Here is a 72089-nt window from a genome sequence, read left to right on the forward strand (position 1 = left end):
GCCATCTTCGGTAGACACCCTTCCACCCTGAGACCAACAGCAACTTACTGACAACAAACCCATCGGCCGCCTCCGAAATCCGGTCCCTCGCCCATCGGCTACCTTCCGCCGCCACATATATAGAAGAAGCCGATATGCCGCACTCCCGACAGGTTCACTGGCGGCCTACACGTACCGATGCAAGCTGCACAGACATAGAAGTGGTTACGTCCACCGTGGTGCAAGGGCGCCCATCCATAAGTGCTAATCATGTGTACCGTCTGACAGCTCCGGTCCTATCGGTCAGTGCTGAGCTTTTGGCCATACGAGACGCAACAAACTTGGTGACAGCTGCTTCCCCGTAGCCAGCACCGGTTATAATAATACGCACTGACTCCACCTCGGCCATAAAGAAGATTCGGAAGGTATACAATGCCCACCCTGTCGCAGACGAAATACACCGAATGACTGCACAGATGCCCGGTCAGATTCGGATACAGTGGATCCCACGGGACGCTATTTCTGCTCACATACACGCTGACGCCGCCACCCACAGTGAGCTGCCACTAGCTGTGGAAGCACCTTTCCCAAGTGACCCCCAGGGCGATTTTCTCCACCGCAAGGAGATTCTCCGCCGCACCACATGAGATTTAATTCCACCGTGTGGTTCAAACCTCCCAGGCGGCCTTACACGCCAGGAGGAGGTGGTGTTGCGGAGACTCCGTGTGGGGGTGGCACTTACCCCATCGGTCACCTATGCCTGGCCACAACACCTCCGTGGATCATTTGCAGATGCCTGCCCATATTGCCCAGCTCAAGCGTCCGCGGCAATAATCAAACACCTGTTGTGGACATGCCCTGGTTAGTACCCTGGTCTAAACGTCTAAACCAGGTACGACGGCGCCACATGCAAGCAGTGGGCCTTCATCCTACGCGACCACCGGATTATGATTCATGGCTCTATGGAAGCCACTATCGAGCACTATTGCTGTTCATCGCCGAAACCAGCCTACATTTCTATATTTAATGGTTTATGCCGTTGGGCGAACTTTCGAAAAAAAAAAAGAACACCGGGGCCGCACGTTTCAGCTTCGCTCGTTAACCATCTTCACGGAGAGGAAGGGCCGACGAATTTTGTCGGCTTACTTCATAAAGTACTCCAAAACGGCACAGCCTTCAATTGTTTCCATAGTAGTCAAATTCGCATTGCCCCCACATTCTTCTGCAATGGGTGCGATTTCACGATGCGATTAGTTCGCCGTAGCACCGCTTCGGTGCGCGGCGCTGTCGGTCACTTATTTATCGCATGGCGGCTCCGTAGCTCGCGTTCTGCATGTGTACGTGAATCGGGACGGCTCTCAGCTAACCACGCGCGTTTAGCCATGATACAAGGATTGTCGCCCCTCAACCAGGCCGTCCTGGGAACGATGTTTACCTGGGGAATGACCGCGGCCGGTGCCGCACTCGTCTTTGTGCTCAATTCGACCAAGGTGAGAGTCAGTGGCTGCGACAGTTTCACTGGATCGGCGGCGATCTCAAACAGCTGTTTCCTCCATGTGTGCTCGCTGCCGTGAATGGTTCAGCGCGCAGCATGCACCAGCTGCGCTTTCCGGCTTCGTACGGTGGTGTCCGAACAACGCGCATTTGATGTCTAAAGTTGCGTTACACGATATCGGACGCGCTAACCGGGCGTGCTTTCTTCATCGTATCGGATCTCGCTATCAGTTCGTGTAGATCGGCGTGTCGGAGATAAACTTTACTGATGACGGCGGCCTCGTGACCTGTACCGTTTTCAACTCAAGTAGTCGGCGCGTTACATTCGTAACGTGTGCACCAGAAATTACGTGGTAAAAGAAAGGCGAATGCATTTTGATCGATTTCGTACCGTTGCTACGTTCGTATTGCGTGCTGCAGGCATGTTCCGATGGCAAATTGAATCGTAACTTGTGGTCTGCACTGCTCGCCAGGCGATCGCGAGTGTTTTGTTGTCATGGTTATGTATTTGGTCGTTATGCGACTTCACAGATCGATCTTAACTATTCTAACAAAAGCGTTCTTCCAAACACATTTGAAGACTGGAATTTATTGCCCGCCAAATTTTAAGACTTGATTAAAGCGCATTTGATTGCACAGCTCAGTCTCTGCGTGGACAACCCGATTCTCAGCCATGAACTATTCGAATGGCTTACTGTTTCATACTGTGGGTGCCACGAGCTTAACAAGTTTTAAACAGTCACTGAAGATACGTGTCTCGTAGTGCATATCACAAAATGTTGTATTCTGGTCCTCTTACATATTTACTTTTCCTGTTTTGCTCCCAATACTTTTTCCCAATTCAAACTCAGTAATTACCTAATCACATTGTTTGTTAGCACTGCATAATTTTTATTTCCATTTATTTTTCATTAAACTCGGACAATGTAGTTTTCTGTGCAGTCTGCATGTCGTACTTATATTTATGTATTGTGCCCAGCTGGCCCTGTCTCGCATTATTGAGATAGCAGTATATGTAAATAAATGTAATGCCCAGTCAGTAAGGGAAAATAAATCATGATGCAGTCAAAAGGAACCCAGTTGGGCGAAATTAGTCTGTTGCTCTTAACTAAATCGTCTCTTATATTCATCATGTTGCTTTGAGACGTTGAGGCCCAATCAATCATTCCTTCCATCAATCAATCAAAGAACATGTGCATGCATTTTGATGACTTGCAAGCATGGTTTTGCGGTTGCACAACTCTGACTTTTGATGATCCTTAATGCGAGGTGTCACGGAGATGTCATGCATTGTATGTAAGAAACTGTTTTATGGCCTTATGTTCATTGTCACGACTCCCATGTCATGAACAGCAGCTACCATTGTCCGTGGAAAGAAAAGTGTACAATCAATGTATTCTACCTGTGCTAACCCAGGGAGCAGAAGCTTGTAAGATAACAAGAGAATCATGAGAAGCTAAGGACTGCACAATGAGCGGCGGAACAAAATATCATAGTTTTGCCAGAAGGGCGAAGCAATGGATGCGATAGCAACATGTTAGAATATTACACGAAGTGTATGACTCATAGCTTTAGTGGTAGCATGAATTGAACGTAAGCTGATTAACTAAAAACGAGCTGTTCTGCTAGGTGTCCTCCGTTTGAATCTTGCCATCGAACAATTTCACTGATGTTTACTAATTAAAGTCAACGTCTTTCTTAGTGACTTTACCACTACCTTTCCGTGTCGGGTATGTTTCAAACCTCTTTCCTGGGCCGATCCAGGAGGTAGTGCAAAATTACATCGTTTTCATGTTTTAGCTCTGTTATTGTCTCGCTCATAAAATGTTTCAGCCTGAGAAGATAGGAGATAAAAGGCATGCGCTGTCGGTGTTTCGTTTCATGACATTTGTTGGTGGGCTGCCATTCACAATATTCTGAGGAATAATTTTGTCAAGCATGTAAGAACTGCAGTGATAGAATGGTCTGGCAATACAAAAGTTTTAACTGCGGCATGATGATACGTACGCAGCACGCAAGGACTTTGCGGAAGGAATGTGGCAGCGCGTGTCACGACAGTGCTTTTAGTACAAGGAAACGCCTACGTACATAAACCTACTGCACCTTTTGACTTGCGCTCTACTCTTTTGTCTCGAGCTCTCCCGAACAAATGAAAACCACGGGAGCAGCATGTGAGACTCCCCACGTACGTGCGCAAGAATTGGATGCGTACATACGCAGCTGCCACGAATGCATCACGTACCGTTCGTGTTGCGTCCTGCACATGCGCACTTTGCAGAACATAGCAATCTTACGTACGCAGTACTAAAACTGTCTATTATAACCCGCATATGCCGCATCTCTATAGCATGGCACGGCATATAGCATACATATACCTAAATATATACGGAACCTCGCGGCGATGACAAGGGCAAAAATTTGCTTGCGGTATCCATATAATTGCTATCGCAATAAAAAATTGTAGGGATGACTTTAAGAGACTGGAATGCAGCAGTGTGTATTGGAGAGCAGACATAGATAGCTAGTAGAGTGGAACCTCGTTGATACGATTCTGCGTAATACGTGTTTCGGGATTATACTTTTTTTTTTCTTTTTCCCGATAATACGATTTTATTCGATAATATGTTGGATGATACGCTTTATTTTCTGGTTCCCGTGAAGATCGTATCATTGAGTTTCCACTTTATTGTAGTTAAGGTTAAGAGAAATAAATGGAGCTGGTCAGACCACGCACTGTATAGAGCCAGGTAACCAGTGATATCTTAGAATAACGGAATTAAGTGCCGAGCTAAGGGAAACGCTATTGAGAACAGGAGATAGCTAAGTGGTGTGATGAAATGAGATCTGCGGGCATAAAATGGAGTAAGGTGATGCAAGACGAGGGGGGGGGGGGGGGCGAGGTAATAGGAGATTGCTAGGATAGGCCTTTGTCCTGCAGTGTACATAAAATAGGCTGATGATGTTCATTGTGAACAGGGATTTTGTGCGAGAGCTCTGAACATTCACTCTAGCAACTAAAGCGGTAAATAAATATCTTCGCTTAGTGTAAATCTCCCCACTTCAATGGGAAACTGTTATATGCTGGGTTTAATATGTTTTCAAGCTGACCAAGACAAAGGCCAGAGCACAGTGAACATTTGATGTTCTGCAAGTTCAATATTGTAAACAGAAAAAAAAAAAAATTATGGCGCAGCTACAAGCCAAATGACATCAGCAGAAATGCATTGGACAACGTGCATTGCAAATCTGATTGTTGTCCTTCGATTTAGACTTGGCCAACTTATAATGGTGGCGACATTTGAAATAGTTTATTCAACATGTTTGTAGCGACATTTTATTCACCTTCTGGACGATTTTTGTCTTTGTGTGCTCGGCTCGTGTTGGACTTTTGAAAATGTTTTGTTCTACCACAGGTGTCGCAAAGTTTGGTCATGTGCACCTCTAAGGTTTGAAGCAAAGACCCTTTGTTTTTGCCAACTTGATGTTTCGATCTGTCGTCAAGACTCTGCATCATAATCGGTGTTAACCTGGTCTTTAGAGTTAAAAGGTTTCTCTGGCCTGGCGCTCTTTGGTTTGCGATAAAAATCCTTACCTCAAGATTTATTCTCGATTCCACAGGACGTTTCCTGACCATCAGTTGGTAATTACTATAATTTTTTTATGTATGTGTGGGCTCTTTACACTAGCGTCCCCCAAATTTTATGTGTACCTGCACTTGGAAGCGTGCAAATATCCCTGCCATCTTCCTAGCACACACTGAGGCCGCGCTGTAGAAGATTGGTGGAATGCATGTATATATTCATCATCGTGAACCATCGTCAAGCTCAGTGACCTCTGCTAACAATCTCTAAAGCACTGCCTTGTTTATGCATAGGGACACACATAATTCATGCAGTTGTGAGCAGTATGATGGGGAACACCAAATTCATTTCTGAGCAACAATTACCCTGTAAGAAACCGAAGGGTCGCCGCGGAGCGCGCGACCAAGAGGACCAGCTCAGCAGACTTTTTAGAACGGACTAGCGCGTGCCGTGCTGGCGCCTCTAGCACGCGCTGCCCAACTTTATTCTCATCGCCATCCGCGGCCGGCCCCAAAGCGCCGGCCGAGAACGCCGACCTTAGCGTCCCCGCATAGCAGCGTCGGCTGGCGCTACAGGGCCCCCCGCCCAGACGGAACGGCGAAATGTGCGCGATTCACTGGGGTGGTCTGGCCTGCGAGTGCAGCAGCGGACGAGGTTTTGGTGGCGGCAGCTTGAGGAACGTGGCCCCGATGATCCCTGCATCTAGGAGGGCGCAGGGGCGACGCCATTGGCGCTCTAAGCTGCAGATGCAGATGTTGCCTGGTCGGTCTGCATGGACGGTCGATCGCAGAACGGTGCGGGGAACACGGCAGCCACGATGGCATCGTACAAGTTTGGGCTGGTCAAGTGGTGAAGCCGGTGGTGGGGTGCGTCGGCGCCGACAGCAACATCGAATCCGACCCCCGCTGATGCTGCGACCGTGGTGACAACCCCGCGACGACGGGACCCGGTTCTCTCTATCGAAGTTAGCGTGGTGCCAACGTGTGAATGTCAGTCGGACCCGTGAACATAGGTTCAGTGTTGAGGGCGGGCGCTTTCGAAGTGCGCGGTAGCAGCGTCCGGCCTGCCACCTGTGTAAAATCGGGTGGACGCAGCGACGAAAACCAGCGAAACAGCGGGGCTGCCGGCCGCGCTGGGCACGAGTTCTCCGACGCCGAGCACCGCAAGCCGAGGAGGCATCCTTGTGGCCAAACGTCAAAGCAGTGTCGTTCGGGCCTTGAAGCCGAGACACTGAACGTGTGGTGTGAGAGGGGGCAGGCGACAAGGGCTCCACGGGAAAGACGCTGGCGTAGCTGGGAAGTGCAGTGCACGTGATAACTGGCGAACCAGTCTCACCGCAGTGTTGCCGCAGGATTTCACTCGGAACAGGTGGACTGATATGCGTCTCGACAGCCGTCAAGGCACGGCTCGCTGCTGAGTCATCTCCACGGCTTGGACTGGGGACGTCATGTAACTCGGGTGGGGGTGGAGTGCATGCCGACTCTTTAGTATGCTCGGGCGTGGATGCAAGGTGGTCGTTGCTGAGGGCTAGCGGGCTCACCAGTTGTGTAGTTGATGGTGCGGGCAGTGTGGCGGGAGGTTGTTCGTCGTCGGGGAATGAACGAGACGCGGGAGGCGCAGTTGTCTTGTTGTCTCCGCACAGTGGCTCCTGTGGTGTAGGTGCGGCGCAAGATTCGCGAGCCGTGGCGCAGCGTTCACCCGGCGCCGATGGTGAAGAGGACGACGTAGTTTGAGCCATTCCTTCAGAAGCGTCAGCCGTTGAAGGAAACTGTGTCGTGCTGTGTAAGTGATCGGGAACTGGCACGCCAAAGTGTTGAAAGAAGGCGGTCTTGAGGCCCTCGTACATGTTCTGGTCTGATGACGGAAGGTCAAGACGAGAGAAGACGTCGGTGGGAATTTCTCGCTTGAGGAGTAGGTACCGCCAGAGCTGCGACGACACGCCATTTACGTATAGCTGTGCGTCTACCTGCGCGAACCACACGATAGGGCTGTGCGGACGGTAGGGCCACAGTTGCAAACGCCAAGGGTCGTCGAGCGTCGGTGGGCGCCACTCTTCTTCCAGCTGGTCCATGGCCGCGGGCAGGGCTCGGTAGCAGGCGATGCTGAATCGGTCCTTGTTGATACTCTGAGGATCACGTCCGAAGTCACCAATGTAAGAAACCGAAGGGTCGCCGCGGAGCGCGCGACCAAGAGGACCAGCTCAGCAGACTTTTTAGAACGGACTAGCGCGTGCCGTGCTGGCGCCTCTAGCACGCGCTGCCCAACTTTATTCTCATCGCCATCCGCGGCCGGCCCCAAAGCGCCGGCCGAGAACGCCGACCTTAGCGTCCCCGCATAGCAGCGTCGGCTGGCGCTACAACCCGTCATATTTGAATTCCAATCTGGCATTTTAAAGGCCAACTGCATCAAAATTTTGGGCCGTGTAAACAGCCTACATTCAGATATTGTAGATGCAAAGCAGCCTCTGTGCAAGCTTTTACGTTTGAAAAACGAGCGAATATGTCACAAAAAGCTAGCAAAAGTCGACGTTCATGAAACTAAAACTGAAAAAAAAAATGACGCCGTTACCACTCGCTAGAAATGACGCGTAACTTGGGTTGCGTGACTCTTCAGCATGACCTCCAAGATTAGGTGCCACCTGCATCTGCTCACACCATTCTAAAAATTTCAAGGATGACGTTCGGCGACTTATAGCTACTAATCACCAGGTGCACGCGTCGTCTGCTTAAGTGTTATTTAAAAGCTGTTAATAAGAAAATTAGACAATTACCAACCCTGCAGCTGTGCCAATATTATTTCTGTACTAGTAGATACTACTCGTTTGTAACCAATTTAACCAAAGTGAAATTCCGTTGCAGCTGACGTTTAGTATGTGGCAGGTAGCTTTTCTGTTGAACACTGAGTCGCATTGAGCACTTTGATATGAGGAATGCACGTTAAGATACAATGGCCTTTTGAAAGCAATTTGTATACATTCTTTAATGTTGCTTGAGGACTTACATCCTTGGCGTAGGTGTCCTAACCTTTGTGGGCGTTTAATGGCTTCACCTGCGACAGTGCGTAAGTGGCTATGGCACTCAGCCACAGACCACGATTTTGTGGGTTCTACTCCTAGCCAAAGTGGCCACATTCTAATAGGAGTGAAATGCAAGAACTCAGTATATTAGTACACTTTAGACAACCCCGGTATATTAGTACACTTTAGAGAACCCCAGTTGAGCTAAACTAATCCGCAGCCTTCTGCTGCGGCATGCCTCATATGCCCTGTGTTGCGTTGGGGCATTGTTAAAACCCCATAATTTAATTTGATTATCAGTTAATTTAATAGCCCCAGTAACGCACAGTCCTATTCACTGCATGCTTAGTCTTGGAAGCTGTTAGGCTGGGAAGGATTAGGAGTGAGTATCAGCGGTGAATATCTCGGCAATCTGCGGTTTGCAGGTGGCATTGTCCTGTTCCACAATGCTGGAGGGGACTTGAAACAAATTATTGAGGACTTTAGCTGACAAAGTTTACGAGTAGGGTCGAAGATTATCGTGCAAAAAACAAACGCAACGTTCAATAGCCTGGCAAGGGAACAAGAATTCATGATTGGCAATCAGCCTCTAAGATCTGTGCAAGAGCATGCTTATCTAGACCAGTTATTATTCGCAGGAGACCTTGATCAAGAGAGGTAAACTAAGAATAAAGATTGTTTGGAGCACATACGGCAGGCATTACCATGTCATGATCGGCAGCTCATCGTTATACTTGAAAAGCGTATAATCATTGCATTCCACCAGTACTAACGTATGGTGCAAACTTGGAGGTTAACTAAGGAGCTTAAGAAGTTAAGGACAGTGCAACGAGTTTTGAAATAAAAAATGTTAGGCATGACGTTAGGAGCCGGGACGAGAGCAGTGTGGATCAGAGAGCAAACAGGGTAGCCGATATTATAGTTGACATCAAGAGAAAGAAACCTTTTGTACTGTTACTGTAATATACTGAGAACTAAAGTACGCAAACTGCTCACCTCTGAATTCTGAGTGACACTGTCATCCTCCCATCTCGAATGTTTCAGCATGCTTTGAATGCTTTTGTTACCAAAACCCATTGAAGCTTGTACAAGTTGAATAATCACAGCCGCTTTCAAATGCAAGGTATAACTGCAAAGCTAGCTTGAGGTAGTTGCATAGGTTCTGCGCAAAAAACAATGGGAAAATGTGTGCACAAGTGACCAGACGACACTTGTTTGTGTTGTCTCATTTTAAATGTATGAAGTGTTATCTGCTTTGCAAACTACTGCTCGCCATCCTGTCACGACATTCATATACAGCTACCTGGTGTGGAGCCCTCCTGTTCCGTTAAGGATGTTTGTGATTGCCACTCTTAATTCAACTGGGCATGTTGGTTTAGCGTATTATGAGGTGAAGGGCACGTGGACGAAGACACACACGAGAGATACACAAACAAGGTGCCTTGTGTGTGTATCTCCCTTGTGTGTGTTGTCGTCTACGCGCCTTTCACCACAGAATATGCTAAATTCAAAGGACGCCGCTGGAACGTCAAATTCGGGCACTGGCACCACGCATTCCAAAGCTTAGATTTACATAAGAAATATCATTGGAAACTTTGGGAAGGGTGCTTATGTACGAGAAAACACTATATTTACATGCAGCATGCTTGATCATCATACAACTATCCTTGCTAACATATACAATGCTTTACAGTCTCAGAACAGTTCATCTTCTGTGTATTTTGCTTTTTTTACGCGATTTATGTGATATATATCTTAAGAACATGTGGATGGTGCTCATTTTTCTTTTAGAATTCAATACGGTGCGCAGTTTTGCATTCTAGTGTTTCACTTTTATTGTATTCCTAATATGCTTTTTCTGTCTTTCATGTAGCCATTGTCTGTCCCCATACAATACACTATATACCTTTGAAGTATTGAAAATAAGTTAACATCTTGCATCGGGTACAATAATGTCATCACTCACGTGCATTGAGTCAGAAGTAGGCAATGTATTTTAATTTCAGCCCCTATTTGTGTATTTCTAGGCACCTAACGCAATTTTGTTGTTGTTGTTGTGACATGTTCTCTTGAATTTCCCCTGTAGTTTTGCAGCATCATAAATGCTTCAGAGACCTGGGTCGGTATTTCGTAGCAATGCCTTTCCGATGCTAATGCCTTTTCACGCTTGGTTAGTGGTCAGAGCGACGGTCCGCTCACATTATCAACGGGATCAGCCGGCCAGGAGCGGTGGATGATAAGACTAGTTTAAAATAAAGCATAACGCATCGCTGCAAAATACCGGCCCTGACAGCACAATGCACCCAACTTCTAGCGAGCCGTGACGTTTTTTCGCAGGTGCGCAGTGAAATGTGATGCTATGGCATTACGGAACAGGTTCTTGACATGGCTTTTTGCTTGTTACAGAGAAGTTGGCAGCTAGACATTTGCGGCATTGCATGTCAAATGCGAAGTCTAGAATCTTAGTTCTCTTGACACAAAACTATGTCTGGATATGCATTGTTTTTTTTTTCTTCTTTTTTTTGCATTTTTGTCATACCCACATAGATTGTCATAGCATCACGTTCAGTGGAGAAATACTCTCCTTGAACCGATTTGTGCGAAATTTGCTGAATTTAAGATGGAAAAGTAAAGGTCTACCAACTGTAAAAATAGTGGGAATCTGGTTTCAGACATCAACATTTTAATGTAATTGCCGTAAATTGGGAGAAAGAAAAACTGAACCACAAAGTTTACAGATCTGTAACTGTGTACAAAAACAGCTATTGCAGTTCTGCAAACTGCATCTGTGATATATGAAATTGCAGAGTATATACATTACAAACCTGATATGCAAGTTTACAACTCAGGTATGTGAAACTATTCCAATGTTTACGAAGCCTTGAAAAAGTTGTACTTATGAACTAGTATATTTCAAATTGGGGCATAATACACCAATTGTGTCCACTTTAGGCGCAGTTTGTAGCTGCAGTTCAGAGAACTGTGATTTCGTTTCTTGTCACTCATTTTAAGTTCGAGGCCTTATTTGGTCTGAAGCTTCAGATTTTCGACATTTCTTGATGTTGAACATTCTTAATGACCTAATTCAACAATTTACTCACCACATTCAGTAGGTTTAAACTTTTCGTTTCAAATGCTTCATCAAACGTATTTAAAATTGTTGCAGTGGATGCTGAGAAAAACTTTTTTTTTCTTCTCCAACGTATTAGAGAGGAGCCTGTGACACAGAGCTTCCTCTTAATTAGAACAAGACATCAAAAATTTTGCTCGCAGTATTCAGTGAGATGAAAGTCACATTGAAGAATTAATGAACTTTGTTGTCCACTTGGCATCAGTTTATTCGCTTTGCTACGATTCATAATAATTAATTGTAATTTCTTACTGTTTTCTTTGAAATAGGTGCACTTCTCTCTTTTTTTAAATTCTGTATTGAGGTCTGTCACATAAAAGTTTATTCAAGCAAAAATTTCTATACACTATGTTTCTTCTGCCTGCCGCCCGGCCCTGTCATCCTGGAGAACAGCATGAGTTGAACCAGGGGAGGATCCAGGTTTTTTCTGAGGGGGGGTTCAGATTCTGTCAATGATGATGATGATGGTAGCCTTTCTCATTTACCGAAATTCACCGTTTCTGTTTGCAATAAACCCGTGTTTTATACGGCTAGAGCAACTCCTGTAGCCAGCCGTGGTGGCTCAGTCAGCTCGGGCGTTGCGCTGCTGAGCATGAGATCGTGGGATCGAATCCCGGCCGTGGCGGCCGCATTTCGATGGAGGCGAAATGCAAAAACGCCCGTGTGCTTGCGTTGTAGTGCACGTTAAAGAACCCCAGGTGGTCAAAATTAATCCAGAGCCTTCCACTACGACGTGCCTCATAATCAGAACTGGTTTTGGCACGTAATACCCCAGAAAGAGGAAGAAGCCCTATAGCAAAGCCAGGTATCGGCTTCTCCGGATGTTAAAAGGATGTTACCCAATACAGGCATGTGCTTGGCGGCTGTGCCTGATAATACAGGGTGTTAAAAACTAAGCTTTATGGTTTTCTTAAAATTAGGCAGTGGGAGGCACGCGAAGACCACCTGTGCAAATAAGTTATGTGGCCAGGGACAAAGTGAGATGATAATTATCGCTGTGAGCTGCCCAATTAGAGGCAGTCGTGTTTCTACACGACTGCCTCTAACTTTTGAATACAAACATACACACTTACTGCAGTCAACAAAAAGTTAATTATGCAATTGTAGTTAATTCGGCTGCTGACCACGATAATTATCATCTCACTTTGTGTCCCCCTGGCCACATAACTTATTTGCGCAAGTGGTTTTCACGTGCCTCCCAGTGCCTAATTTTAAGAAAACCATAAAGCTTAATTTTGAACACCTGGTATATCTAGCCTGTATTGTTTCTTAAAATAAAATTTGGGATGATCTGTCGCAGATTCGTTATAAATGCATAAGCACGGGTGTCTTGGGAGTTCTGTTTGGACACCTCGATTTCCTTAAGAAGATTCTTTGTGTTCGGCTGAGACACCTTCGTTTGCTTTGGAGGACTAACTCCTGTATTCTCAAATAGCCCTCGACTCGAAGTCGAAGCTCTTACTCCACTCAACCTTGTTGAGCACAGCGCCGCCTCTCAAGTGATAAAGACGCACAATTTCCAAGAATTCCCGTTAATGATCATGAAGCTCAGTGACCACTTCTGTGAAGGGATGGCAGTGCTATCTTCTCTCTTGAGTCGAGGTGTTGTGTTGACTAGAGGAACGTTCTTGAATACAGGCGTAACGCTTCGCTCCAACGCGGCAACCACCACGCTGGTTGTTTCCATATGCGAATCCCCGCGTATGAAGACTCACGACGCCACCTACAAGAAGAACGATGTGGAGTAGTAGCCGAAAGCGCGAGCCAGCGTCTTCATGTTTTGTTTCCCACGCGACGTCATCCTTTTACACAAGGCGCGCATCTGCTCCCGTTTCTCTAACCACACGACGCCATCCCAGGCCCGTGCGCTGGTGTTGGCCACTGATGTCATGCTCCCCCACTTCGCAGCCGCTGCTCGAGGCTTCGCCCCGCTCCGCGAGAACGGCCACTCAGATAAACGGATCCGGCAGCTTTGAGCCTCCTATGCTTAATGTACGACAATAAAACTGCGAAGTTACAATGAAAAACTTGTAGCGTACGAACGGTACTGTGCTCGTACTGGATATTGTCAACGTGTAACTGTGATCACAATGAGTGCTACAGTTTTAAAAAAAAGTTGCCTATGCGTAGTTCTTAGTTTAGCTGTTAGTTGTTATTATTTATATACGAACACTTCAGTGAGAGATCTTTCATTAAGCAGGTTGGTCGCAGAATCGATGACAGCCAATGAGGCAAGCGATGATACCCCAATGGGAAACTAAGTTGATCAGGCGCGAAGGTGCTCGCGTGGACATCGGCGTGCTTGGCAAAAGGGACGTCCCCTCGTTCATTCGACGCCACCGACGGGACGAGTAAGGCACGGCTGGCGCCAGGAGGTCCAAGGTGTGCATGAGAAAAAATAACTACGGCAACTTCGCGACACCACACTCCTACGGAATACAACTAAGCTTGTGAGCGAGCTAGTTTACTTCTTCATGGCTGATACCACTGTTACTCACGAAAAAAAATTTTGAAGAATGCTGGTGGCCATATTTTTTTGCGACAGGGCTGTCCCCCTGTTAGCGAGGGGGCGATGCAGAAATCTGAGGGGGGGGGGGGGTCAGGACATTCGGACATCCCCCCTGGATCCGCACTTGATTTGAACTAATGTAAAATAAAAATGTTGGGAAAAAAATTTTATCTTTAACGGACGGTGTTAACTTTGTTGAGGTTGCAAGGCGGAGACTGACGCACATACATGGCATTCAGTGCACTGAACTTGGATGAGGTCTAATTTTTAAAAAAATCTGACAATATGGAGTGATTTTCTATACAGGCAGATCAATTTTTAAACAATGTTCTTGAAACTTGCAAAGTTGAAAATACAACGTAATAAGTAATAAAAACTATAACGCAGTCCTGTAAACTAAACCTATTGAAACTTGAACGCCGGCAATGTTGATGCAATATACACCACTCTGAAATATATTGCTAATTTGTGAATAGGGCTTTCAGAAAACCCTCGCAAATGTTCTAACGATTGCAACCTCAAGCAAAGCGCACTACTGGGAAGTCGTGGTTTGATCACGGTGATTGATGAGGGGTCTGAGACAGTGGCAACAAGGCAACAGAAAGGGAGTGTACCTCGGGACAAGCTGCTCGGGAAAAAACTGCTTGTAACTTTAGTCCAGTAATACCAAGCATATTATGTATGCTACACCATGTTTGAAAGCTCAAAATTTTTTTTAGGCGTGAGATGCTTAGCGCACAGCGTATACTAGCATTATGATTGCGCTGGAGGGATATTTTTCGGTTGTGGATGGTTCAGCAAAACGATTGCTGATTACTTAGTTGACATACTAATTAGTTTTATCTGAAATAGCATTTCTTTGTTTTTTTGTACAAGTGTATTCTACAGGGCCAGAAATAAAGTTGAACAAGTTCAAATTTTTATTTATCTGGATTGGGCATTACTGAGTTAAAGGAGTCTGTAAAGGAGTATGTTTATCTAAGTCAATTACTCACAGGGACCTTGATCATGAGAAGGAAATTTACAGAAGAACAAAATTGGGTTGGAGTGCATACATCAGGCACCACCAAATCCTGACTGGGCGCTTACCACTGTCATTGAAAAGAAAAGTGTACAATCATCGCATTCTACTGGTGCTAACATATGGGGCAGAAACTTGGAGGTTAACAAATAATCTCGAGAACAAGTTGAGGACCGCACAAAAAGTGATGAAACGAAAAATGTTAGGCCTAACGTTAAGGGACAGGAAGAGAGCGGCGTGGATCAGAGAGCAAATGGGTATAGCCGATATTCTAGTTGACATTAAGCAGAGAAAATGGAACGGGGCAGGCTATGTAATGTGTAGGATGGATAACTGGTGGACCATTAGAGTTACAGAATGAATACCAAGAGAAGAGAAGCGTAGTCGAGGACGGCGGAAAACTAGGTGGGGTGATGAAGTTTGGAAATTTGCAGGCGCAAGGGGTTGGAATCAGTTAGCGCAAGACAGGGGTAATTGGAGATCACAAAGAAAGGCCTTCGTCCTGCAGTGGACATAAATATAAGATGATGACGAGTTAAAGGAGCACCTACGTGACATGTAAGACTTGTCCTTGCCTTTTCTATGTTAAAGCACAATGCCTCTAAACTATTGAAAAATACTGACAAGTGCCGGAGTGCACAAATGGTTAATTGCTATGTTACAATAAAACCTCGATATTGACCCTTTTCGCGGTGATCCCGTGGGCGCTACCATGTTTGATCACGTGGTGACACGTCCATTGCTTGCCTCAACTGCCTCCGTTGCCTCCTTGTTTACAATGGAAGTGTATGACGCCGGCGCACCTCTGTTTTCAGAGATATCGTAGATGGTGACTAGGTGGACGACACGAAGCTTTGATCACAGCTTCATAGAACATGCAAAAAGCGCTTTCGGAGCTGATTAAGCTATGTCCAAACGGCGCAAGCAGCGTATATGGTGCTTGTTCTAATAGTGGGGCTAAATATGCATTCCAAGCTATCCAAGCTTTCTGATTATGAATTCATTCAGGATTAGTGTGTTTTGCTCTTTGTTCTTTATTCGGCAAATATTTTGAAGCAGTGGCCTGTCAGTTTCTGACTCAGTGAAGTTCCTCAGTGAATCGCTTGCGGGTGTGCTCAGTTCCGATATATTTCTTCTTGCTGCGAACAAGGCTTGAAACGTAGCTGTTTTGTACATTGTAATACCTTGTAGCAAATATATATTACAGCTAGTAACTCACTTACTCTTGTGGACTGTCACTTCGACCATTCGTGCGCCATCGGTGTAGTCCGTCATTAATTGTGTGTATACAGTGTGCATATATTCAAGTGTGCGCCCATTCACTTATTCTTGATACATCGGCGATAGAGGGGGCGTAAGTTTTCCTGCCATTTGGGACAGATGTTTATAAATAACGGGCGCGAAACTTACTATGACAGGAAGCGGCACTACTCCCTTTGTCATTGTTTACCGAGTGGTACTCACTCTTACCGACATTCTGGGAATGAAGCCCTTTCTTTGAAGGTTAGTGTTACAAGGCTGGTGGATGAGCAAATTTCTGTATCCTCGAGGAAAGCCGTACATCTCGAAGTGCCGATAACACGTTCGGACAGTTGCAGCAACGGTCCGCGAACTTGGCCACACAGATTCATTCCATTCCTTAACAAGCCAGTCACTATTTTTTCAGCCAACTACTGCACACGTCTTCAATCCACATGATTCAATCTAGCATGATTGGAGCACAGTGTGTTAGTGAAAACTCAGTTGCATTTCCGACAGCTGATCGCACAGAAGCAAGGTAGAAACGGTAATGGTTTCGTATTCGTGCGCGGTCGCTGAGGAGAGGTATGGCGCGTCGCCGTGAGCACCATCTCGTTTCTCTAAAACAAACTGCTCCGCGAAAAGGGTCAGTAACAAACATGGGTATAATGAATTATGGGACCTAACCAAGTATAAATCTAAAGTTTTTCTTGCCGATGTCATCATATAACAGATATATGTTTGAAACGAACGAATATTGGATATAACGAAGGTATATTGTGTCAGATGCAACTTCTCTGTAAGGAGATTCCGCTGTGCTTGTTGCTTTTTTTTTTCTTTTTGCGCTAGTTTGCCCTTCAGCTAAACATTTTGCTACATGTGGCTGTGAATTAGAATTGTAGCAGATTGTGCCAGTTAGTAGTCCATTGTGATGTAAGGGCGTAAGCATGAATCAGTTACAAGAGGAGGACACTGGACTAGTACGAGTGCTAACTTCCAACTAAGGTTTATTGTGAATGTGTGGAAGGGTGGGGGGGGGGAGATTTACACGAATTACCAGAAAGTTATACAGCAAGTAGGTTAGGTTCAAAGCCATGCTTGAAGCAACAAAACCTATGAACGAACACATAGATATAGTACAAGCAAGGTTCGCCCTCTATATAAAAGCTGCCAAATCCAGAAAATCAATAATTATTCTGATACTGTTTTTATTCGAGTAAATCGAAGTACAGATTGAGAGAGGGCTCGTCTCTGTCTGGTGTTGTTCTGTTGTAACTGCTTTGTGCTATGTGCCTTTGCAACAAAATATGATTGGGAAGCCCAGTCTCCTCCATGAAGTTTAAGAAAGAGCAGAAATGTGGTAGATACTTCTTTCTACATTCCTTTTTCGGTTTTAGTATCCTGGAAATAAATGCGTTAAGACATCGCAGTACACTGGCTCACTTTGTTCCTGTGATCAATGCAGTCGTCACACGGGAGCACAGCCAAAAGAAACACACGCAGCACTCTCGAATATTTCTTTATGAGTAGTGTCATCATACCTAGCTTCATTGCTTCACAATGTCAGCAAATCTTGCCCCGTGTCGTGACGTAACGACAATGTTGGTGATGCCAGGTTCGGCATTTCAAGACCAACTTTAGTATCTAATTAAGTATAAAGTTTTGCAACCTTCACAACTGCTAAGTTTCATCCTTTTGTGCTATAGAAGAGCGTGGCAGGAATTCTCACAACTTTGAGTATATGCATCAGTATTCTTTTGAAAAGCTCGGGACGTTCATTGCTGGGTTGTATGGTAAAACAAAGACCGGTTTGTGAACGTCACCGAGTTCACAGCTTCCTACCTTTGCAAGATGTTTTGACACGCACTAAGTAAGCGCAAATGACAGATAAATGAGAATGACAGCTCTAACCTAAAATTTGCGGCTCTAAAGCCATGACAGTCTCAATGATGTCATGTTTTACGATGCCTCAGTGGCGATTCTCATCGTAATTCATTTCTTGACAGTGGTGACAGATGTTTGCTGTTTGATAATGACAGGTGTTCAGAACATTTCGAGAAGGTTTTAAGAAGGATGGCATTTTGAAATTTGTCGAACCTGCACCAGTGCAGTGCTGCCATCTGGCTTTGGCCAACAGATAAGATAACCAAGATAAGAGAGAAAGCTACTTTTCAATCAAGCAATCAATTAACTAATCGTACAAAACATGCATCACAATTCAGTGTTTTCAATTCTTTGTCTTCGAAGGCATAATTGTGTGGATTTCTTTTTTCTTTGGTAGCTGCAATTTTTTTGAAGACGTCTTACCATATCATTTCATTTTCAGTGACAAATTTTTGGACACAATCGCAAGCCTTTTTTTTTCATTGATTTACTTTAAAGCTTACCTGTTTTCTCTGCAGCATGTCTAAGCCATTGTAATATTTTATGGCTCCCACCCTTGTCTCCTTTTTAAAAAATTTCTTGACGCGAGTGCAATTAGTGGTAAATAAGGAGAACATAATGGCATTGAGATGGCATTGTCGGGAGGCGTGCCCAACAGCTGTAAGCATGTTGCAGGTAATTCGGAATGTTTTTTAGCTTTAATTCCACTCACAAAAATTATAGTTATGTAACCGTACGCGCACATTGTTTACTATTGGTTGTGTCTATTGCTATTTTAAAACATATATATTTATTTATTTGTCAATATTGTCAGTTCCATCACGGACCGTTACAGCAATGCTCTTATTGTTATTATGTGCTTCTTATCTCTGTTGAAATTATGATTGCGGGGCAACTGTCTGATTCTTTTTTTGTTTTGTTTTGTTTCTGCAGCGAAAAATTTTAGATGGCAGCCTCGGATTCGCCGCGGGGGTAAGTTGGAAGTTTTGCGTTATCATCTTGCTGCCTGATCAGCAACAAAAGTCTTTGTTGTTACACAGCAGATTTTTTTAACAGCGCAGCAGGGGACGAAAAAAAGAGACACGGGACAGTCTTCGTCCCGTGTCAAGCCGTTCAAAAAAGTGTGCTGTTTGACAAGATGCACGAACCAGCCCAAATGAACACGCTGTTAACATTCTTTGTTGTTGTTGTTGTTGTTGTGCTTTTTGCTGACTGATTAAAGGGATCACCCAGTAACACTACTAGGGTATTGAATGAATCATACTCTTTGAAGACCAAAACAACCCTCCTGCATTTTTCTTGAAGGGACACTAATGAGAAAAAAGTAAGTTGAACAGTATTAGTAGATAACTCCCCTGCAATATAAAACAAAAAGAAAAAATTTCCTGCCATCCTGCCCTGCGAACATGAATGTCCAGCGAAGCTGTATCAAACATGGTCGAGCATTGTATTCACACTGTTCTGGTGTCTTTAATTTTCCTGGTCTACCCATGGCAGCCTTAGAATGAACTGAAGTAGTTGCTAGATGGGTCTCCCTTTTATATATGAAAGCGTGGTGACTTCCCTATGTGTATATATATATATATATATATATATACATATATATATATATCCCTATGTGTGTATATATATATATATATAAGCTGTATGCCTGATTGCGAAGAAAGATATGCCGTTTGCGTTCCCTTGTTAACCAGGAGTTTTGTGGTTACGCCACGAAATTTTCTGACCAACGAGAGGTATACAGCTTCGCTGTAACAAAAACACACACACTTGCCATCAAAAAAGTCATGGCAAGCCATGAAAGACATGCCAAAACGCAGCCTTGAAGCTCGTGCACTAGCTTGCCGTGATGTCATAACCTCGACGACAACTCTATTACAGCCCTCACTAAGCATTTTAACCACTGCCTAGAAACCAGTACCCTACCGACCGCATGGAAGGACGCCAAAATTATCTACGCCCAAACGCATAATTCTCAATCCCCTCAACAAATACATCAAGGATCACAACCTATACCTCCATGAAATGGAAGGCATCTGTAAATTACTCTCCAGCCAAGATGTCATGCTTTACCTGAAGCACGACATGATTACACCTAACACTAGCTTAGACACTCGGGCAATTCTAGGCCTTGACCTTCATAAAGCTTTTACCAGCATCAGCCACCTCGCCATCCTGAGGGAACTCAATGTTATAGGAGTTGGCGAAAAAATCCATAATTACATCGCCACCGTCCTCTCTGACCGCACAACCACTATCCACATAGGGTCTGAGCATTCCCCCTCTTACTCATTGGGGAGTCTCGGCACACCTCATGGATCAGTGTTATCTCCTCTCCTCTTCAATATTGCCATGATGCCGCCGGCTGAGCCCTGAGATCCATCCCGGATCTCAAATTTGCGCTCTTTGCTGACAACATCACCCATGGATGCCAGGAAGCTCCGACGGTCACATTCAGGAGACCCTGCAGACTGCCATCGACAAGGTGGTAGCCTGTACGGGACTCGTGAATCTTGTCTGATCGCCTGCTCTCTGAACTGCTCCTCCTGCCCACCCATCGTGTTTCTGAAAGGCATAGCTTCGATATACAAATAACACTGAACAGGACAGCCGTACTCGTCAACAGCTGAGGGTGTGAAATCAAGTCAACACACACACCATCAAAGCACTTCATACAACAGTGGACTACACTCTACGGCTCATTGGCAGGATATCCAATAAGCATGGCGGACTAAAAGAAACAGAACTCCTGCGCTGGAGTCCATCCATATTAGAGCTGCATCTTGCTGGGGTAGATTGGCCAAGAGGAGGGAGCGGGCTGGTTTGGACACCCTAACCGCTCCAAAGTTGTAGACGGCAGTTTTAATGTCGCTGGCGGTTGAAGAATTTGGAATGGTAAGGGCCAGAGCTATGGCTGCTTCCTCCGCCTCTTCAGAAGAGGAAGCCGGAACAGAGGCGGCAGTGGCTATCTGGTCTTGAGAATTAACAACAGAGGTGGCAAAATAAGGACCGGCACTGTATTCTGCAGCACCGACGTAAAACACTTCCTTAGATTTGGAGAATTGTTTCTCAAAAGCTTTCGCCTGCTACTGTCACTGCTGCTCTTGGTGGAATGTGTGGATTTACATGTATGTGGTGAGGAACAGTGTATTTGGTTTTAGTGATGGAGGTTGGCCTTATACTGAGAGTTGAGTATGCATCTTTCAGTTCCCATGTTGGAGAGCCGGGTATATTGTGATGTTAGATGGGCTTCGATGAGTTCGTTTAGGGCGCTGAGGGTGCCTGTCTGCTTGAGGCTTTCCATGGATGTCTGGATGGGATCTCCGAAAGCGAATTTGTAGATTTTGTGTAAGAGCGTGTTGATTTCCTTGTCTTCCCTTTTGAAGAGGTAGAGGTAAGAGAGTGCATAAGTAATCTTACTGAGTATGAAGGTTTGGACTAAGCGGAGGGCCTTGCCGGAAACGAAGCGGCTCACCGCACCGCCTGAGGATATTATGGTCCGTGCGCATGCATTAGATGAGCCAGACTCCGTTGCGGCAACGGCTCCGTTAGCTGGGCGTGATCGCCTTGTACCTTTTCACAACATCTGTAGCCACTACCCGCAGGCCGTTTAACCTTCCCACAGCTAATAAATCCCCGCGCAGGCACGAGTTGCTGTGGCGACAACTGCAGACTCGCACTTTCCCTCTCCTCACCTCATCCACCCCTCCTCTACCCCTTCCATAGTTGTAAATCTTGCTCCACAACCTAAGCGAATCTTAATCACATCATGCCCCATCCCTCGTAAATTAATAGGTAGCGAGGAGCAGTGGGAGGCTGCCTTGCGCAGCTCCAGGCCCTATATCCAGTAGGCCATCCTTGGGTTGGCTGAGCGGGCTGCGAGGGACTACTGTGCATAGCACAACCCTCCCCTCCCCCCTCTGTCCCTCAGCCCCTTTCCTTCAAAAGTAAAAATAAAGTTTTTCTGCACTTTGACATTGTCTGCTCTGGCCTAGTTTATTATTTTATCAGTAAAGGTTGACTCCAGAAGAGCCAACGACTGCACTTGGGGGAGTTGCAAGAACTTTTGTTGAGCCACAACAACACAAATACAAAAATATACATTGAAATCCGTAATGTCACACTGTCGTACTAGCACTGGGATATTGGTCTAAATTTTTTTTTTTTAATGTCTCTTTCTCTTGTAGTGATCAACCTATTACCACAAAATTCCCCGAAATAATGCTTTGATAGAATGCTTTTTATGATTATAAACTGTTCAAGTGTTTAGTGTTCCTTTTAAGGGACCAACAGAGTAATCGAGCCTCTAAAAGAAGTTTCTTTCTTGGATACGAAACTTGGCACCAAACGTCTGGGCTGATGACACTTTATGATGTCGCAAGCAACTCATTGCTTCATATGTGCTTGTAATTGGTTTTCTGAAAAGATGAAAAGAGAGACAAATAAAGTGGAAGGCAAGCAGGTTAACCAGATGAGAATATCTAGTGTACTACCCTGCACTGGGAAAAGGGAAATGGGGGAGGGTAAATGGTAAGAAAAATGGAGAAAAGGAGAGTACACAACCGAAGGCAATCCAAGTACAATACAGAGAGTACAACACAAGTCAAAATAGAAAAATATCACACTGTAGTGTTGGTCTTGCTCAGACCAGCTGTTCAGCAAAATAAAGTTGATTGCTTTAATTTTACACTGGTGCGTTTGATGATAGATTTCGGTATTTACCTAACTGTCCAACCTCGATTACAGTGGGACAGCTTTCAAATTTAGATGGGAGCCAGAGAAAGCATGTCTGCCTACCTATGGCAAATGTTCGGTTGATCATCAGAGCATTTCAAGGCCAGGAGTGGAAACACATTGGCGCTGCTTACGTTGCAAGCAAACATGGCTGATACTCAAACTGTTGGGTACCAACTGCTCAAAGTAAGAAAAGACAACACAAGGGGAAACACATATTGGAATTCCAAACGCAGACTTCTCCCTTGTCTTCTCTTGTATTGTCTTCTGACATCGTGTAGCAAGCTGACATAAACCAATACTGACAAAATTTTTCGACTTGTATGTTTTTTCATTATTTTTTTGCATTATCTGAAGGTCCAAACCCTCTAAAAGTTCCACATAATATACTGTCAAACCTAGATATAACGAAATTGTACTTGCAGCGAAAAACTTCGTTAGATCGAAAATTTCGTTATATCTAGGTTTTGTTAATTCAATACAACTAAGATGGAGAAATAAAAAAAGTTCATCACATAGCGAATTTTGTTAAATCGAGGGTCGTTATATCGAGGTTTCACTGTACTGGCAAGCATCAGAGTGCTATAAATAATTTACTACAATACTTGTCTCTGCGAACCAGTTTTGGCTTTGGTACACAAAAGGTATATGTGTCATGGCCTCACGGTACATTGGCTAGCTTTGTTCCTGCGATCGCTGTGGCTGCTACAAGTGAACACAGCCAGAAGAAACACGCACAGCACTCTTGGTTATTTATTTTTATTTGCAGCGTCGTCGCACCTAGCCAGTTGCTACGCATTGTCGGGAACCTTTTCTTTTTGTCATGATGTCACGTTAATGTGGATGACATCAGGTCCATCAGTGTGAGACTTACCTTTCGTATAAAATTACAATATAAGTGTTTGCCAACCTTCGTACTTGCTAACTGTCATCATCTTGCATGTGAGAAGGATGATGTGGTAGAGCTTGTACAACTTCAAAGATATGTGTAAATACAGTCAAACCTCGATATAACGAACCTCGATTTAACGAAATTCGAGATGCAACGAACTATTTTTATTTCCCCATCTTAGTTCTATTGAATTAATGAAACCTCAATATAACGAAATTCTCGATATAACAAAGTTTTTCACTGCAAGTACAACTTCGTTATATCGAGGTTTGACTGTACCGCTTTAAGACTAGGTGTTAGGTTGAACACAGTCACCGACGAGCACTAAGAGTCCTGCGCATGTCGTTTATTGACAGCTTGGCAAGGTGTCAGCACACAGCACTGTTGCTCCCTTGCTAATAATATTAATACCTTAACTACCATGACAAATTTTGAAAAAAAAAGTTTTAATGTGGGGAAGTAATTTCACACTTGCATTTCACGCAAATTTCTAAAAAAATGATACCAGGAATGCCTATTGCATTTTTACTGGTCTCATTGAACAAGAAATAGCAAAAGTCATTATCTATTATTTATTTCTCAAATGCTAAAAGAAACTGCTCATATACGCATGTGCAAAAATTGCGGAAAGTTCATGACACATTAACTCGTCATTGGCAGTTAAAGAGGGGAGTGCACATAGTGGCTAGTGCAACTCATCTATTCAAGGCACAGGTCGCGGGTATGTTCGGCAGTCTTTCGAATTCAGTTGGCGGAAAAACTAGCCAACTCAGTCTTTTCATTTGGTGCACGCGACCAATATGGCCAGGAGCGATGTATGATACAAATTTTGTTCATTACCGTACGCCAGAACTACTAACCGGAATCGCCATGTAAATGTATTGATAGTTATAACTCACTCACACACAGCACTGGGAAAATGGCAGAGACAGATTATGGGGGCAGACTTAGAGAGCTCGTCAAGTGACAGGAAGACAGCGATGTGGATTGAAGAGCAGACACGCATGACTGATATTCTACTTGAGACAAAGGTTGTGTTCTAGTACTCGCTGTTGACGGCTAAGTGGACAGTGGCCACCTTAAGTCTCGTTCCAATTCTGACGAAGCGGTCAGAAAAGACAGCTTTGCGAAGACAGCGTTGAAGTCGGATATGATGCAGGCTACATTGCTGTCTAAACAAGATGGCGGCTGAGCAGGAAGCTTGAAAACTTGACGGGAAAGTTGACTGCGCACAAGAAAATGCGGTCACGCTTTCCTATCTGCTTTTAATGTAAGCTACAAAGTGTTTTTCATAGGTTCACGGACACGGAGAGTTCAAATACAGAGATAATGGGCGCTTTTCTTAGATTTTTCTTGTCACCCCGAGGGGGCGTCATGTCGCAGAGGTGCCTCCCCATAATCTTCCAGATGGTTCTAGATGCTTTTCATAACTTGGGCTTGAAGCTGTCTCCTTAGTTGTCTACGTAGACTGTCTCCGGTACTGCCCAGAATTGGAACACACTCTAAGATGGCATAATAGAGTTTTGCAGGCCTTGAAATGCGCAGAACAGATAACCATTGGTCTATTAGAATGACAGGATGGGCGGCCACAATGATGGAAGTGAAATCAAGGACTGAAAGAAAATTATCTGGCACGATGACATGAAGTTTGCAGCCATAAGGTATCGTCAGTTGATGCAATACAGGGGTACTAATTTGGAGTGGCCTTCATCCTGCAATGCCCTCAAAATGGGCTAATGATGGTGCTAACACCTTCGAAAAGGAAGTCTTGGTTGCTCTATTCACTCGTTACTTCCTCTGTGTTTTCACATGTGCAGGTCATGCTGGCAGCTTCATTTTGGTCCTTACTAGCGCCGGCCATCGAGATCGCCGAGTCGACGGGTGGCTACGGCCGATTGGCATTCATTCCCGTTGGCTTCGGCTTCTTTCTGGGCGCGCTGTTTGTCTACGCCATGGACAAGCTGATCCCATCCTATGTAAGTTTCCTCGAGGCTCCTTTGACTGTCTGGCTCTGACACGGATGCCATCATTTGGGACGTTTCACTGCCAGCAGTCATGAGGGAGGTAGTGGCCGAATACTGCACGAGGGAGGCCAATTCCTGTTCTGGTGAGGGAGTGACTTTGATGAAGCTTAGTGGGCCTTCCTAGTTTGGTTGCATCTGAACTAGTATGGCCCCACTAGCTCTCGGCGATATATTTTTTTTTCTTGCCGGTGTCAGGCACCACTCCATGCCTGAAAATGTGGTGGACTGGAGTAGGATTCGAACTTTCTACCTTCAGATTTGAAGCCGGGTATTCTACCTCTGCTCCACGCCATCACCCAAATTTGCAGGCGCAAGTTGGAATACACTAGCGCAAGACAGGGGTAATTGGAGATCGCAGGGAGAGGCCTTCGTCCTGCAGTGGACATAAAATATAGGCTGATGATGATGATGATGACTGCCAGCAGATGCGATCACTTTGCCATCACATTACCACTTACTGCGATTGTCTCTCAAGTGTGGCTGCTATGGAGTTTCTCACAATGTTACCAGAGCAGTGCTCCCACTCCTGCGCCAAATATGTCGGATTGTGGCAGGCGAGATTTCCTGCGCCATGCGGATAAAAATACACGATTTTGTGCCAAAGTGCGCCAAATGGGCAACTGCACATTACATGTGTAGCCGCAGTGGCCCGCAGACGTGCTAGGCTCGAACTTCACATTATCTATACATCGGCGACCGATAATTCAGGCTCGATGGAGACTGCCTAAAAGTCCGAATAATTGGGAGTCGGAAATATCCAAATTCGCCAGAAAAGAAGTGAATTTATTCCTGCCAATGGCTAAAAAAGACATTATTCTCGGTTGACCACTTTCGGGGATACGTTAACTTTCGCGAGATTTCGCGTCTCTAGCGTCAGCGTCGGCATACTTGGTAGCGTGCCAGGAACGCTATCATCCGTCGACATGTCCAGTGCTAGTCACGCGAAATGTCGCTGAAAGTGAAAGTGTCCTGGAAAGGGATCGTCCAAAAATAAAGCCAAAGTTTGTCAATGCAGTCCTGCTCGCACGTACGCTTGCCTACGATCTGGTCAGTCCCTATCTCTACCATTGTTATGCTGTCGTCACAACTAGACGAAAGTACAATTAATGCATGCTCCGAATCTTCAACCTTTGGCAACAGGACCGCGATTTTGTAGCGATGCCTTTCCGCTGCCACTCCTTGCGCTTCGTCAGTGGTATAAGAGCGGCACTCCGCCTGCGTTATATGGGAGCAGCCGGCAGAGAACGGTGGAATACAAGGGCCGCGCAGGAGTTGATCGCGCTATCATACTAAATGACGCCGTTTTTTTTTTTTTTTGATACAGTCACTGTCCTCCTCGGCGGAGACATTGAGGGTGTAGTTGGCGCCGCTTAAACAACTTAAGTTGCCGCGACCGTGTCGCTAGTTAACATGTCAATGAATAAACGCTGGATGCATGGAGCCAACCCGAATGCACTCACGAATAGCTCGCCGGAGTTCGCTTGCCCGACGGTTTGGACACCGATCGGTGCTGGAATAACTAGGCTTCGCTAGTTTCGGTTTCCAGGAGGTGTCGGCAAAATGGCCGACCACCATGCTGCGGCGATGCCAGCGACGTATCAACGCCAAAATATTGCTATTTCTGCTCAACTTGGCGGTCAAATTAGCACGCAGTCGTGCAGGCGGAGTCCAAATAATATAGAATGGTGTACCTTAAGGTGTCCGAAATTTTGCTCGTACTTATACTTTAAATTTATGGGCCAGTGATGGTGCCTCAAAGTAGTCCGAATAATCGAGCTTGTTTGAATTGCTGGTGTCGAAATAATCGGTCGACGCCAGTTGTGAATCGGCCAGTTGCTGAACAGAGGCTTCAGCTTTACGAAGAAAAATGGACCATTGAAAAGTACCTGGTGTCGTCTGAAGCAATGACTGAGTGTTACGAGGGGCTCATCAAGGCTGGCCTGGCTCAGAAAAGCATTGATGACGTTGAGTCTGGCCAAGTGTTTCTGACTGATGCTGGAGCCTTGCTGAAAACATAACAAAGTGTCAGCTGTCAATGAAAAAATTATACGGTGTAAAAGGCAACATCTGAGCAGCTTCACTCAACTTGAAATAAACTGATTACAGCGCACTTTGTGAACAGGTTTGTTGTCTTCGTTTAAATTAAATGGAAACTCGCGATATTTAGAGGCCTAGCAACATTGTTTTATAGCAAGCAAATACTTTCTGGAATAACACTTGTCAATTTTAAGTGTTTGAAATAGCTTTGGACGTGTTCAGCAGCTGGCATTTATCAGCTCCAAAGTGCTCTGAAATCTGTATCTGGATGCTCCAAACTGCTCCAAAATTAAGATTTTGCTGCTCCAAAAATTGCTCCAAATCTCAGTTCATCAGTGACACCACTGCTAGAGGCAAATGTGGGTTAGTTTAATGTAAGTATTCCCTTTGTATAATTCTAATCTTTGCTTGTCATCTACTGTTCACTACCAGCCAATCTAAGCACTTGCTATGAATATTAATTCTGCACCACACCCGGAGGAAGCATGCATCTACTTTGCAGACAAGTTTTAGTGTGCTGAGTTCCTAATAGATCCTGAAAATAAAGCTGCAGATTAGTGCACCACCAGCTGAATTTGGGATTTTTCTAACGAAAACTAATAAATGGTATGCAGAATGTAATTTTTGTTGTGCACTTTTCTGGAAACTTGATTTAGGATTTCAAAAATATGTTGCCTGTAAAAGCAACTATTTTCAGCAATGATTACCTGAATGAGTAAAATTTGTAATGGAGATGAAACGCGGGTTTGGCCATGGTGACTTCCACATTTTTTTAAAATAAAAAAATATATTTTTGGGTAACTAAATGTGGCTTACATGTTTAAGCAGAAGAAGGAGCAAGATATCAGCTCAAGTGACAATGAAACACAATGCAGCGCCACAACCAAACATTGCATCTAAGCATCTAAACTTTCAGACACCACAAAGCTCTCGCGTGACAGCAGGTGCGTTTCAAAGGGCTGGTTGCCGTTGGCAGGAGGGAAGTACACATCATGTGATCGAGGCCAGATACTCCTCCGATTAACAAAAATGGGAGAAAGCTTCAATGAAGTCAAATTGGCTTATTATGAAATGAAATGGAATACTTTTGTTGGCAAAGATAAGTGGTACAACAGTGATCAAGCATCTGGATTCTTAGCCAATTAGGCTAGTAATGGATCCATCGCATAAAGATGTTCTAAAACAGATGAAAGCGAAAGGTGAACGAGAAGGCACACACATGACTAAAATATTTCATTAAGAAGGTGTATACATGGATAGTGAATACAGAAGATACAATTGAAATTCCAAAATATATGTAATATTTATTCAAGGTACGGGATAGGTTACATGCGGTATACATTGACGTCTGATGTTCAAAACAAGGAATTTTGTGGTATGTGTTTTATTAATGCAGCTGTAAAATTTCGGGTATGCTTAATCCACAGGGATATTTCATTCCAGATTTGGGCCAGCAAAGGACATCACAAGACGGCCACACACATTATTGGCTTTTAACGAATTCATGCACTTCGCCTGCCTTGTGTTACGATGAAGCCACTTTAGGTACGATGACGGATACGATAAGCGGTCTACACTGTACTAACGGTGTAGACCGCTTATAACAGTAAGTCACCGGTGTCGGGAATATCCGCACTATAAGCGGTACCGCACTATAACCAAAACAATTTATTGCGATAGCGAGTAGATCGACACTCCAGGCGCATTTCTGCCGTTGCTGTCTCTGTCGCCTTGAGGTTCCATATAAAGTCCAAGAGCAATATAATTGTCGCCGCGCGCCGTTGCTGTATGTGCGAGTGAAAGCATGTGAGGGCGAGTTGGTGTTCGCAGCTCAATCTCACGCACGCAAGGGAGGAAAGCGGGAAGGAAGCACGCCGTCTTCAGTTGCGCGCAAGGCTCTGAGGGGGGAGGGTAGGGAGGGGGGGTGCATTCTTCGTTGTAAGTGGTCTATATTGTACATGCTATGTTGTGAATTAGGACTGCAGTTTTATAATTACGAGCCTGAATGAATGGCATAATGTTCAAATATTTAAAGAGTGGAGCAAATGGAGCGTTTGCAGGTGAAAAGATCATAATTCTTGTCGCTCTCTTCTACAGAGTGCTTACAGCTGCGTAATGCGACGGGTAAGTATGACCCCATGATTCTATGCAGTAGGTCATATGGCAGTGAAAAATGCTAAAAGTATTTCATTGCTGAAATCTCCTCAGGCCTTAATTAATGACAAACAACCTACGCTTTACTTTTTACATAGGTGGTCGATGCGGGATACCCAATGAAAAGCCGAGTGAATTGTCACTCGTAAATATTTATATGCGTCGACACATTCTATAGCTACTCTACTAAGGCGGAGACTGCAGTTACTTGGGACAAGTTTGCGATTTGAGGCGAAGACAATAAATTTTGTTTTGTTTGCATTTATGGCTAACTTATTGCTGGCAAACCACTTAATTCTGTTATTCACGTCCTCGTTTGCGAGAACTTCTGCTGCTTCTATTGAGCGGTGTGTTATCAGAAGGGCAGTGTCTTCCGCATTTAGTACAGCTTTTGAATGCACAAGATACGAAGGATAATCGTTCACAAACAAGCAAAAGAAATGTGGTTCGAGTACTGAACCTTGCAGGACTCTGGCTGTCACGAGTTTATTGTCAGATTTGTTTCTGCTATTCATGTGTATTGTCTACGATTACTCAGATACCTACTAAAATTACTCAGCTTGAAGGCTAATTTTTCTTGCAGTAAGAATACTTGAGGTAGCCTTCATTGTTTCATTGCATAATTACATAGAGAGCAGAGCCAGTGACTGGCACATCTGTGAGGGTAGTACAGATGGCTATACATGTGTGCCAACTCGTTAGTCTCGTGTGCCAACTCGTTAGCCGCTGTCTGTTGAGCTACTCGGGAAAGCCGCAACAGCACCCAGTAGCAGCCATGGTCAGCAAAGCCCAAAAAGGTTTGCAACGAAAGCTTGCTTGATAGTTAAAAGCTTGATAGTTAAAAGAGGGCGATGATGTTAATGTTCTGCTCTTCTGTAGGACGGCCACAAGGCAGATCTGGCCCTGGCCATGCAGCTGGAAAAGAAGTCAGCGCTCAAGCGCCACATTCAGACGGGCGAGGAGTCGGCCCTTGCCTATCGGAATGGGTACTCGGGTGAGTTGGAAAGAACCATTTCTCTGACAGCTGGGATCGAAGGGCACTCCTTGTCACAATTGTGTGTGCCAAGTGCAAAGTATTAGCCATCGTCCTGCGTTCATCTTCAAAGTCGGGGCATGTCCGTGCAGGTCTGGTGATGGCTATAACCGTTGGGTGAGGGACAAGTTTTCGGAGACACTGCTGCAATTCTTGCACGACACAGAGCTACACGCTTTTTGTGTAGTATTCTTTTATTTCGTTTCAGCAACACTGTCTCTGAAATGGATGTTTCTCTCTCTCTCTCTGGGTATTAAAAATGGCCACTTCTAGATGAAATTATAATTTTTGTTGATCAAGCTTAATGACAGACATCAAAATTTGCGTGGTGACCACCAGCACAATCATGTTAAGTATTTTGCTACAGTTGCCGACTGATAATTTAGACTCGGCGGGGACCGCCGAAAAGGTCTGAATTATCGGGAGTCCGACATATCAGATTCACCAGAAAATAAGTAACTCTATTCCACAAGTGGCCAATAAAGGTATTCTTGGATGGCCACTTTTGAGGATACCTTCAATTTAAGACTAGTGCAAGACGCATTGGCGTCTATGAGTGATGGAATTCTTGGGGCAGTGCCAGTAATGCAGTCACCAGTCGACGCGTCGTGTGCTAGTCACATGTGGAAGTATCTTCCAAAGTGTTTGTCCTAGAATAAGGCTCAAGTTTGTCAATGCGTTACTGCATGCACATACCGTATTTCTACGTATATAACCCGCACCAAAATGTTTTAAGGAATTAACAGTAATGTCGCGGTATGGGTTATATGCTAATTCCACCTTTAAGTGTGGCTTCACAACAGCGTGCGCCGCGCTGCCGTGAAGCCACATCTCAAGGCAAGGTTCTCTGCCATTAAAAGTTTCGTTATCTCCACGCCTGGAGCACATCTGGAGCGGAAGCCACGACTTCTGTAGCTAAATGTTCTACAGTGTCCACTGGATGCACCTTTGGAGGGGTGCGAGACAATGCATCAGCCGTAGATAACAATTGTCCAGGGACGTACATCATCTGGAACTGATAGGGCATTGTCTTCAGCCTGAGTCTTTGCACCCTCAGAGGAAGCACATCAAGTTCCATCTTTCCAAATAGTGACACCAGAGGAAGGTGATAAGTTTCTACAGTAAAGGTGATGCCTCTGAAGAACTCGTCAAACCTCTGGATGGCCCACGCTGTAGCCAAGGCCTCTTTTTCTGTTTGGCTGTATCTTTGTTCTGTGGGGGTCATTGACCTTGAGGCAAAGGCTACTGGCCTGCATTCACCACCTGGTTGGGATTGCAACAGGACTGCTCCAAGTCCAAAAGAGCTGGCATCAGCCGAGACTGTTGTGGCATAAGATGGGTGGTACTTGGCCAAGCAGCGATCAGATGTCAGAAGGTACTTGATTTTTGTGAATGCTGCTTCCACCCATGTGTGTTGAAGCTTCCTTCTCTCCTGTTTCATGGTCGCCCATTGTCTTTCTCTTTACGGTGGCCATTTTGCGCTTAGCAGTTAGTGAATAGTGCACTTGGTCCACACGAAGTTGCACTCGGTCCACACGAATAGTGCACTCAGTCCACACACGATACGGCGGTGAGCCAAATCACTCTTGGGATTTTCGGTTCAGTCGCGTTTGTAGTTGCGTTTGCACCATCGGCATTACCCATGCGAGAGCTGTTCCATGTGCGCTGTCATCCTCTGTTGTGTGAATGTTAACTGCGAAGTAATTCGATTCACGTCACATTTCGCGTGACTGATTCGTTTGCGATAACATCCGGTATGTGAATCCAGCTTTGTCAGCATCGCCGAGGAATGGGGGAGCAGAGCGGCTGGCTGAATATACAGTGTGGACAAGTTGTGCTTCCGCAAATGGAGACTTTCTTTGCACAGATTTGAGCATTGTTGTATGCAGTTATTTTCGCGCATTATACGTGAAGATATATATATATTTATATTTTTTTTTTTATGCAAAAGTGTCAAATAGCTCATTGAGCAAAAAAGCCGGCGTCCGGCATCTGTAGCAGCCTAAATTCCCATTGGCTGTGACGCCACGTCACGAGCGCGCCTCGACGGAGCAGAGCGGGCAAAACGAAACATCAGTGCACCAGGTTTTGCGTGAGCCTGTGTTATCAGCACATTCCTTGTCAGCGCTAGCTCTCACCTACATTCTAACTGCGTCTCAGTAAGGCCAAATCAAAACATGCCAAACATCTCGACACACTCGCTTGCCTGCGAGGAGTTCATAACTCGAAAGGACCACTCAGTGGCGTTCAGTTGGTTCAATTGAACATTAATGCTTTCGCATTCAGACTCATAAGAAGGGCTTAGGTGTCCTTGCATTTTTTTTCTTTCCAAACTGTTGTAATTGGGGGTGCAGGTTATACATGGTGGCGGGTTACACATAGAAAAAATACAGTATGCTTGCCTGTGACCTCTAGACAGTCTGTATCTGTACCATTGCCAGGCTTTCGCTACAAGTAGACAAAAGTTCAGTCAATGCATGCACCAAATCTCCATACTCTGGCGGCATAACAAATGTCGGCCACGCTGCGAGGTTCACGTTGGTTTCTTCGCAACAGTAACTGTCCGGCACTTCCCTCGCTGCCCTTGGCACACACATGAAGGGTTGAGTCTAGGCACCACTTGAAACCACTTGAAGAAGTCACCTGAGGCTGTGTTCCTATTTAACACCTAAATTAATGAACACTGGACATGCTGATCGAAACACAGCGGTACAGGAAACAGGGGTACATGGAGATCGCCTCTGGCCATGCAATGGCATAAATAGGTGGATGATGATGATGTTAGAGATAACACAGAAAAATAGTTATTCTTGTTATTTTCGCTTCTTTGAGATAATCGGTCAAACGTTAGGAAAGAAAACATTTTGAAGTTTTAGCAATAATGTGAAAAAAAATTCTCTTCACTTGATGTGGCAAATCAATTCTGTGGAAATCCACTAGGGGAAGGAACTCTCATGAAAGCAAAAAGTTGTCTGCTACCCAAGATCATCCTCCCAAGATTAACATGAAACTAACAAAAAAAAAAAACCTATATGGGTTTCTCAAAATGGAAGTTTTGCAGTTGACAAAAAATCTGTCCTGGTCTGAGGATCGCACCTGGAACCAATGCCTTTTCGAGGTGATCGTTCTACCATCTGAGGCTGGCAGATCACAGAGTGAAACCGAATTAATCGACAACTAAAAGCATAGAAGCACTTAATATGGCAGGTCAACTACATGGGAATCCACAGGGTGGAAGCAGTTTCACGAAAGGAAAAAAGTTGTCATCCACCTGAAGAAGACAAGTCAACTGCAGCCACTTATTCAGCCAACATACGCATATTATTTGTGCAAGCTGGCATTGTTTTGTTGCGAGCACCTCTGCTACAATGCAGTCCCCCATTAAAGGGAGCACACGAGTGTAGAGAATGGGAATTCCTGCATGGCAAGGGACCAGTTTCACAGCTTTGCATCAGATGACTTTTGGTTGATGGCGCTGGGACAATTCTATACGTACACAGATGTACAGTTGAAACTCGTTAAAAACGAAGTCTGATCTGACATGAGAGTGCCTTCGTTATATCCAATATTTGTTATAAGCATATATTCGCATCGCACTGATATCAGTGAGGAACATTTTACATTTACGTCAGTGTCGCACTCAAAAAATGTGAGTACAGTAGAACCCCGCTGTTACGTTCACAGGTGCTATGTTTTCTCGGCTGTTATGTCGTTTTTGGCCGGTCCCGGCACAGCTCCCATAGAACCCAATGCATTGGTAACCCAGCTGTTGCGTTGCAACTGTGGGACCGTTCCCGCATCATACGTTGCGATCTGCCACTCCACGCCGGCCCGAGCGGCCATTTTGACTTTTCATGTCGCTTGGCTTGGTGGCTTGACGATGGCATTGGCCGCCCAAAGTGCCGGGGGCGACACCTATGACATATTTTCAGTTTCCGTCAGCAAAAGTATGGCCTTTGAGATCTGTATTTGCTATCTAAAGATGGTGTTCATGACGCGTTGGGGCGCTAAAATTAGTTCTGGCGCATTGATGTTCCGTGTAAAGTCCAAGGGCGATAACGCTGTCGCTGCGCCGTATGCTGCATGTGCGAGTGAAAGCGTGCGAGGGGAGCCGACGACCGCGTCTAAATCTCGCGCGTGCAAGAAAGAAAAGCAAGGAGGGAGCGAGGGGGGAGGGGGAGGGAGGGATAGCGAGCGGCGTTGCACTCTAGCATCAACTGCATACTGCGCAGCGGCGCGCGGGCCGTATCTTGAAAGCGATCTGTGTTGGGGGCAGACTCTAGGCAGTGTAGGTGCGTCGGTGGCTCGTAGCTTTGTGCGTGCTGCTTGTTCTCGATGCTCAGTTTGTGTTGAAGCGATAGACAACAGCACGAAGGTCACTTCGCTCACTGCTGCAGCGGCGCTTCTTCACGCCCGCATTTGACAGCGCGTGTCCACGCTCATCAAGTGTGATGTGTTCATGTTTGCGTGTGGGCGCTGACACCATGCTTGTTAATAAGCGAATGTTTACAAGTTTATACGGACAATAAAACTACTATCCTTACATTGTATAGCTGTCTACTAATTTGCTATCGCAATGAATGCTTTGGCTTTCGGGCAAAACTACAACTTTTTTTTTTTTTCAGACGTAAGAGTTAAAATAATATTGCATGCAGTTCAGCACTACCCTCATTTCTCAATTTTTCCTATTTCTCGGCTGTTGCGTTTCCCAGCTCTTACGTTTCTTTTTTACGGTCCCGTGAAAAACGTATCAGCGGGGTTCTACTGTACCATAAAAATTTGTTTTCAGTCCCTATAACTACCATATAGACTTGTGTAAGGTACGGCGCTTACACGAGTGCACCCTCATTTTGGTAGCTCGAAATTTTGAAGAAGAAAAAATTTTCCAACAGAAAAGCAATCACATTTGGTGCAACGATACCACGTGCGTGCATTAGCGTATGTTCGTGCGCAGCATACTTATGTGTGCGGCTACTAGATGGTGAGAGCCGCGCATTGACCTCTGATGCAATGGTTCATCCAGGGATCTGGGGTGGGCACAAGTCGCTGGCTACACCGGCACCATTTGGACCAAAAGTTTCGGTCCCGTGTAAGGGCCGTACCTCGTCAAAATTGTGAAAAAAAAAGAGTGCAACCCTTACACGAGCCTATATGGCATCGCAGTTCAAGCAATCATCTCCTTCACACTAACCATTACATGGGCATCATGTTGCCTCACCTCGCAGATCCCAACGTGCAGCTGCGCAAGAAGCCGCTGACGGCAACACAGGTCACTATGCCGACCGTCAATGACTGCCGAGACGGCTGAGAACCTGAAGCGGTGGAAGCGCATCTTCTTGCTGGTGGTTGCCGTCACTGTGCACAACATTCCCGGTGAGAGCTCGCTGACGACGTCGACTAGCTACACTGTTCAGCGTCTGCAAAAGATGCTGGTGTGTGTATATTGTCATGTTGTAGTGATGGTGAAGAAGCAGACAGTGCTAAAACTGAGTCGCGAATCTAACTCCTCATTGGGCGACGTGTGCCCAGGATAACGAGGTACACTCAAAGCACAACAATTAGTGAGCAAAGTTATGTAAATCTAATTTCACGGGTCGAGTGTTTCCTTTGTTTATACATGTATCATAGCACATTTCCAGAATAATCGCTCATGCTTGCCTAAATACAAGAACGGCATTCATGTTGCACATGCAATCTGATTAGATAACACTCTTTTGCTACAGAATCTGTGACATCAGAGAACCTACTGATACAGTAAGGTGCATATTGCACCGAAGTGACAAATCAGTAACAGTGGCAGTCGGTTGAAAACAAGAGGCCATCAAGAAACAAGACTCTTCTATCTATACTTTTAAATATGTAGAAAGAACTCGGCGATGTTCCGCTGCTCAGTGTGGTATTGTGAGTTTGATTTTAGTCTGTGAGCCACATTTCGATAGGGGCAAAATGCACGAAATACAACAATGCTATTCTGCCAAGAATTTTGGGCACATTAACCCCTCCCATTCCACGGACGAGCTGGGTTCGACTTCGTGTTCTTGGCAAAAACAGCCAAGGACAAGGCCAGGCTCATTGACCATGGATTTGATTTTTTTTTTAATGTTCATTTTCTCATCAGTTATACTTTTCTTTCTTCATTTCTCTTGTATAGTGCTGTTAAGTTTCACTTTTGCAATAAATGGTCGAGATTTTTGTAATACTAAACCCTAATATTTTCTCTACATTGTTTTCTCTTTTTTTGTGTGTGTGTCTGTGTGTATGCAGAGGGTCTTGCGGTGGGTGTTGGATTCGGTGCAGCCGGTAGCTCGGAGCATTCCACATTTGAAACTGCCAGGTGGGTTCTCATGGTTTCAGGAAGTGCAGCTCGCATAGTGGTAGTTCGCATTTCAGTGTACTCTTGCTTTCGCTGGAGTTCTGTGTGCACTGTATGACTAGCAAATAAATGTTCTGTTCTAGCTGATGAGCATGTTGGGCATGCGAACCCAGGTATGAACAGCAAACTTTAGGATGTGCTATAAGTTCAACTGTGTGAGCTTATGCAAAGTCAACAATTTGCTTGGTTATATTGAAATTTCAGTACATTGAAATTCGATCTTTTATGTAAATAAGTTGAGTCGCCGATAGATTTTTCTTATATGGAAGGGGCCGAAAAATTTCCCAAATTATCGGGCAATTGGGAAAAGCAAGTTTGAATTAGACAAAAATTAATTTTGTTGAATTTGAAAGCTGGCGACATAAGATACGATTTCATGCCGTGTCGCCGATATCTTCACATTGGCGGTACGAAGCGAAACCAGCCGCGCTTTTGCGTCCATTCCACCTGATAGTGGCGCCCGCAGTGGGACATCGCTATCATGAAAAGTGCCGGCAGCGGGGAGTGAATGCTTCGTCTGCCTCTCGCTTCAATGCATCTCGAAAACTTGATGTTACACAACCTGTAGTACTAAATGCACGGGAAGACAGCACACATGATGCCACGCCCCTCAGCACGCCCAGTCTTTGCACACGTGGCAGATTACCTCGCCCATGGGCTGTGTGTGCGCTCAGCCGTGACAGCCGGGCTAGGAAAAGAGATGCAAGCCAACCTGCCCCCCCCCCCCTTACTCCCTCCTCACCCCAACATGCGCGCGTGATCGCATTAGTGCAAGCTTGCTCCCCTTTCTCTTGCTAGTGCGGGAAGACAGCGCTCATCAAGCCACCTTCCTTCTCAGCTCACCCTCACACGCTTTCACTCGCTTCCGAAGCACACAGCGCACGGGGCGCGGTAGGATCTCATCGCACTTGGACTTTGTGCACAATATGACGCTGCTCTGCTTCAGCGGTTGCTCTTGGTCGTGCAATTTAAGAGGTGCGTTCGGCATGCAGCCGCTTATAACTAAATTATTTGACCATCTGTGTCCGCGGAAGTTTCCATTGATTGCCCCGGTATTCCTTCATGGCATCAGTGAAATTTCGTTTTATTGAAATCATGTATAAACACGCTTCATCATATTTAAGTTCAAAATACTTGGTGTTCTCTGTACAAGAAGTTGTAAAAAGGTAAATACTTTGTTATATCAAGAATTTCGTTATATTGAAGTTTGTTATATCGAGAGTTAACTGTAGTATGAAATAGGAAAACCACCGTGCAGTTTAGAAAGTCAAAAGGAATATAATTGATATTGCAGCTGGGATCATGAGGTGAAGTTGTGAAAGGGATACATTGCATAGAATAATAGGTGATTTAATTAATAGGATCAGTGACAAAAATCAATGTCGTCATAAACACCCCATCTTATGTCCACTGCAGCGCGAAGACCTCTCCCAGCGATCTCCGATTACCCCCGTCTTGTGCTAGGTGATCCCAAATTATGCCTGCAACTTTCCTAATTTCATCACACCACCTAATTTTCTCCCGTCCTCGCCTGCGCTTCTCTTCCCTTGGCACCTGTAACTCTTAACAACCAGTTACCTGCCCTATTCATTACGTGGCATGCACAGCTCCATTTCTGTCTTTTAATGTGAACTAGAATGTTGGCTACCCCTGTTCACTCTCTAATAATCCACACTGCTGTTTTTCTGTCTCTTATGGTTACACTTGACATTTGTTGTTCCATCGCTCATTGCACGGTGCTTAACTTCTTCTCAATATTCTTTTTTAAGCTCAAAATTGCTCCCTCTTATGTTAGTATGAGTAGAATACGATTATTGTGCACTTTTCTTTTCAAGGTGCCAAGGGTAGGAGAGCACAGTCTTAGGGTGGAGTTTAGGTAGTGCGATGAGATTGAGAATGTGCAGGCGTTGGATGCAGTCAGCTCTCACAAGATATAGTGGTGGCTGGAGATTGGTAGCAGCGACCTTCATCCTACAGTCATCTCCAACATAATGGTGATGATGGCAGTGTGTTTCATTGTGGGCCTATACATGTCTTTTTCTCACTTCTCGCAAACAGGAACCTGGCGCTTGGCATAGGCATTCAGAACTTCCCCGAGGGACTGGCCGTGAGCTTGCCACTCCGTGGGGCTGGCTTCTCCAAGTGGAAGTCATTCTGGTGAGCCGCTTTCTTGATTTTAAGAATTCGTACCCTACTAAAGCATTCCGCAATTAGTCCGAAAATACCATATGTTTTCTGTATTATTTTCGCAGATATTATGCAGAAGTGTTATGAAAATTGTGTTACACCCCTGCAAGCGGCGGAAAAGTATATGAACAGTCAACGTCCGATTTTTCGAACTCCCTAGGGGCCGGGAAAACGTCGGAAAAACCGGGCAGTCCAAAATAATGAATGCATCCCTTTGACTGGCCCAAGGACTCAAATCGTTACAGGCATGTCCGAAATAGCTCTGAAGGCCGGCCAGTACCGGTGTGGTGCTCGTACTGCGATAGGAGACGACAAGTGCACACGCATATAATTAAGGGAAATATACAGTGTCCCGTGACAATTGCCCCTTCCCACTCTTGGTATACTTCACTATGTAACACTGCTGTATTGAGGCAAATCTTACTTTCGAGCGCCGTCATTATGCAACACGCCGTGCGTTCCGAGCTTTGAAGCCATTGGTGAGGATTACAAAGGCGGAATCGGCGCCATTGCTAACATAGGCGAATTGTTTGAATGAAAAACACGGGACCGAACAGCAAGAAGCTTGATAGCGAATGTCGAAGCAGGTAGGCCTAGCATTGCCTAGGTGGTGGCTACTAAAGCCCCTCCATAGTACTACCACCGTGAGTAAAAAAAGCATGATCTGATGGAAGCTCTTTAGTGGCTAGGGGTGCCAGCGGATCTGCGTGCGAGAGTGCCGGTTCAAGGCGGCGAGATGATCAAAAAGGGCGGCGGTTGTGGCTTCGATTAATGCCGTTTTGGAACTGCAGTCATGGCAAAAAGTCCGGAAAATTGGACAGCGAAGGGTTTCTCCGTCTGAAATTTCAGACATTCTTATACACTGACTCTATAGGGTATGTGGCGGTGCGACAAAGACGTCCGAATTATCGGGCATGTCTGAAAACTCAGGCGTCCGGAAAATCGGTCGTCAAGTATACTATCGGTGCCGTAAGTTTACAGAATGTAGTACCTGAGAAAAGGCTGAATATTTTTGCAGCTTGGTATTTGTACTTCCAGGCTGTACTAAAATATGCAAACAGCATAGTGTTGCTTAATTCTATGCTGGCGCTGGTCACATGCTCGGAAATTCAATGTTTTCTCTGATCCCATAATCCGTGAACTTTTTACACCAACTGTACCTCCTGCACCGAGAACTTCGACTGAGTGTGTCTGAAAGAAAGGGGGGGGGGGGTGGCACAAATATGTACAGTATAGACCACTTATAAGGTAACCGTTTTAGCGCAGAACTGGCTACAACGCAGCCTCCCATGGAGCTTCATGTATACGCATACCGTTTACAGTGCAGCCACGTGAGACGAAATAGCGGTTATAATGCGTCTTCTGCAGGAAAATCTCGCCGACAAGGGCGGTAGCGAGCACGCTTCGCAGGGAGGTGCGCCCACCAATGGGAGAGGAGATCGAGGGCGAGCGCGGAGGAGGAGCATGAGACGTGGAGCATGAGTCTAAGGGCGATAAAATCGTCGCCGTGCGCCGTATGTGCAAGTGAAAGTGCGCGGGGGATGCGTACCTTCACGAAAAGTGAACGCACAGTGGAGAGCAAACGCGACTTCTGTCGCGCGAAAGGCCGTGGGGGTATGGGAGGGAGGGAGGGGGGGCAACGCTGTGCTGCGGCACCAAATTCGTAGCAAGGGTAACTGGCGACGCAATCTCCCACGCAAAAGAAGCAAAATGGGAAGGCAGCGCGGGAGGGAGGGAGAGGGGGGAGCGGGCGGTGCCTTGCCGGCGCCGCTCGCTCCCTGAAATTTCGTTTTCTGCTGTTATCGGGAAGCGAGCGTTGGCCAGCATGGGCAGTTGCGCTCGCTATGTGCTTGCGCGCCGCGATATTTCACGACTCGCACCATTCGTGCATCGTGCAATGGTGCTCGAATGCTTCAAAAATACGTCCTTCTTTTAATTCGAACAAATTTCTGGGCCCCTTCGATTTCAAATTATCGAGATCCGACTGTATAGTAAGCCTCCATTATTTCACACGACAGCTTTACCCCAGTATTTTAACAACACAGTAGGGCTATCAAAGACCGGACAACACCCGCAGTCACAACTATGCATGGAAAGGTGCGAATACACAAAGCTTTACAGTGAACAGCGTGATATTCAGGCATCAGAAAAGGCATAGAATCAACAAAGCAACATTCTGCATGCCTTGTGACATTCTGCCTGGCACTCTTCAGCCGAGCACAAGGTGGTCGGGCAGTTTTCGATTCCCAGCCGCCGCGGCCCCATTCTGATGGGGGGGGGGGGGGGGGGCTCTGCAAAAAAATTGTGTACCATGCTTTGTCTGCATGTTTAAATACCCCAGGAGGATCAAGATTAGTCCGGACTCCACTACTATGACATCTGTCACAGCCCATGTGTTGCTTTGGGTTGTTAAAGGAATACTCGGGCAAAACACTAAATCAATTTCGACTGATGCAGCATTCTTTCAAAACCTTCCTTTCATTAATTTTGCGATAGTTGGCTAGTTATTCGTGTAGAAAAACGAAAGTGAAACTTTCGAATTTTCAGATTTTGTGCCGGAAACCTAACGATTGACGTCACAAACACAGACTGTGTTATCGCCCTTGGACTATATACGGAACATCTATGAGCCAAAACCAATTTTAGGGCCGCAACGCGTCATAGACACCATCTTTAGATAGCAAATACGGATCTCAAGGGCCATACTTTTGCTGGTGGAAACCGAAAATACGTCATAAGTGTCGCCCCCGGCACTTTGGGCGGCCAGTGCCATCGTCAAGCAACCAAGCCAAGCGACATGAAAAGTCAAAATGGCTGCTCGGGCCGGCGCGGGGTGGCAGTTCACAACGTACGATGCGGAAATGATCCCACAGTTGCGACGCAACAGCGGGGTTACCAATGCATTGGGTTCTTTGGGAGCTGTGCCGGGACCGGCTGAAAACGACGTTAACAGCTGGAAAAACGCAGCACCCGGAAACGTAACAGTGGGGTGCTACTGTATAGACCTTCTACACTGAGCAGTCTGTGCGCCACACACAGGCGCGTCACCATTGAACGCCTTCTGAATCTGGAGCAAGCAGGCTTCAGCTGCCGCCGGCCGCTCCATCAATGTTCTGCTGAGAGGCCATCGATTGCTTAGTACTATTTATTTAATATGTGGAAAAGCAGACGGAAGACGTGCCCTGTCATTAACTGCAAGAACTGGGATGGAAACTTGAAGGTGTGGGATGAGTCTGTGCGCAAGCTTCACACGCTTCACCTCACAGTGCCTGTCATGCAATGCACACTTTTCAGCAAGGCAAGCATGACAAGCTCACCCGACAGTACTGGATAGCCAAGTGCTGGCAATGACCAGCAACCAGCTGCTGGCAATAAATGCCAGGTTAACACCACCTGCAGCCTCAGTGTTAGAAACAAAATATCCCGGAAAGTTGAACTTCGATAAGCATGCAAGTTGCTGCTACCTCCTCCCCACACAAGCGTGGCTGATGTACTTGTAACTACTTCCTTTTTCCATAGCAGCGAATTCGAGCATGGAAGAATAGGCAGGCACCGTGATATTTCTGTGTGCATCGGGAATCAGCAGCACACCAGTGATAACCCTGCCACATTCAACGTTTTTGTCCATGGTTATGCGAATGGGAGAAGAGGAGGGGGAGGCTCGCCCATAAATGCAGCTATGAAGTGATGCTGTCACTTTATCTATGTAGCACCTTTACAACAGGTTAGATGACAAATGACACATGACTGTAATGACCTTACATATCTACTACTGTAAAGAATAGATTGCAAAAGATAAAAGCAACCATCGCACTGCTACGTTTGCCACCTTCAGCCTTTAAGCTTACACATTATTAAGACTGCAGACAAAGCGGATAATCAAAGGTATACTTACACTGCCTCTGCAGCTATGGCCGAACTGTTTTGTCGTCCACACACTTGCTGCTCACTGTGGTGCCCAAATAGCGGCTGACTGAATCGTGCTAGTGACTGCTGTGACCATTGTAAACAGGGGAGCGAGCGCTGGCCAGAAGGTGCTCAATGGCAGGCGCTGTCACGTGATCAAATATGGCAGCACCATACCCACCCGTGGGTATGGTGCTGTAGACGGTCTATAGGGGCACATTGAAGATGATGATAGACTTTTACATGGATGCTGTATTGATCTAGCTCAACTTAAGGGTTTACTTTAGCGTCTCCTTGAGGACAATATCTCTGTCGCCGTGAAGCCAAAGTGAAAGGCAACGTTCGAACGTCAACGCGCTGAGCGTTGCCGGTAAACCGCCTCGTCACTTCCACAGGTAGCAACAACGCTGCCCACGTGAACGTAAAAGGCGTGAGTGTTCCTGGAGCTCTGCTTTGTGCCATGTTGATTTTATAAAAATTTCAGCATTGTTATATCACAATATTTGAGCAGACTACACTTACTAATTTCTTTTTTATATGAGTAAGCGTTTCTATGCTTACCTAACAAGGAAAACCATCCGTCAGTCCTTCCCATAAGACGATCGCTTTCAAGATGGGGCTTGCAGCAGCGAAGCGAATTCAACTTCGTGCTGCCTCTTGCTTCAACGCCCCATCGCAACGCTCTCTTGTCCCCATCGCAGATCGCTTCCAAGATGGGCCCGCGTGGCCGTGCCGTACATAGTCGGAGTACGGTTGGTCATGGTTGATAATGGTTCAGCGTGGATGGATAAGCCGCTAAAGAGTGATACCAGCTTATAATGATTGTAACGTCATCAGTACACCCGGCGCCGCCACCTACAGTAGTTTACCTGCCTCATCAATTCAACCTTGCGCCGCCGTCCGCAGCAGTTTGTGCCGCCTCAGCGCTGTCGTTTATACTGATTGGTTTCATAACATTGATAATGACACTGGGCTGTGGGGAGATGAGCAAGCGGCACAATGGTTACGCGTACTGAGACAACTCCCAGAGTAGTTTGTGCATTAATTTTGTTTTCTAGGCTTTCAAAAAAACCTTCAAAGGCAACATGAAGTTTGTTTAGTCTGGTGAAGTATCTCTTCAAGAATGGAATTGCATGTATTTGGCTGAAAAAGGCTTGGTTACTAGAACCGTTAAGGAAAAGCATAGTTTCCTTTCTTTCATGTCACATTTAAACAACACTGCTGGTACATCACAGATAATGAAGTATAAATTCATGCTTGGACATTTTTTTCTTGATAAAAAATTACAAGTACTAACTAGATTGCATTGTTGTTCTTTTAGAATGTGATGTAATGCCTGTTTATCAGTAAACAACTAACTAGTCTTAAGCCAGCACTACAAATCTCATTATGACATCATGCTGTATGCCTCCTGACAAAGGCCACCAACATCCCGGGTAGTGCATTAGACAGTTATCGGTTAAACAACAGAGCAATGTAAGAAACACTGGTGCTATGCCATAATAAGTGGGATACTATTTTAATCAAATAATAAAACTAGGCGAGAGGTGTGTAGCATGAACGCAATTGCATGACATGCCGACTAGTACAGTGGAGCCCTGTTAACACATTCCTCGCAGTTGTGTTTGCCTGGCTGCTACATAGCATTTTTGTGTTCCTTACCTAAAGCCCATAGACTCCTATGTATTATGTTCCCATTCCATACGTTGCAATTGTGTAATATTCCCACATCTTTATGTTGCACTTTAACACGGCGGTCACGTAAATTTAGCAGTGCAGAGGCAAATTTGGAAGTACGAAATGCCGGAGGTATGAGATCGTCAGGCCCGATAAGTGTGTCACAGCGCACTTTTAGTTTTTGCCGCTTCCCTAAAATAGCTTCGCCGCAATGCAGCCGTGTTATCCGGTAAAGCATATTAAGAGTGGAAAGCGGCCACTGTCACTGAACATAGTATGTGTCCCTTAATTATACATGCACGCAGAGCTGTTTCTTGTGTTACTGTGGCGATTTGGGGCCTTCCTCACTGTTCTATTTTCGAGTCTGTTAAGTTTTGTTTCCACCGTCCCTTGAAAAGCATATCAACAGGGTTCTGCTGCATAGGGTTCTCATTTTGAACAAGTAGAATGCATTTTTAACAAAGACACCCTCAGGACTGTAGGAAACATACTAATTAGTATTTTAAACGAGAGAACATTAAGGTCATCTTTTTTTTTATGTGTGTGTGTGTTCTTGCTTACTAAGAGTCCACTTATAGTAAGGCTGATGTTCTTGATGTCATAAAGTATAATTACCAATCCATGTTTACTTAAAATTTCTGTTTGAGGTCCCTTTAATTTAGGGTGCAGTATTTATGCAGGGAAGGGCTCTGTGTATGAAATAATGGTAAGGTCTTGTAATCAGTCTGATTCAAATATTACAGCTGCGGCTTTTGTGCAAGCAAGTGCCGAAAAGGAATGTGGCGCTCTTGATTGTTGAAAGAGTGCACTTGACTTCTCACAGGGGTCCACATCCGGGACAGGCCTTTGTTCTGCAGTCAACACAGGCTTATGATGATGAAAGCTTTTTAAACCGAGCTTGTTGTTGTATATTGCTTGATTTCTTGGGAACTTGCATGAGGAACAGAGCTAGGGTAGTCCCATTTGTGTGGTTGTGTACACCCCGTTTGGACCAATGTAAGATCCTCGGGAAGTAGAAAGATCAAAGAACATGACAGATTTTTCTAGGCATACTTGATTCACATGAGGGGCCGTGCGTTAATGCACCTTTGATTATTAATCTGCTTAGCAATGGGTTGGAGTACTTAGACAGGCAATGCATATGAGCACGTTGCTAGGGTAATTCAGCTTCATTTCACCGTGCAATGTTGTTGCTTTGCTTTGTTAGCATTTGCTGCCACAAGAGTGAAACATTTAGCACATACGCACCTTGTGTTAGCATATGTCTTTGTGTCTTCCAATTAAATGCCAGTTGGTAGCCTGTGCTCGTGTCTATTCCCGTTCTTCATGCTGTTCCCAAGAAGTCACGCTTGTAATGATGACGAACTCAATAGAGAATCAGCATAGTTACCTGCATGTAGGCTATCATCTGTAATTCGTCTTTGGCTGTATGCTGTATCGTTGCGTGGACTCAGGTATGGCCAGCTCAGTGGAGTCGTGGAGCCAGCAGCTGGGATCCTTGGCTGCCTGGCTGTGACCATGGCGCAGCCCCTGCTGCCTTATGCCCTCGCCTTTGCTGCCGGGGCGATGGTCTACGTTGTCGTTGACGACATTGTGCCGGAGGCACAAGCTTGGTAAGAGAATCTGTGTTTCATGTCATTAAGGGTAGATTCACTTGATAGACAAGCACGAGGTGAATCAATCGTGCCACAGCAGGCAGGTGCACGGTCTGACTTTTAATTCTTTATTGATGAGTGTTGCCTACAGGCAACATACCAGAAAAACATTTTTTCTCAGGACGTTCATTAAAGTTTTCCATCCATCCATCCATTGCGGAGTTTCAGTATTGAGTGCGAAGGTTTCAGCGAAATGTCTTAGGCCCACACTGAGTGACAGGCAGCCAGCATCATTTGTTGGTTTAGAACAGGAACACTGGACGAGGGAGAAGTTTGGCACATGACTCACTGTCTTTTGAAATCAAGATCAGAGGAGACAGGCCGATGCAAGGTATCCAGCTGCAGTGGGGTCACACATGTGATGTAAAGCAAATGAAACGCACACCTATGGTTCACATACGATGAGCGCTGTCTGTACAAAATGAAAATGGAGCCCTAGGTGGATTGGGATGAAGCCCACTTCCAGTTTCCTGTTTGGGGTTTTCCCTCTATTGCTGAAAACATTTACGCAATTTTTTTTTTTGGTTATGCTTATTCATGATGTCTTTTTCACATTTGGATAGAAAATAAACATTTTTTTCGGGGTATTTATATGTCTCGTCCAAGGGCTAAAACACATTCATGCAGCAGACTTCCTTAGAAAAGCAGATGACAGATTGTAGAACAGATTAATAACTCTTGGTAGCGGTTAAAATTGTTGCGGTATAACGCTTTTTGGGCGGTGCATTACAGCTTGTGGTTTACAGTACACTTCTGTTAAGCGTTCCAGGGTCATCACTGTATATGTATGGGGGTGGAAGCAATCTCAAGTGGTCAAAGACGTCTATGGACGGCAACAACTGCATGTTAGCAAGAATGTCACCTTTTAGTGTGAAGCGTAGCTTAGAATCACCTCAGAGGTTCTGCTACCTCCTGTAAGTGCTGCTGCGACCTCTCCACTTTTGCCAGAATTCATTTTTCACTTCGCGCTGTGGTCGCTACCACATTGGTGATTTAGGTCTATTAACGCTTTCCCTTTTTTACTGCCGTCTGCTTATGCCTGCGCTTGCGCACTTTAGATTTGGTGTTGCCATGCTTGCCGTGTCAGGTTATGGGTGCCCGGAAAAAAACACTGTTACAGTAGAACCCCGCTGTTACGTTCCCGGGTGCTGCGTTTTCCCGGCTGTTACGTCGTTTTCGGCCGGTCCCGGCACAGCTCCCATAGAACCCAATGCATTGGTAACCCCGCTGTTACGTCGCAACTGTGGGACCGTTCCCGCATCATACGTTGCGAACTGCCACACCGCGCCGGCCCGAGCGGCCATTTTGACTTTTCATGTCGCTTGGCTTGGTTGCTTGACGATGGCATTGGCCGCCCAAAGTGCTGGGGGCGACATTTATTACGTATTTTCGGTTTCCGCCAGCAAAAGTATGGCCTTTGATATCCGCTTTTGCTATCTAAAGATGATGTCTATGACGCGTTGCGGCCCTAAAATTGGTTTTGGCTCATAGATGTTCCGTATAAAGTCCAAGGGCGATAACGCCGTCGCCGCGCGCCGTATGCTTTCTCTCGCGCGCGAGACGCAGTCGTCGGCTCCCCACGCACGCTTTCACTCGCTCATACAGCATACGTCGCCGCGCGCCGTATTCTGTATGTGCGAGTGAAAGCTTGCGAGGGGAGCCGACGACCGCGTCTCGCGCGCGAAAGAAAAGCAGAGAGGAAGCGCGCCTCCTTCCGTTGCTCTCGAGGCACCAGCGAGGGGGGGGGGCAGCGGGCAGCGTTGTGCTCTGGCATCATACTGCGCGGCGGCGCGCGCGCGGTCCCGCGGGCCCTATCTTGCAAGCGATCTGCGTGGGGGTAGATTCTACGCAGTGTAGGTGCGTCGGCGGCTCGTGGCTTTGTGCGTGCTGCGTGTTCTCGGCGCCCAGTTAGGGTTGAAGCGATAGACAACAGCACGGTCACTGCGCTCGCTTCTGCAGCGGCGCTTAACTGCGCGTGTCCGCGCTCATCGAGTGTGATGTGTTCATGTTTGCCTGTGGGCGCTGACACTATGTTTGTTAATTAGTTAATAACCGAATGTTTACAAGTTTATACAGACGATAAAACTACTATTCTTACTTTGTATAGCTCACCGCAATCGATACTTCGGCTGTCGGGCGAAACTACTTTTTGTCGCACGTAAGCATTAAAATAATATTGTGTGCAGTTCAACACTACTCCCATTTCTCAATTTTTCCTGTTTCCTGGCTCTTGCGTTTCCCGGCTCTTACGTTTTTTTTTTTACGGTCCCGTGAAAAACGTAACAGCGGGGTTTTACTGTATCTGGTTTCTTATCTCTCAACGCGTTACCGCAAGATGCTCGACTGCATTGCTCACCCATAGGCATGTGATTACTTTGTCTAGAGGCAAAAACTTGCAAAGCGAGAATAATGCCTCACATGCGTATCTCTTCCCAAGATGCGTGAGAACTCATTGTATCTTGTTTATCGATCTGACAAAACTTACTGCAAGGTTCTCATTTGCTTAGGTTTTCTGACGAGCACTGAAAGTTTGCTTGCGGGCATTCACCTTGCACGCGTTTTTCATCATGGCTGGTCCATGTTGAAGCCATAGTCTCTAACAATCCACTTTATTTTCCAATCTTTTGGCTTTTTTTTTTTCATTAGCTCGGCCGTGGCTGGGAGACTGCCACAGTGTTAATTTCACTAGCGTCAGCCACTCAGCTCGAGGCGTAAGAAAAGAAAATGAAATGGAATGTTGCAATATAAGAGCCCCAATCGTCTCAAACCTATTTTGAAGATAAAGATAGGTTGCGAATTTTGCTATATTTGTAACAAAATACTTATTTATTTTTATTTATGTGTTTGTCATACCCTCCGGGGCAGAGGCATTTTAGAGGGGAGTGGTACAATGTAGGGTACAGTATAAGGTGCATAGTAAACAACAAGTGCAATGACAAAAAAAACAAAGGAAAGAAAAAAAAAGCAATCTGCACTACAAAAGTTTCTGGCTATACAATATTTAGATGTGTCATAAAAAAAAACAGATAAACACGCAAAAGTTCCTGGTTATAAAATGTTGGTTAAAGTTTCGTAAAAAATAATGTTATCATTAATAGCCACAATATCAGCAGGAAAGTGGTTTCAATCTACAGGAATGCAGGGCAAATTAGACAGAGAAATGCTTTGTGCAACATAAATCAGTCCTAACTTTATGACGGTGATCAGTACGATGGGATACAACATATGGTCTCGTAAAAAAACTATACATTCAATGTAGGATGATGATAAAACCTGTGAAAAAGTGCAAAACGTGCAATCTTACTGTGAAAATGCAGCAAAAGAAGGCCAAGTTAGATTTCATTGATGTAATGCTCGCAGTTCTGTTATAGTTAGAATAGATCAAACGAACAGTGTCATTTTGGACAAGTTCTAAGTATGTAATCAGGTTATCGTGTCTAAAATCCCACACAGATGTAGCATATTCTAATTTAGGCTGTATTAAAGTTTTATGCAATAGGTATTTTAGTGTAGATGGAGCTCTAGAAAAGTTACGGCGCAGATTTTCCTAATATTTCTTACATTTGTTAATATTCAGTGCGATTAACCAAGAGTTACGCAATTTAGTTGTTGAGCTAAGCTCAAGTTGTAGTTGGTTACTGTCGGCTTCATTGGTTATTTCGTGAAATACATATAACACAATCGTCAGCTAACAAATGTATGTTAGAGGACACTGTAGCTGGAAAGGTTGTTCATATAAATGAGAAATTGGAGAGGGCCCAAAGCAGAACCTTGGTGTACGCCAAATTGAACACCACTGAAAGAAGAACTGTATCCATTAGGTACAACACATTGAGTGCAATTTGTTAGGAAACGCTTGATCCATGTGAGGAGGTTAGGTTCCAAATTTAGTTAAATTAGTTTAAACAACAGAAGTTTCTGACAAATCTTGTCAAACATTTTTAAGGAATTTTACGAAAATACAGTTGGCATAAGAAGAATGATCCAACATTCAGTGTAACTTATCAGCGAAATAAGCTAGTTGCATTTCACGATAAAGTTTGTAAAGCCATGCTGTGCTAGAGTTAAGAACGAATTAGACTCGAGGAAATTAGTAAGGTTAGAAAAAGTTATGTGCTCGTGTAGTTTACAACAGGTACTAGTCATGCTAATGGGACAGTAAATAATAGGTGAGTTTTTGTTACCTGACTTATGTAGAGAAACCACCTTCCTGATCGTTCTTTCATTAGGCAGTGTTGGTGTATCAAGATTTCTCGATCACCGATGGGAGAGGAGACCAACGAGGGCGATGCGGAGGAGAAGCATGAGACGTGGAGCATGAGTCCAAGGGCGATAAAATCGTCGCCGCGCGCCGTATGTGCGAGTGAAAGCGCGCGGGGGACGCACCACGAAGAGCAAACACACAGCGGAGAGCAACGCGACTTCCATCACACGAAAGGTCATGGGAGTATAGGAGGGAGGGAGGGGGGGGGGGCGACGACGCTGTGGCACCAAATGCGTATCTTGCAACCGGGGCAAGGGGAACTGGCGACGCAATCTCCCACGTGAAAGGAGCAAAGCGGGAAGGCAGCACGGGAGGGAGGGAGGGTGGGGGGGTGTTCTATTCTGCCAACAAATGCGTTCACACCTGTGCCGCCTGTTGGTGTTGTCGCGCGCACCATATCTTGAAAGTGATCTCCACACGGCTCTGACTTTTGTATGTGCTGTGCTTACGCTGCTCAGTTTCCGTTGAAGTGATAGCCCGCATGAACCTTCGCTCGCTGCGGCGGCCGCGTTTCCCCACGCCCCCGTTTTGACAGTGGTTGTCCGCGGTCATCGAGTCTATTCATGTTTGCTTGTGCGCGTTGACACCACGCTTGTTAGTTCAGTTAGTAAGCGAATGTGTCAAGTTTCTGCAGCCGATAAAGGTACTATCCCTACTCCTTATAACTCTCTACTAATTTGCTATCGCAACTGATGCTTCGCCTTTTGGGCGAAACTGAGACATTTTTTAAATTATTACTTTGTGTGCTTCATGCGAAGATCGTGGGTACTTGGACATTAACCTTTGAACGTTCGTAAATTTAAATGGATGCAAAACTGCCAGTCGCACGCTTCGATTCTCGGATACGTGCGGCTGCTTGGTCTACATGTTTTGCATACGTGCAGGCCTTGAAAATCGTTGTTTTGGTTATAGTGTGGTACCGCTTATAGTGCAGATATTCACGACTCCAGCGACTTACATTATAAGTGGTCTACACTGCATTACCACAGGATTGCGTAGGACAAGTTACCAGTTGTGAAATAGATAAAGAAAAGCATGTATCTTAATATTCTTTATCTTCTTGCAAAAAAGGTGATAACGAGGGTGGGTCTCTGTTCCACGCACTGTTTGGAAAGTTGAAAATCACAAGCACCACTATCGGTGATGAAGGAAAGCGGTTGCGAACATGGCAAGTAGTGTCATGGAATTCATTAGTAAATGAACAGGACATAATACCTAGTATATTATGTTTTGTTGACCAAGGTTAATCCAATCCCAAACTGTTTCGACGTCACTAATGACGCCGATTGCAGATGAAGGTAAGTTTTTAGCTATTGCTAGGAGAACACCTCCTCCTCTAGGCACTGTGCGATTGCAACGGTATGCAGTGAAATCTTGTGCACAGTGAAAAAGTTTATCACTGACATGAGGGGGCAACCAAGTCTAGGTTAAGGCAAGGATAAGCCATGGGCTTATTGATAATGTTCAAGACTAAACCGTGTATAATACTGGAAACATTAAAATATTTCTGTTGCTTTAATGTCACCAAAAATAAAATATTTAGTAGTTTCTTTTTGCATAAGTCATTCAAGCCTGCAAAAATAAATCGACCCTCCAACAGATAACTTGATTTTCGATTAATTCGATCAGAAGGTCTGGATCAGCCCCCATAGAATTCTACTATAAAGCAAGACTCATTATATTGATCTTAATGGATAATTCGAACTTGACTGGTCAGCACGAATGCACCAGACCCCAATGGCGGCTCCAGTGGTGTAGGGTCTTAATGGTGGTGCTATAGGACATGGTATGCTATCTCCGGCCAAAAATTTCATTTTACAGCCTGTCATCAGCAGAGTTTCAAGTGAATGCAGTAGTTTACAATGAATGATTATATTTACCGTATTTATTCGAATCTAGGCCGATAGTTTTTTTGAAATAATCACACACAAAACTCTAGGGTCGGCTTAGATTCGAGGATTTTAAAAAACGCACCAGTTTTTAACTGAAACTGATAAATATGGTGCATAGTTAGCGCCATCTAGAAAAGTCAGTATCGCAGCCGCTACTAGCCGCGCCAGTAGCCAGCTGAAGTACACGAGCGACGTCGCCATTTTGACCTGCGTCGTATCGGTAGTATCGGTATGGTGCAGCATCGGCGCGCGGTGTGGCGTTATCGTAATGGCACCAAATGGGCGATGCCACTATAGTGCCGCTTTCTAAACGAATACTGTATTTACTCGAATCTAACGCGCACTTTCAACACGACCCTAAATCTGCGTCGGCATTTCAAAATGGCCGCCTCGCACGCGCGTCGTGCCAAGCTACCGTAGCATGCGGAAGCTTCCTCCGTGTGCTGCAGTACACGTGCTTAGGCAATAGTCTACCGTCTGTCTTCACGTTCTCAGCGTCTGCTCTATCAGCATGAAGTACCGAGTTCATCATGATGCCGCATTTAAAAGGAAAGTGATCATCTGTGCGGAGACGGACGGAAATCGGGCCGCATCACGGGCGTTCGGAGAATCCGAAACTTGCGAGCGGGACTGGCGCAAACAGAAGGAGAGGATTTTCGCCAGCAAAGCAATGCGGAACGGTTTCAGTGGACCGAAGCAGGACGTAATCTGCGACGATCCACTCCGGCGATACGATCAGGCTTGGCCCTATCTTGAAAGCAATCTGCGACTGGTAAAGTCCGCCGCGCGCCGTGTTTTCGCCGCGTTGAAGCGAGAGGCATGCTAGCACGAAGGCGCGCTTCGTCTCCAGCGTTTTGACAGTTCGTTTCCGCGGTCAACGAGCGAGGTGCGTTCATATTTGCTTGAGCGCGCGTGACACCGTGCTTGTTAATAGCGGTGTACTAATTTGCTACCGCATTCGATGCATCGCCTTTCGGGCGAAACTGCGACTTTTTTTATTCATCGCAACATCAGTGCATCGGGAGGAAATCTATTTTTCCAAATTTTTCCTCGCGGAAAACGGGTGCGCGTTACAATCGAGGAAGCGTGAGAATCGAGTAAATGCGGTAGTTGTGCTAGCCGTAGAGGCATCGTCAAACGTTCAAACCGGGCGGATCTTCGGCATCGGTCTGTCGTTGGAGGGGGCCACGGGAGATGGTTTTTGCGTGCGCCGCAACGTGCGCTCCTTCCAAAAATGCAGCATCTCTAATGCGCTGGATGGTACTTAATATAGCGCACTGTTTGAAGATGTCAGCAGTAAGGAAGATAGCGACGAGGCTAGCAGCGATGGTGACATAGAATGAGCTCGGCATGTTCAAATTTAATAAATGGTGTTTCATTTTGCAAATGCTGTCCTCGCTTTTTCGTTCGGCCTACATTCGAGGTAAGTTTTTTTTTTTTCGGACTTCGAACTTTTGGGGGGTCGGCTTAGAATCGGAGTCGGCCTAGATTCGAGTAAATACGGTACCCAATTTTAATGCGCATCTTCTTTTTTAAAAAAGTTTGTCCCAGAATTGCTTCCATGTTGCAGTCAAATATGAAACAGAAACCACGTTTGCAGAAATGACAATAGCCAACTGCCAGCTAGTGTCACCGCGTTCTCGTCGTAAGATGGCAACACAGTAAGATTTAATATAGGTCGCCGACAATGAAGCACCGCTTTTGTTGCAAAAATCCATTCAAAAGGGAATTTAGTGAAGTGCTAAACTAGTGGCAATGGAGCTGCATCACTTGTTTTTGTAGTGCTGGAGTATTGCACCTCATGAGGGTGCTGGCGAAGTGGTCAGTCAAGGCATGGGCCGCCATCCCATTTGCAATGGTTGCGGCATTGTTCAACAAGTGCCGAATGTCAAATGCAGTGGACTGCATGAAGAACATGTTGTTGCCCATCACTATAAAATAAATTTTTAAAAGTTCGCCCCTTTTGGGGCATATCTTCTTCCCAAACAAAATCATCATCTGTCATGCTTGCGTTTACTTTATTGAAAACTCTGCTTGAGGAACGTAGCGATACCTTCCTGTGAACAATGCCATGTCACGCTGAGGAAAGGCACACGAGATAGATGACGATCACTGTTGTGGAACAGATATGTGCGCCAAAGGGAGCAAATGTTTTAAAATGATAGAGCTGTCTTGGACCGATGACAATGGAGAGTAAGCCTAAGTGAAGTTTAATTCTGTGAGGGTAAACAGTACTGACTTCATCTTTTCTGATTGCCAGAATCGGAGGCTTGCTACCTTTCTCTTGTTATAAAATCGGGTGCTTGTTAAATTAAGGTGCACATTGTTTTTAACTTTGAACCCATAAAAAATGAATGTGCAATATATTCAGGGGTGCATTAGAATTTGGTAACATTACTGCGAAATCAAGCTGCGGGATGTTTCGCATTTGTTTTCCGCCACTTCTCTTATTCAACCCGTAATTCACATGATAGTTCTAGCAACTCCATCTGACTTATTAAAATTTAAATAATCAATGTCAGCTGTGCTACAGTAAAAGCTCGTTAATTCGAATTCTGCAGCGATACTACGAATATTCAAATTATACAAAATTCGAACTAATGAAAGTCAGAGAAACAAACTGCTTGGTTAAGGCGTGTATATAGTGCGACGTTGCGTGAGCACGCACGCACACACACACACACACACACGTTACGTCACTTTGGCATGGCCAATGCAGTTCAACGTGCCCAACGTCAAGATGGTTTTTGCTCCATCCGCACATCGACTGCGCCGACCCACAGTGCACGAAGTAGAAAGGTGCCCACACTGCTTTGCCGATGGTCGCAGACAGCCGTTCAAAGTGGCACGCGGGTTGGGGATCATTCTGGGCATACTCCGAAGAGAGCAGCAGCTGACGGCGCGCGTGTCACAGTTTAGAGGGCATGGCATTTCGGCTCGCGCAGCGCAAGCAGCATAGCGTGATTGACCGCAAGCGATGCTCGCCCGCGCACCGGCAACGTTGGAGTATAAAAAAGGAACAAATGCCGTCCCCTGTAAACTTTGATGTGCGCACCGTCGGCTGCTCTCTTCGGAGCATGCGCAGAAGATTCCCAACCCACGGCCCAATTTGAACGGCTGTCTTAGACCGTAGGCGAAGCGGCGTGGGAGTGTTATAGAGCACTAGCTGCAGGAACAAGCAAAGAGGTGCGGTCCGCGCGACAACATCAGCGTGGCCAGCGTGACCAACGTGCTCATGCGCATTAGCACTCTCCCCATCCATGATGGCGCGGAGTTCGAATTATCGGCGGTGGAGCGGATTTCAGTGTGAATTAGCGGGGTGTGTTACATATTGCTTTCAATACATTGTTGGACAGACCGCGGTGGCTACTTCGAATTATCCAATATTTCGAATTAATGAGTTGTGAATTAACAAGCTTTTACGGTATAATCAAACTCAATGAAGCTTGGTGAGAGGCCCATTAAAGTTACCATTAAAAAAATGCTGCCACAATACTTGTTTTTACATCCGTCTCGCTCAAGCCGGAACAGTGAAACTTGAACTTGAAGCAAAAATAGGACTCGAGTGTGCAGACTGTTGCCACCAGCATCAGTGTTAATGGCCCTTCCCGCAAGAACAGAAGGCATAATATGTTGCTTCTGCGACGACGTTGAAAAACCAGTACTAAAAAGGGGCACAACCTAAAAACAGTGTCAGTGCCTGCGTCATGTTCTTTCCCCTTACCCCATCTGCATTTTGCCTTCTTCTTTGACAGTGTTATGGTCGGTCCTTGTTCATTTGCCACCTCTTTCTATGTTTTTTACCTTTGATAGCACAAGTGGAACGTCTGCTTGTGGTTTTGACTTAGCTTACACTTCGAAGAAAGGCAAAGAGGACACAGGAGAGGCTCTATAGACCCTTTTTCTAATAGTAAAGCGAGCTTTTCTGCAAGGCATTTTGCTCAACTAATGGTGGCGTAGTCAGTATTGCAAACAGCATGTACAAACACAGTTTCTTTGTATATTACGACATGGACAAAGTAGACGTGGCTCTCGCCATGAAATTATGTGGGAGAGATAAACTCTGGAATGTACGGCTAGCACTTTGTTAAAGTGTACTAGAACTTTTCCTGAGTGCGCGCCGGGGCTCTTTGCCTGGCGCGTTTTGTGTTGCCAGTAGCGGCAGCACTGCAGTAGACAACTATTGAAGGTGCATCGCGGTGAAACGCACTGCTCTGAAACGCACATCTGGCATCTGACCAGACGCGCATCCAGACAGGCTGTGTGTAGAGCTAGGGCTTGCCAGATGCATTCAATAGTTAGCGACGACAACGCCGCCGCTACGGGCAGCTCTTCGCATGGCACGCGCGATAAGGCACAAGGTACGTCAGTCAGCGCACTGCCCATATATTTTAGTTCACTGCAACTCCATCTTCATTTGAACGGTGAGTCTATTGCCGCCATTACTTGGGCAGATGTGCAGTGCGGAGAAGTGCACTTACAACTTATAAAAATTGTCTGTTTGCGACTAAAGTGTCGTTAATGTAATGAAAGTAACACCTGTCCTGTGTCTTTCTCATCTTCATTCAAAGTATGAGCTTATCTAAACCTGTAAGCATAAACCGACTAGACCAGCAGCACATTCTATCAAGTAAGGCCTGTGGGGCTGGATAGGTTCGTTTAGCTGGGCATAGAAGCCAGTGAAGTGGAATGTTGCGGGAAGACGCAAGTAAGAAGATTTGCTTTGATGTCCACAAAATCATGTCATAATGGGGATAGCCAAGAAAGAATTTGCCGTATTTACTCGTGTAAGGCCCACACTCCCGCTTTGAAGTATACGAAGATTTTTAAGGAAAAAGTTTCACTAAGTGCCATGCACATACACACGTGCATGACCTCTGAGAATACGCCGTTGCAGTATCGTGCGCATGCACTTTGTTCTCTGGTTCCAACGCATCTGATGCCACCTATTTAACCTTTCTTGCCGCAGTTCAAATGGACGACTGGCATCGTGGACCACCGTGATAGGGTTTATTGTTATGATGGCCTTGGACGTCGGCCTCAGCTGAACTGCACAGACGCCGTCGTAATAGGCCATGACTTTGAGCACATTTCGATGACCAGGTTGTGCCTTTGGGACCAAGAAACCCGGGGAGAGCCAAGCTTTACGAAACTTCACTTATTACAAAAGCTTTGCGATTTGCCGGCCAGTGTGATGACACAAGCAAGACAATGCGACGGCGGAAGTACCAACCAGCAAATCGCAAACTGTACTTATCTCAGAGGAATTTCGGTAACGTGTGTGACCCCCTGTCTCTCGTTCATCAAAATGGGACATTGTGCATTGCACCACATACTTCTATAATGTTTTTTTTTATCTCGCACACGCCGTGGTTCATCCATGTGGCTCATCGCGTTGGCTCGACAACATCAGCATTTGGTAGAATGCTTGCGCCTTCATCTGGTTGTGCAGTTCATTTACAAACAGTGTAATAATTCAGACTTATTGTGTAATATGTAAATTCCTTACTGCGTTCCGAAGCGATTATTGGCACGTCATTTGACGGTGGAATCGTGGCATCAGTCGTTATTATTCAGTATTGTAACTGGAATGTATAGGTCTTTATGTTACTTAGCTACAAAATGCTACGTACCAGCAGCGTATTCTGTCTTGAACCTCTAGTGTTTTTTTCCCCACTGATTCAGTAAGTCACTCTTGAAGTGCACAGAGGATGTAAGGGCAGCGTTTGATGCTTGCTGATTGAACTAAGCTAGTCGGTTGGTCTCGCACGTTACGGTGGTGTACAGATGTGTCACGTGCATTTCATGCAGCGTTTGGCTTTTGATCATTCCTTTGTGATAGCTAATAGTGTAAACAAGAACAAATGCGTCAATTTTGATTGTTTTGATCGAGATATATAACATAGCGCACTTATGGAGAAATGTTTATACTGATGCTGTTTTGTGTAATCTTTAATCTTGTGCACACTGCAAGTGCGCTCTTTTAAGTATTAATGATAAAACACTCATGCTCTTTTAAACCTTTATTAATCCTATTTTTGTGCCAATTGATACTGCTGAGAGTAGCATCGAAGTAGGTGTACATTCAAAGTAAATTATTTATTTGCATTGGGCCGTACGACATTAGGATGCATTATTTTTGAGAAGACCCTGTCTATATTAACCTAATCTCATTCGGATATATAGCTTGCTAAATTATTGCTATGCTCGCACAAGATGCATGCATATGTGTGTGTAGAGTGTGCTGTATTTTATTGGTACAAAGAATTGAAATTGCGTAAATAAAATTTGGGCAGTTGCACACATTTAAATGGGCTTCTTGTACTTGCTAACAGTACCCGTGGCACATAAAAAAGAATACTGTTCCAGTATCTTGGAACTTAAAGGCCAACTGCGACAAAATTTCGCTATGGCTAAATTGGTTATAAGTGAGTAGTACAACAACTGAATCAATCTTGCCAGTGCTTCAGGGGTGGTAATTGTATAACTTTCTTATTAGCAGCCTTTGAATAGCAGGTGCACCTGGTGGATAGCTGATAGGATGCAAGTCCCAGCACATTGCCTCCGAGATTTTGGAGCAACCCGTGGGTGGCAGCAGGTGCCACATAATCTCTGAGGCCATGCCGTGGACCGGTGCGCGCTCAGTCATGCATCACTTCCGATGAGCGATAAAGGCAGCATTTTATTTTTCCTTTTTTTTCAGCAGTGTCGGTATAAAAAAATTTGTGAGAGTCTTTAGGGACACATGCACTCATACTTGAACCGTAAATTTTTGCGTGGAGGCTGCTCAGTATGTGCACTTTGTGAAACTAGTTTTTTTTTACGAGGACGATAATTTTGTTTGCAGTTGGCTTTTAGAGCAACGGGTATCCAATTTTTTCTTTTCTTTCTACTGTTTATGAAAGCATACCTGCAGGATTTATGGTGGTGTTGTTGGAAAAGCATCTCATGTTGTTTATGTTGCAATTGTGCTTGTCGTGGAGAGGTTTGCTGCTTTTTTCAAGTCATGGGAAGTGGTCAAGTTCGTTTGTTTTACTTTTTATTTTTGGTGGAAATAAATATGTGGAAGATAAAAAGAGGTGAACGCCCTTCACAATTTGTCTCTCTGCTGAAACCTCATCACATTACGCAACACAAAAGACAACTTTATTCAGGGTGCGTACAGGTCCTTGAAATCCTTGAAAACCCTTGAAATTGCAAGTTCCGTATTCAAGGCCTTGAAAGTCCTGGAATTTCTTTTCCGTCCTTTAAAACCCTTGAATTCTTGGGGTTTTCACGGGGTCCGACAGTGCGACTCACATTATATGGCGGTTGAGGGTGGTCCCGGCAAACTTCATTGCTTTCCGCAACGCCGGGACCGCGAAGTCAAACTTCCCGCTCGAGGAAGAAGCGAGCGCACGTCCATCGCGCACTTTTTTCTTTTTTTTTTCTCTGGCTTGCTTCGACTTCGGGGTTGGCCAAAAGCCATAAGTTGCTGGCCACAATGAGGCTAGAGCGTCTCGACCTCCTCTGGAAAAATACAAATTGTGCCATCATGCTTATTTGTAACGAAAAAGCAGGTACATGAATCTTAACAGTTGAATTTGGTAGTATTTCACTTTCTTTTTTTTTTGGGGGGGGGGGGGTTTGCCTTGGGCTGGATTTATTGGCAACCCACTGAAAACAGGTACAGCCTCATAGCCTGAGCGTTGTCTGTTGGCCACATTGTGCTTTGTTTATCTGCGTGCGTGCTTCGGTGTCGTCGACGCTTTGTTTGCTTTTCCCCCCATTTCGGTTGTGGTGCGCATGGTTCAGAATAATGCCTGGGAAATGTAAATTACAAAACGGCCTGGCTCAGCAACGACGATTACAAACTTTGGGTTGCGCCGGATACATCGGACCCCCACCGCGCGGAAATTTGAGAGGAGCCTTAGCAGGCTGGATGAGTTTTTTCATGACCTCCTGAGCTTCAATCCCTCCTACAAAGAGCTGTGGAAAGCAGTCAGGCTGTTGCTTGTTTTGAGCCATGGGCAAGCAACTGTCGAACGGGGGTTCAGCATCAACCGCCATATCTCCGTAGAGAATCTGAAAGGTTTGTCATACATTTCACAGCGTATCATATGTGACGCAGAGGACAGGTAAGGTGGAATTTTGAATGTTCCTATAACAAAAGAACTCAGAATAGCTGTGTCCGCAGCGAGGCAGCATTACGGTGCACACTTGAAATCTGAAAGGAAACGGTACCAGGAAAACTCAAAAGCAGCCAAAAAGGCGCACAATCATGGAAGAAGTTCAAGGGTTGCAGACGAAGAAAAAGAAGCTTGAGGCAGTCATTGCCGATTTAACGGCCTTTGTCGATGAATATGCAGAAAAAGCTGAGAGAACTGGTGACATCTCGCACGTGGTGAAATCAAACAGCTTGAGAAAGTCTGCAAAAGCGAAGGCTGAAGAACTCAGCAGCATTAACACACAAATAGACTGAAATAAAACTGAAAGACCTGCCCTGAGCTTCAGAATTTCATCTAGTCGAAAGAAACTGTACGTGCATTAAGTCAAATAACTTTCCTTTCTTCTGTCCAATAAAATGTAACGTGTGTGAACTACCGTATTAAATATTACAATTTTTTTAAAGGTCCTTGAAAAGTCCTTGAATTTTTTTCTTGGAAACCTGTACGAACCCTGTTATTGCTTTCTGGGTCATTTAGCATCATTTAATGACAGCCTGTGAGGTTGAAAATTTGCAGCATAGATCACTTTGCTCCTGAAAACCCTGTTCCAGTATCGCGGTCCTGCACTGGGCAATGCTGTCCAGCCAACTCCGAAACGGAGGTATGGTAAGAGCTTATAGGAAGCGAAAATAGGAATGCCGAATTTCTTTAGATTGTTGGAACATGCGGCCAGAACACCTCACATAACATTCGAATATCGAAAATTTGTCTGAGAAAATTAAGTGTGGATAGTGGCCTTAGTGACGTAAGCATGACGTCGTGAATGGCACACATTGGCCTGTTTATACGACAGAAAAGGTTTCTAAATGTTGTCGGATTGAGTGTTCGCTTAACTCTTGAATGTAGTATATCATTAGCTTAGCAAAACGCGAGTTCAGTCCTTTAGTAAGCTATCATTCTTTGATTTTTAGTGCAGCATATTTGGAGAATGGCAAACATGTTAAACAAAAGGCTCAAGTGCCAAGCGTGTTTGTCATCGTCAGGAAATTCTGCGCTAAAAATCTTGCAAGTTATGAGGTATCATTAGTTTCAGTTTAAGTTTATTATTCTATAAATATAGTGAATCGGTTACAGGTAATGTATAGACCTTGGTGTAAGCCATTAAATAGCATTGAGTCGATGCTGCCAAAACCGGTGACATCACACATGATAGTGCCAAAATACCCAAGTGGCGTTATCACCACACATTTCCATTTTTGTGTCACTTTCTCCTGTTCACAATTCTAGAAATGTTATCCATCAATTTAATTGAACTTGATATTAATTTTTGTGAGCACATAATGCTTGTTTCTCGAAAAGCATGCACTACACAAAGAAGGTCGCAAAGCTACTGACAATTGGGCACTGTAGGTTTAGGAATTGTATATAGCATCTGTAGGTTATACTGAAAGCTTATACCGAGGATGATGACGTGAACACCTAGGGCCGACATTCAGTAACTTATGTGTGAAGGAAATCGGCAAGTTGAAAAGTATCGGCATATTACGACACGGTCTCGAGGTTGGTTATTTTAAGAGCACCTTGGTGCACTTTAGGATTGAAAACTGAGGAATTTTGTACGTATTCATTTTGCGGTTTGTGCATGTGCTCAAGTAAAAACGGGCAACAGAAAAGGTAGTGCAGTTTAATTGACGCTAGTCCTCTGCACTTCATATTTCTCGTATGCCCGTTTTTACGTAAGTGTAGCACAAGCCACGAGATCTTTGTGCGCATTTTCGTGTTCGAAGTGACGGAATGTCGGATGAACCTCTTTGCGCAGCAAGTAAGTGTGTACTTGATCTGGGGACGTATTCTGCGATGACGCTTCGGTGATACTATCGCCTTCGCTGGTAGGGCTCAACCAGCCAATCGGCGTGTACCCGACGGCGGGACAGTCGCCGAGGTGATACTGTCACTGAAAGTGATTGTCGCAGAATACATCCCCTAAAGTGCTACACTTGCACAAGAAGCGATCTCAAGGCCTCCAGCAGTCGGAAAACCGATCAGCCACTGGCTCCCAAAGTACGCAATTTGCTGCCTCTTATGGTAGCCTTCACCCCTGCCTCATGGGCCCTGTGTAGATAAGGGAGTTAACCGATTAGAAACCACTGCAGTTATATAATGTACGAACAGGATCAGTCTACACTCCAGCACGGACGTTCAATACTGGGAAAGCAACTGCCCCGTTTCGCACAGAATGCAACAAACAAAAAATTGCGATGTCAAACGCTTCGTTTGGTCCTGTCGGCATTTCAATGTTGAAAGGAAGAGTCTCCGTGACAGCTTGCGAACAAGAGGCTTTCTGCATGCATGTTTGCATCAGACAATGTTGTGAACTTAAGTACTGAAGATAGTGTGTCTTGGAGGTCTTGCGTCTTCTGCTCGCATATCTATGCAACACTGAATTTATGTACCTATGGTAACGCATTCCTGAACGGCAGAAGGAGGCACACAGGCAATGGCACAGACTGGAACGCTCCAGACGTTTAAAAGAGCGACTTTGGCATGAGAGATGGGCGCGATCAGTCAATTGATCAGTGTTTTTTTTTATTTCATGAATAAAAAAAGCACTAACAAATTTACAGAAGGAGGTACCAGAGCACGAGGCTGCATGGGGACCTCCTATCGGGAACTTATATAACCAATAAATGTGGAGTACAACAGCAGTACATTAGAAAATACAGATAATCAAAATATTAGAAGAAAAAAAAAACTCTAGAAAATCAATACTTACAAAACAGCAAACACATGATAAAAATTGAAAAGTATTGGGTGTTAATAAGAAATGCGAGCAACTTACTTTTTTTCGAAAATTAATGAAAGAATGTTAAATGTGTTTGGAGGTGAACGTAGCAAAATAAGCAATATGCCTTTCATAGTTGAGTCTATTGAAGGCAACAAAAAGTTCCCATCAGTGGCAAATCTGGTTGGGGCTAAAGTACGTAGACGACGATTACATAATCAAATATTGGATGAAATTAACTGATTTATAGACTTGAACAAGATAGTTGTGAGAGTAAACTGGACTAATTTATGAATAGACATGTTGTGAAGCTTTGGAGTAGATGTTAAACATTAGAGCGGTATGTATTGAATGATAGTATTCTAATAGCGTGGTTCTGCATGTATTGCAGTGGCATCAGCCAAATTGGATAGGTGTTTCCCCATGATGATATGCAGTAATTAACATGACTATGAATGAAGGAAAAGTATAATTTAAGCACGATTGATGTGGTAAAATAATGGCGTGCTTGCAGTAATACTCGTATGCCATGCATCAACTGTCGTTGAATGTATGCAGTGTGATTTCTGTATTGTCGAGGGTAATTGCAGGGTTAAATGGGAAAAAATTTGTCACTAGAGCGGAATATTATGACTGCTGTTTTAGAAGGATGAATTGTAAGGCCATTCTGACGACACCAGTTCAATACAATGTTCAGGTCAGAGTTAAGTTCGCCTGTTAGAACAGACAGTGAACGGTCAATAGCTAGTATTGTGGTATCAGTGATATAAATTATAAATAAAAGAGGTCCTCCAAGAATGGATTCTTGAGTATAATTAAGAAATACAATAATTTGGGGTGAATATATACTGCCTGATGTCGTACCAAATGAAAACTTTTAGTTACAGATAAGGCGGGACCAGTAATACCTATTGTGATGAATTTGTTAAATAAAATGTAATGAATTAAGGAATCAAATGCTTTTGATAAGTCTACGAATACAGCACCAGCCATGTTCCCCGTGTCCATGGGGCTTTTAATTCTATCAGTAAATGAGATCTATGCTATGTCACGAGAGCATCCTGTTCTAAATCCAAATTGATGGGGGACAAAATATTGAATTTTGTTAAATATTTGGTTGGGCATTCCTAAATGCATTTGCAATTATTTTATTCAGATATGACAGTATTGAGTATATGGTGATAGTCATGCAAGATCTGTTTCCTTTCTTGTATACTGATGATACCATAGATGATCTCGGTGCACTTGGAAATGTTCCAGTCTTGAAAATGAAGTTAATAATATGCAAAAGAGCAGCTATAAGATCAGCAATATTATAGTGGCTGGATGAATTTAATCAAGTCCTGCTCTGGTCAGTTTTGACTGTTCTATAATGACAAGGACTTCACTAGGATCAGGAGGGAACATATAGAATGGCTGTGGAGTGTGTTGTAGTGACTGAAGAAGAATTACTCTAGAGCGTGTGTTATTGGAAGAATAAACGTTGTTGCAGGTGTTTGCTATGTCATTAGTATGATTGAAAATGGTAGACTAATTGTTTAATAGTCGTCTCATTACCTTTTTAATCAGAAATGTGTTAATTTTTTTTCCATTGCTGCTTGAAATCACTGCCAGCTTTATTTATTTTGGACTCATTGTGTTCACATTTCACTTCCTTTTACATTTATGTTACAGTAAAGAGAATTAAATTGTACGTAAACCCTGTAATGCTCAATGTATTATACATGTTATGCTGAGTTTGATGCCTCAAACTGCTGATTACCCGCCGTGGTTGCTCAGTGGCTATGGTGTTGGGCTGCTGAGCACGAGGTCGCGGGATCGAATCCCGGCCACGGCGGCCGCATTTCGATGGGGGCGAAATGCGAAAACACCCGTGTACTTAGATTTAGGTGCACGTTAAAGAACCCCAGGTGGTCCAAATTTCCGGAGTCCCCCACTACGGCGTGCCTCATAATCAGAACTGGTTTTGGCACGTAAAACCCCATAATTTAATTTTTAAACTGCTGATTGAAATGTGGAAAACCTAATGCAAGGCCCATAGTTGTGTTTTAATATGCTGGAGTGAAGTTTCAGCTGTGAATAGTGCAAGAATTCGTTTGCTAATTAATTAATTAATAGAGCAATTAAGTTGTAACTGAAAAACTTTTTTCTCTGCTAATGTTCTCTCCAAGGCCAGAAATAAATGTCGACAATTTGTCCCAATTTTCCTTGGCGTGGAACTATGTTTGCGCATTACAGGGTTAACTGGGTGTTGTTGTTTCTTTCTTTATTTCTTCTTTTAGCTATTTATACAGGTCACCTTTTTTGCGCATACTTCTCACCAAGGGGTTAGTCAACCATGGGCTGTGTGGAGCAGAGGTTTTTTTTTTTTCATTTTATAGCAATAATACATTAATTTATGCAATTTCTTATCGCCGAAGCAAACGTGTTAATTGCGGCATCAGCATCAGTTCCTTGCTCTGCTGACCAGTTTAGGTTAGCACTGCAATGAATGAAATTTTCTTCGTTTTAATGCTGGCTCCCAAAACACCGCGCTTTACAGGAATAATAAATTTAGGCAGAATGTGGCCAATAAGTGTGCTAGTAGATCCAAGTACGCATCTAGTAAGCATATTAATAAATTGTTCCTAACCAAATCCTAGAAAGCTGCTGGCATACTGGACGCAGTCTGGCTGCGTATCTTTCCAATATATTTACACTCATATCATCCGTGATCACTATATCCTTCTTTTCCAGCGAGAAAGTTGAAAGAATGGAATTAAGTTCGTTACAAAGATCAGCTAATGACGAAGACGTGAACGATAACTACAACCAAGAATGAACGATGCATTTGTAAGCTCTATTTATACATATCGTTAAGGGTTCGACAAAGACGACAACTGTTTTGCGCTGGCTCGCTGTGCTCGTGCGGACCTTGGCCTTGGCTGCGGAGCTGTGCCAGCGCATCCTAATAAATATAATCTCCCCGTAACAATCTTCCAGTTACTCGCGCCGATACATTAGGTCATCTCTTCGCTTGAATGTGCAACATCGCACGAAATAAACACGACCGTTACCCCGTGGTTACACGAAAAGGCATTGGCAGCCCTCCAACAATGTTTCCTAAGTACCAATGAAAGTGAATTGGTGTTTTAAAGAAAGCAAGAAAAACTTCATGCTATCATGTTTTTTTTTCCCGTAGACTGCGGGTGTTAAAAAGAATTCCCGATATGCAAGGTACACGCAAGAAAAGTTCTAGTTGCTCCGAAGAAAAGTAAGGTGTCATCGTGGCCTTATAATTGAAGCATGCTGTGCTTAAAGACAGAGGTTTGATGCCACCTTCTGTCACGCTTTTCTTTACATAGGCGGCCATCACCCATTTTGGAGGTGTAACTCGAGGTGGGTGGAGCGTGCGCGAGTGTGTAACAGTGCGCACGAAATCACAAGTTTGCAATAGTTAAGAAGTGGTGTAGAAACGTCACTTTAATAATTGACTGTGCAAGGTTACTCGTGACACAAGAGCGCCCAGCTGTTTAGACGTCACAATTTAATTATGCTATCAGATACTTGGAGGTTTAGCGGTGCTAAATTCTGGCCTTAGTTTCGTTTTCCTTCTTTTTTTTTTTTTTCTTTCGCGTTCGTCAAAATTCGCAACCACGCATGTGAAAGCTGCGCTGATTCAGTATATCTGTTCCAGGAAACACCAAAAACGCTGTCAAAATCTGCCGGACTAGTTAACGCAGTGACGCACGTGCAGACACTCAGTACCTGTAGACTTCGCTTCGTTACCGCAGAAAGTTATGCGCAAATATAGTAACGTTCGTTTCGACGATGTCTGCGCGTAACTAACAGGTCCCTGTAAATCTGACTTTTCCGCAGTACGTATCATTGTGCGGAGAAGCCATTTTTTTGTTGCAGGCAGCAGCAGCGGGTCAGTTTAATGAAATTACTTGTGTGTTCGCAACGTATAACGTTAGCGTGATCGTCGTTTTCGCTCAGATGCAACCTTTGCCGACGTTTAGCACGTGACCCAAACGCTGCAGCTAGGGATGATAGGTACTGTTGCAACAAATAGCCCGATGACCCTAATGACATGGTCGGTTGAGCGTTGGGTCTCAGAATTGAGAAAGCCCATCTCATGTCCCGGTTTATGCGTGTTTAATTATTATGTGCTGTCTGTTGATAACAGTGGTGAACGTTGCGACTGTAAGGCCTTCGCGAACACGTAAATAAGTACAGAATTTTAATTATACCTTACGAAGTAAATGAATAAAGTTGGCTTCCTCGCATAAGGTCTCTTATTGTGGAGAAGCCAACTTGGACGAAGTTAGTTTTTTTTTTTTTTTTTTTCTTTCAGCGGTGTGTACAGGGACAGGCTCGTCACGAGTACAATGGCCTGTAACTTGCGAATAGCAGTTGGCAAATACTTAATTAACAGCCGTATGCATTCATTATATAGAAATTACGTTGAGCCACTTTGAAATAGGTCATTAGGTGCGTGTGCAACTTTTGCTTTTTAGTCTAGTACCAAATGAAATAGTCATGAAAACGTATTTTGGAAAAGTTACTGAACGGATGGGGCCAAATGTGAGGGGAGCAAAAGACAGACATGGCGCAGATTTGTAAGTTAAACTTTTATTGAAGAAACACGCGCACCTAAACCAAAAAAAAAAAAAAAATGCCGCACGTGACAGTAGCGTTACACATACCAAACAGTGAAAAAAAATACACCCATCTACATACGCATGTGACAGCGTCATGTGACAGCTTCAAGGCAGGATGCGAGGCAGCGCCGTGGTATTATTAATTCCTCCTTTTTTTCCTTTTTTTTTTTTTTTTTGTTTTGTCTCTTAGCACCACTTTTCCATGATGATGTGTCACCAACTCAACCAATTAATGATTCCGTTGACGTAGTCAGGAGAATCCGGCTTTTACTCTGAAATAAAGCAATGGAAAAATTTTGCCGTCTACAAGCCAAAATCGAGCTTTGTCGAGGTAAATGTTCTAAGGGTGTCTGCTCTCGCACACCACGCGCCTTACAAGCTGGCTTCTCTGCATCGACAGGAATTCTGAGGTGAAGTTCCAGTTCGTCATTGTTTCACAGGCAATGAACCAGTGTGCGCAGTCACCGTCGCATTTAACCCGAGCACGCCTCGAGCACATTTTTGCATATCATGCGGAGGGGCCTGGAGAGTTTTGATTCAAGTATCACGACATTCACTGTTTGCTCCCTGCAGCCCGTATTTGTTAAAGCATGCAGAACCGCTATAGATTAATTGTCCTCATTGTTCTAGTAAAGTATGACGACGGAGGCTTAAATGGCGGCCGATGTAGCGAAAGCGTTCGCGTCGGTGTGTAACGTTAACGCTACTGTGGCAATGCTAAGCTTATCGTTACCGAAGTCCTGTAACCGTCATCCGGGTCCAGCTTGCAGTAGGCGTGCCACAAGCTTCACTGCAATGCATGAGGTCCCGAGTTCGTGCAAGTGTTTGACCTATTGACGGTGCAGTCGGCTGATCGTCGGCCTGATAATCAAAACTGACCGGATTCAATGGCCGCTTATTAGTATCTAATTGCCGAATTATGTAAACCAACCCCTACGGTTGCCATGACAACGTTCTGCTTACACGCGTAATCGATATCGGGCGTGTTATTGATACGTCACGGTTCCTGTGACATCCCTTTTTGGAAGCTGGTCCTGGTATTACTTCCGACACATTACGTTATTTTGACGTAGCGTTTCCGACTCATTACCGATTTCCCCCTGCTACCTATGCGCAGTTCAGATGAGAGGATAATAATAACGTCGCAACGGAAACGCTCTTTGTGAAATTATGTATTGGCTGTATCGGTTGCAAAACAGAAGGAATTACTAAGGTTGGCTTCTCCGCACGATGACTGTTAGTGTGGTAAAGCTGGGAGTGTGCACTGTCTCTTTGCTTCAGTTCAGCTTTAGTTACAGCGCAGCACCACGTACGAACAACAGAAAGGGTACGGCCACAACGATGCACCCAGGTGAGACAACTGCACCACGTGAGCAAGGCGGCGAGGCGTCAAGGCTGGGCATGAGTGTACACAAGCGAGAAGAGAAGCTTTTGTGCTCAGAGGCCAGAGGTATGCCGCCATACCCAACGTTACTAGACTATAGGTCCTATTCTAGTAACGTTGGCCTACGTTACTGGAAGCTATTCTATAGTAACGTTGGCCATACCAGAGGCGAAATAACAGCCAACGCGCCTACCGTGTTTTGTGGTTGTGTTGATTTTTTTCTCTTTTTTTTTTTACTGTGTTTGCGTTAAAGGGAACTGACAACTGGTCAGAGTGTGTTGTGAGGCGTTGATTGAAATGAAATGGCCATGATTTATAGGCATAGAATCGAGCACGCTGTTCGTGATTCAAGCAGGAGTGCTAATTTTGAATTGGCAAACGAAGTCTCAAATACCAGTAATTGGCATGTACCGGCGGTGCATCCTGTTTGTAAACAGCGGTAGGCACCGTTAGCTGGGACGCCGAGCCCGTCCCGGACAGCACTGCAGAGACAAGCGGATTTCGTTTCTTGATCGGTCGTCTGGGAGCGCCGAAATAGGGCGCTATCACGCACTTCTTTTTTTTTAATTTCGCGGGCTTTCCTTAAAGGCAATTACAAGAAGCACCATCGCTGGTACTTAGTTGCAAGCACTTCAGTCGGCCATTTTTAAATGTGATTTACAACTTTCGTATTGGCACTTTCTTAGTGAAGGTGATATTTAAAAGTTGGGCAATTAGTTTATACTAATTAATTGAGTTTTCAAAACGAAAAAAATACCTTACACTAGGACACGCGAATTTCAACACCACTGAGTTGTTTGAGCTTCCTAGCACACGCCGTCGTTTTTAAAACGTTGCTACACTACATTTAGCTGGGACGCACTGTATATATATATATATATTATATATATATATATATATATATATATCCTCGTAGTATGTTTCTTCTGTCTACACAGGAGCTTTCAGTGCACCTAGACGGTCATCCACAAATAAAGTGCGCTGTCAAATACAGAAACCGCGGCCATTCTCGTGTTTCGCCTTCCTAGACATCAGAAGGTTCCCTTAACGCGGCATTACGTCTGACGAAGCAAAACTTTGGATGGCGCGCAGACTGACGCCTGCTAAGGGTAGCGGGATTGCATAAATCGGCAATTAGGAAGCGGTCGGTCTCACTTTACGCAATCTGCAAAAAAGAAAAAAAAAGAGAGAGAAAGATGTAGCCATAAAATTCACCGTTTCTGCGAGGCCAACAGGTCACGCAAGACGGTTTCGACAGTAATAAAAGAAACGATTACGGACAAACAGCAGTAATGGAAAAATTTATAACGGAAATATAACATTACTTAAACCTGCTTGAATGGATCCCGACAAGCCTGCAGAATACTGCTACGATCGAAGGATGCCAGATACAACTTCTGCCTTTCGCTTACTAAAGTAGCCTTCGTCTGGTGTGCACGTTCGTCGAAATGCAGTTAAAAAGCCCGCCTGTAGGCTTTGGCATGGTTTCCGAGATCGCCAACTCGACGGCAATCTTGAAGGCCGTGGATATTTGTTGTAAATCTCGGAGGCTTTGGTCTTAAGTGACAGTTTTGCTCAAAGAGTCAACAGGTGGTGCCCCCACCGCCGTGTCCACTCCATCACTACTGTTGTGTGACAAGGTAAATGGACGCAATTCACAGGACGCAACATGCAGCGACGCATTTTTCAATGGTAGCAGAAAGAACAAATCTTCGAAAGCGGCCAGGAACTTAGCTGCACGACTTGCAAAGTGTTGCCGAAATAGTGCGAGGCTTGCGATGACAAGGCTTTCGACCACGGAAGAAATTAATTGATTGATGGTGTTTGACGTCCCGAAGAAACGCGAGGACTTTGAAAGACGCATTAGTCGAGAACCCCGGATTAATTTTTATGAGCCGGGGTCCTTTAACGTGCGCATAAGTCCAAGTACACGAGAGTTTTTGCATTCCGCCCCCTTCATGTGGCATGTCGTGTAGGTATATCGGCTGGCAGACGCCAACCCGAACCTCTAGTTCCGTGCAGTGAAGGTACTTCGTACGCTCTCGAAAATGTGCATAACAATTTAGTTTGTATTTTTTGCCAGAGAACAATTGTTATTAAACATATGCTCGTTTCCTTTCTTACGGCGGCGTTCCCTGTAAATTCCTATCGGGAACGCAGTGGGCCTCTCCCGGCAGGAAAGTATGCCGGAGATTCAGTATTAACTAAAGGAAACGCGCTTGAGATTGATGGCAATAGTATTCCTATACTGTGACAAAATCTCACTTCAAGATGTGCACATATTTAGAGGACTACTCTCTTTTTTTTTTCTTTGTTTCTTCGAACGTAGAACATACAAATAGGTGGTGTCCAAAAGCCTGGCGTGTATGACGTGTTTCCGACTCCCAAAATCACTTCCGCCGCATTCAGCCAGCAAAAGCATGGCCTCTAAGACTCGCATCCTAAATAC

At 44.8% G+C, this 72089-nt stretch overlaps 1 protein-coding gene across 1 annotated transcript; it reads left to right on the forward strand.

The window, feature by feature from the left end:
• Positions 1-1283: 1283 nt before the first annotated feature.
• On the forward strand, positions 1284-59772 carry LOC119453370 (zinc transporter ZIP11-like). The gene is given in 11 exon segments (XM_049667819.1): positions 1284-1469; positions 18787-18825; positions 25300-25458; positions 29641-29667; positions 30577-30691; positions 35956-36023; positions 36025-36103; positions 36995-37064; positions 39162-39260; positions 46328-46486; positions 57654-59772. Coding segments are annotated over 11 exon segments (1002 nt in total). The 5' UTR covers positions 1284-1361; the 3' UTR covers positions 57733-59772.
• The last annotated feature ends 12317 nt before the right edge of the window (positions 59773-72089 follow it).

Source organism: Dermacentor silvarum, chromosome 5, assembly GCF_013339745.2.
Source record: "Dermacentor silvarum isolate Dsil-2018 chromosome 5, BIME_Dsil_1.4, whole genome shotgun sequence".
NCBI lineage: Eukaryota > Metazoa > Arthropoda > Arachnida > Ixodida > Ixodidae > Dermacentor > Dermacentor silvarum.